The 72,089-nt window shown below is 37.6% G+C and overlaps 2 protein-coding genes and 1 pseudogene across 2 annotated transcripts; 1 reads left to right on the top strand and 2 right to left on the bottom strand.

Moving 5' to 3' along the window:
* Positions 1-30,877: 30,877 nt before the first annotated feature.
* On the bottom strand, positions 30,878-34,366 carry LOC107784042 (uncharacterized). Its single transcript, XM_075250726.1, has 5 exons — positions 33,745-34,366; positions 33,286-33,555; positions 32,466-33,038; positions 31,515-32,359; positions 30,878-31,141 (listed from the first exon to the last, which is right to left on the bottom strand). The coding sequence occupies exons 1-5, from the start codon at positions 34,364-34,366 to the stop codon at positions 30,878-30,880; spliced, it is 2,574 nt and encodes an 857-aa protein (XP_075106827.1).
* Positions 34,367-35,157: 791 nt separating this feature from the next.
* LOC142179841 (psbP-like protein 1, chloroplastic) lies at positions 35,158-50,018 on the top strand (annotated as a pseudogene).
* Positions 50,019-56,005: 5,987 nt separating this feature from the next.
* Positions 56,006-58,605, bottom strand: LOC107784043 (cytochrome P450 78A5-like). The gene is made up of 2 exons (XM_016605099.2): positions 57,515-58,605; positions 56,006-56,970 (listed from the first exon to the last, which is right to left on the bottom strand). The coding sequence occupies exons 1-2, from the start codon at positions 58,457-58,459 to the stop codon at positions 56,368-56,370; spliced, it is 1,548 nt and encodes a 515-aa protein (XP_016460585.1). The 5' UTR covers positions 58,460-58,605; the 3' UTR covers positions 56,006-56,367.
* Positions 58,606-72,089: the final 13,484 nt, after the last annotated feature.

Below are 72,089 nucleotides of genomic sequence, written 5' to 3'. Positions count from 1 at the left end.
AAAAAGAAAAACAAAATTGCTAAATATATATTTTTAAGTCTTTTCAGTTTTTTTAAAGTATTGTTTTGTTTAAACTGAAAAAAAAATTTAAAAATATTTTAAAAACTGAAAAATATATATTCTATAAAAACTGGAAAAAAAAAAGGAATTTGCAAAATATATATTACTCCAAATCAGGTAGTACAGCGGGTATTCTAGAGACTTGTGGTGTCTCGTTCACTACTTTTCAGTTTTCTGGGGCTGCCTTCAGATAATGGGAGGCTTATGTGAGGCGCAGGCCGATTGGTGCAGTACCACTTACATGACATGAGTTCCCCGTCCTCTTTTTGGAGAAGTTTGTGCCGCAGTCTCGCAGAGAGGAGCTGCGCAGATAGTTTGAGCGGTTACATCAGGATGGCATGTCTGTGACGCAATACGAGATGAGATTTTATGAGTTGACTCGTCACGCAGGTTGGTTAGTTCCCACTGATAGGGAGAGGATTAGGAGGTTCATTGATAGCCTCACGTATCAGTTGCGGTTTCTTATGACTAGGGAGAGAGTATCTGGTGCCACTTTTGACGAGGTGGTTGACATTGCTAGGCAGATAGAGGTGGTTCGTAGCCAGGAGCGTGGTTAGAGGGATGCCAAGAGGCCTCTAGGTTCGGGCAATTCTTGTGGGGTACCTTCTGGAGGGTAGTCCTACCACAACAGGGGTCATCCTTATTATCCCCACCTTACGCGAGGTCCAGTTCAGCAGAGGAGTCAGACTATGACTTCTGCACTAGTTATTCCACCACCCTCCCAGCCAGCTCGAGGTGGGGATTAGTCAGCTAGGGGTCGCTCAAGAGGGGGAGGACGATCAGGTGGCGATCAGGACCGATTTTATACTTTTCCTGCCATACTAGATGTTGTTGCTTTAGATGCAGTGATCACAGGTATTGTCTCAGTGTGCCACGGGGAGGCATCTATATTATTTGACCCTAGTTCCACAAATTCGTATGTTCCATCATAATTTTGTTTATTTTCTGGATATGCCCCCTGAGTCCTTAACTTCACCTGTTCATGTATCTACGTCGGTGGGCGATATTGTAATTCTGGACCGTGTGCATCGGTTGTGTGTGGAAATTATTGGGGGACTAGAGACCAGAGTTGATCTTTCATTGCTTGGTATGGTCAATTTAGATGTTATTTTGCGTATGGTGAGTTATCAGATATTTTGTTATGTGGCTTTGAACCAAGTGGCGGAGTCTGTTATCTATGATTTGATTGCACGATTTTGTACGGTATTGGTTTTGGTCTGAGTCATACTTGTTGATTAATTATGACTTACAGAGGTTGAGGTCGGGGACGACTCGAGTAAGAAAATTTCTTGAATGCGGGTTATATTACCCTTTATGAAAAATCATGAAGAGATTAAATTGTTATTTTGAAATGCACATGAAGTATGAATTTGATTGGTCGTGTTAAGGCAGGGTTGCTTCTTTGAGGACTGTTGTGCTAATGGGGCTTGTATCTTGCGGCCCGTTTGGGGCGGAGCAATTTAGATTTGAGCAGAGTGGATGACTTTTCAAAGGGTTCTAACTTATTCAAAATTTATATACAGCAACTGAAAAAAAAATTGGATTAATTTATGGATAGAATCTGTGGTTTATGTTTAATGGCACCGGATTTATGATAATTCTGTATGACTATGGATTCTACATTCCAGTATAAGAAGGGTAAAAGAATAATTTTAAAATTCACATAGGATAGTTTCAGAGTGAACGTTTGGTTTGTGGTACTTATGGGGGGTGCTTAAGAAGAATACAGTAACTTATGGGCATTAGGGCGATGCGATTTTATGTTAGGATGTCTTGTAGTGAGCTTTGGGTAAGGATCGTGGAGTTCTGACAAGGAGAAGTATCAACTTGAGGATAATTCAGAAGAAACTCGAAGTAAATAGGACAACTGGATAGTAGGCTAGAGCAGTATGGTAATGGCATGCTCTGTTCTTTTGGGTAATAATGATGTGGAGGCTTTACAGATGTTTTGGTGACCTGCTTGGCTTGGACAAGTTAGAGGAAATTAGTTCTGATAGCTTGATTAGGTGCAAATGGATTTTAAAGTGTTCTTAATGGTTTCTACCATGGTTTGAACCGAATATTTTCTACCGGTGTGGGAAACGTGTTGTGTATTGTGATTTCCTTCTGTAAGGAAGCAAGAGGAAGGTTTCTAACTAACTGGGCATGTAAATTGCTAGTAACTCAAGATTGATAATGAGATTCCTGTGCTTGTCACATGATGGCATGATAGATGTGGTGTGGTGTGCGAAATTAAGATTTACATGTACAAGGTGGCAGTTCATTCTTGAAGGGAAGGTCACGAATCCTGGACAGAATGGTCAGTGTTATATATTTAGATGAATGTTATAATTACCCGGTAATCCCTGAGAAGGTTGCACAATTCAAAAGGGCATTGTGTTTTGATTTACGAATGTTCATTGGTATTGCGGTACTGACCTGGTTGATAGACTGCTGATATTCAAATTATTGTTATGTGGCACGGAAGAATTTTGAAAGTATTCCTAGTGGGATGATTGTGCCTGAAAGATGTGATAGCCATGCGAGTGCTGGAGTTGTGATCAGTTACGATGGTTCATGTGTACTTATTTGATTACTCATGTATGATATGCTTAGATTAGAGGCATGTGATCATTCCAGGCGGATTATGTTAGTGGCACATGAGTTGTCCGTGCGGGTCCAGATACTATAGCACGTGAGTTGTCCGTGCGGGTCCAAATATTGATACTATAGCACGTGAGTTATCCGTGCGGGTCCAGATATTAATGTGAGCTCTAGAAGAGCTGGTTACTGTTATTAAATTTATGTGTCTTGTTTCTACTATATATAATGAGCTTATAGCATTACAGTTGTGGTGGTGCTTGTTGAACTTACAATACTGTTCTCTACTTTGAGACATCTTCCATTTTGGGTACAAGGTTGCGCAGTTGTGGATTGAGATGTATTTGTGTGGCATGTCAACGAGATAGTTGTGTTTAATAAAATAAGATCATTGGACTATCAGGTTTGATTACGGTATATTGGGAGGATAATATTAAAAGTCGGCTTAGAAAGTGATTATAGTTCTGGTTGGGGCGGGAGAGCTCCATGACTTGTCGATCTGATAAGATGTTATGTGATTTCGCATGTTTTTTTCATTATCAGCAGTGTGCGAAAGTTTTAGAACGAAGGTTTGTTTGATATGGGGTTTAATACTATTACCGGGTTACTTTGGAGTAGTTAATGTGAACGAAAATGGTGCTGCGAGCATGCGAGTTGTGTAGTATGTTAAGTGGTTATATCTGGGGCTATGGTTATGGCCTGATACAGCTTGTTCAGACTCATACAGCGTGTTGATGTGAGATTCAGGTCTTGAAAAGTAATTTTGAATGTTGGAAATTGAATTCCAAGGTTTATGGGCTAAGGTTGAAGTAATAATTTTTAATTATGTTGTGTTGTCAGGCCTATACAAATTACATAGAATAGGGCGACGTGGGATCACCCCCGGGTACGTGCGTGGTAAGATGGAATAGTGATTTGATGGCTGGGAAACAACACTTGGCACGTTCAAGGACGAACGTATGTTTAAGTGGGGGAGAATATAATGACTCAGCCGGTCATTTTGAATATTACAGCCACGTTCTCCCATTTACTGCTCTATTTATGTTTTATAGTTGTATTATGACCTATCAGATTAGTTGGTTCGGGTCCGGAGAGATTTCAGAATGAATTGAGACACTTAGTCTCATAATGGAAAGCTTAAGTTGGAAAAGTCGACCAGATGTCGACTTATATGTAATCAACCTCGGATTTGAATTTTGATGATTCCAATAGCTCCATATGGTTATTTTGGACTTAAGAGTGTGTCCGGAAAAGTATTTGGACGTCCGTAGTGGAATTGGGCTTGAAATGCCAAAAGTTAAATTTTTGGGAAGTTTGACCGGGGTTTGATTTTTTGATATCGGGGCCGGAATCCAATTTTGAAAATTGAAATACCTCGATTATGTCATTTATGACTTGTTTGCAAAATTTGAGGTCAATCAGACGTGATTTTATAGGTTTCGGCGTCATTTGTAGAATTTAGAAATTTCAAAGCTCATTAGGCTTGAATCTGTGTGCAATTTGTGGTTTTAGCGTTGTTGGATGTAATTTGAGGTTTCAACTAAGTTCGTATGAGGTTTTAGGACTTGTTGGTGTATTTAGTTGAGGTCCCTGGGGCCTCGGGTGAGTTTCAGATGCTTAACGGATCGAAATTTGGACTCGGTAAACTGCTGAAATTGCTGGTTTTTTGTCACTCGTTTCCTTTTACGCGATCGCGTGAGAAGGTTCGCGATCGCATAGGCTTGTTGAGGCAGTGTTGATTTTTGTACTTCGCAATCGCATGAGGTCAATGACGATCGCGTAGGTTGGGCCAAGTCTGTGCTATGCGAAAGCGTGGGAAAGTGCCGCGTTCGCATAGGGGAACTTGAGAGGAAGTTGTTCCACGCGTTTGCTCTATGCGATCGCGTGAAGATTGCTGCAATCGCGTAGAGCTGGGATCCTGTGCATTGCGTTCGCATGAAGGACGCCGCGCTCGCGTAGGGTCTTTTCTGGGCAGTGGAAAATTGTGCTACGCGATCGCGTAGAGCAAATGACTGGGCAGAGAGTTTAAGTTCTCCATTTTTGCCGATTTGGAGCTCAGATTGAGACGAATTTTGGGAGATTTTCAGAGAAAACAACGAAGTAAGTGTTCTTAACTCAATATTGGTTAAATTACCCGAATCCATGATTATTTTTAACATTTAATGGGTGAATTAAGTTGGAAAATTTAGAAAACCCTCTTGGTTTAAATTGAAGATTTGACGGTCGGGTTGAGGTCGGATTTTGGTAAAATTAGTATGGGTATACTCGTGGTTGAATGGAATTTCAGATTTTGTAACTTTTGTCGGGTTCCGAGACGTGGGCCCCACAGGCAATATTTTGAGCTAAATTTTGGATTTTGTTGAAAAAATAGTATTTTCTTATGGAATTAATTCCAATAACTTTTATTGACAGAATCGAATTATTTGTGGCTAGATTCGAGGCGTTTGGAGACCAATTCACGAGGCAAGGGCCTAGCGGAGTAAAGAATTACACAGTTTGAGGTAAGTAACACTTCTAATCTTGGTTCTGAGGATATAAATCCCCGAATTGGTGTTATACAAAACTGTTTGGAGGTGACGCATACGATAGTTGACGAGCGTATGGACGTGCACCATAGAAATTGTGAGTTGAATAAATTCTGTGAAGTTGTAAAAATTAAAGAATCATGTTATTATCTTAACATTTCTCACGTGTTAAAGAAATTGAGTTGAGGCTTTTATTAAAGATCGTGTTTAGGCTATGTGCCAATATTTTTGAGACCCATGGGGTCGTGTTGCTATTGAATTAATTATTTCAAAAAATATACATTTCACACTCAGTCATATTCTTCCATTGTGAGGATATTTATGGGATCGAGATGCGCGCCGCAGCAAGCCATATTGGCTTTATATATGTTATCATTAAATGGATCGGGGTTGCCCGCCTGCAGCAGGCCATAATGGTTTTATACATTATTACTATATGGATCGGGGTTGCCCGCCTGCAGCAGGCCTTATAGGCTTTACTATTTTATGGATCGGGGCTGCCCGCCTGCAGCAGGCCTTATAGGCTTTATTATTTTACGGATCGGGACTGCCCGCCTGCAGTAGTCCATAAAGGCTTTATATCACGCTTGGGCTGAATGAGCCCCTCCAGAGTCTGTACACGCTCCCAGTGAGCGTAGATGATTATATATATTCGGGATGGATTTTTTCAGGGCATGAACTTGCCTTACTTATTTATATTGTGACGAATTTACCTAGACATGGATCTTGTCCATATCAATTATATTTGGGGATAAAATTTTTAGGGATGGATTGGCCTTATGCGGTACTGAGTGACTGACTGTCAGTCGATGTGTATATATATATACGGGATGGAATATCCCTGGGCCGGATTGGCCATAGACAGTTCCGAGTGACTGAATGATTTATGACCAGTAATACATGAGGTCTTTCCACTGAGACGCCATATTCCTCATATCATGCAGTATTGATCTGTTTCACTTATACTGAGTTTAACTATTGAGCTGGAAAGCATGCCTACATTTCTGTACCATTATTTATACTGGACTGTACCTGCGGAGCTCGTCACTACTTTCAGCCCAGAGGTTAGTCTTGTTACTTATTGAGTTGGTTGTACTCATACTACACTCTGCACCTTGTGTGCAGATCGAGGTGCTTTCGGACACGGCGGCTGCTAGACGTCAGTGTGTTACCAGTTGGAGACGATCAAGGTAGCTGCCTGGCGTCCGTTGACCTTGTCTCTCTTTCCTTCAGTTATTGTACTGTTCTATACTTTCATACAGTAATTTTTATCAGTCAGATATTGTATTCATATTAGATGCTTATGTACTCCGTGACACCGGGTTTTGGGAGTGTTATATTTGTATTTGTGAGATTTCTTACGCTGAATTTTATTTTATTTTTTTCAAATTTAAAAAATATGGTGGTTTATTAAGATTGTGGGCTTGCCTAGTATTGAGATAGGCGCCATCACGACTAGTGAGATTTTGGGTCGTGACATCTGCGAACTCCAACTATTTCTATTCACAAAATATACCCTATTATATACATAAAAGCAACCTCATGTTTGCTTTTCTTACTAAAGTAAATTTATTTCTTCTACCCTATTATATACTAAAGAACAATGCACTTCACAAGTCTTCAGCCATGATTGATAATTTAAGGGGGGAAAGGAAGGAACCTATTTACTTATAATTAACCACCAATGAAATTTGGCAAGTATAAGTTATACTTACAAAAGAAAGATTGCATCATAAAAAAGGAAGTACATATAAATGCAAAAATATCAATAAACTCCTTGAAAGAAAAATAGTAAAGCTATTGAACCTTGAGGAGGAAAAGAAAAGAGAATAAGAAATACTAACCTTTGATTTGTCCGGCACATATTACACAGGCATTTGGTTTACTTCATTCGCCGTCAACATCACCTGCTTCTTCCCTTTTTCCATAAAAAATTTGAACTATAAAAAACACAAGAAATATCAAAAGAAAAATTAAACCCATTGAGAATTGAGATTTTTTGCGTTATACACCTACATGTATATGGTAACTGATATAAATGAAACATCATAGATTTTCTTTACACAACTCTGAAAAAGTGTAAGTTGTGACTTCTATGATAACAGCAACAAATTTTTCAAAGTCTTCTTCTATAAATATCCTAAAGTATTGTTGTTTTTCAATCAGTCCCGGTGACGTTTGAATATCTCAATATGTTTGAGAGAGATTAGTATCTACTTATGAATATTTCTCAGAATTGTAAGAGTCAACAAACATAATGGTTCCTCATACATTTGTATTCAATGGTTTGAGTTAATCATTTAGCTGTTTTATTTCTTTAATTGAATTAATTCATCAACCCATTGTGGGAATTAAACTGAAGTAAAACGGTCATTTAGAGAGTAAATTTAGAAGGTAATTTGGTCATTCAGTTTTTGAACGACATTTTAGTAAACTAACTTCACCTAAAAGTGTTCATACTTATAATATAGTATGATTAAAGAGATCTCGTGAAAGGTTTAAAATTTAGACATTTTTCACCTGAAGTATGGTTCCAATAATTGGGAAAGTTACACATTTTCATTCTATTAAAAAAAATATACCCCTAACTTTTGTACTTGTCTGATACACTCTATGTTAACCTACTGACTCATAGGGGTCTTTACCATTATCTACCGTCTTAAATATGTTTTTCCCACGAATGGTTTTTTCACCGAAAAAATTAAAATGATACTCATGAGTTAGCTAATACGATAGAAGTATTTGAACCTTTTTAATTTTTAGGAATAAATGTTTAGTAGAATAAATCAAATATATACCAATAGAAATATATTGATTAAATAATCTCATTATTTTCTATTATAGTCCTCACAAACAATCTCATCCTAACTTGTCCACAAACCAAGCAGAAGTAAGACGCCAACAAAGGTGAAAGTTTCTTCCCAAAGCTACCACAGCCCACAGCGATTGGGAAACTATATTTGAAAGAAGAAGAAATTTGATAGAACCTTAGGGTCTACCAAAATGTACATAGAACCTCGTTCTCTATCAGATCCCAAAGAATACGCACAATAAGGGATAGGGAAATGACACAACAGAGTTTTACGTGGAAAACTCCCAACTCACGGGATTAAAAACCACGACCTACACTTATAGGATTTCAACTTCACTAACCGAGCAACTTTTAGATTACGACCTATTGTAACTTAGGAATTAAACTCTTAATCCATCACTCACTTGTAATAACTCTATTACAAGCCTCTTTATAATAACAATATTACAAAGTTCACAACTCGACTAACTCTAGCCAAGACACAAACACAAGGTTTATGGTTTTACAATTGGTTTCCTACACAATGCTTCTAGCTAAGCTAAGTAGGAATTAAAAGTAAATCACTCTAGCAAAGATACAACACAACTAAGGCATATAATAATACAATGCTGGAAACCGGTCCTTCGTTATGTTATTCTTTGTTCTTGAAGCCTGAAAATCACTTGCAAGATGGTAACACACTTGAGAGAAGATTTGATTAATTCTGGAATGTACAAGTGTATGTTTTCTTCATTGCTTCATATTAATAATATCCAAGTGATGTCACTTGGATGATGCAAGCAATATCCAGTACAAGGCATGTCCCAGAAAGTGGTTGCTGCACTGTTCACATTGTTGCGTGTGTGCAAAAGAATAGTTGCAGCAACTTTACAGCTGTGAGCAGTTGACTGGTACAATCAGCAGGGGAACTGATGTCCATTTGTTCCCTCTGACGTCTATTTGACTCTGATTGTTGGAACTTGTGGCCGAATTGAGACTTGTTGTTCTTGAGCCCTGAGGATGTGTAACAGTTTCCCCATCTGGTTCTTATCATTAAGTTTGTTAGATCATCAAAATATAATAGGGCACAAAACCTATCAATTTTCTCCTTATTGATGATGACAAACTTGTAATTGAAATTTTCCCTGAGAACCAATGTTCCATACAATAGTCACAACATTCCCCTTGAACCTGTTCCCCCTCTCAATCAGTTTTTTCTCCTTTTGGCATCATAAAAATAGTAGTCACAAATAATAAGCAAAAAGAAGTCTAGCATGTTTAACTCATGCTACATGTGTGCACACAAATATGGCTAAGAACAAAGTAGAAAAGCAAAATATGCATAGTAAGAGGACGGAAAACTTAGTAATTTTAAAATAAAAAAGGAGCAGGATTAGCAGTACTATTTGTTACACAACCATTCACAAAATAAAACAGCTTAAAAGTACCAGCCACAAAAAAAAAACAAAGAGACCAAGATATAGGACAGACAGCTTTGAACGGGACACTGGAAAGGAAAACTGTTTTAAGGAGCACTAGAGGGGGGAGGCATGGATGAAGAGGCAAGAGTTCGAAGGAGAATTTCCATTCTGGCATTTGCAGATACTTGCTCGTTGAGCAGCCGCTCCTTCAAATCCTCGACCTGTTTTCTGAGATCTGCATTTTCCTTAGACAAACGGGCAACCTTTGTGCCTTGTGCACTTTTGGAACTAGGTGCCTCCTGAGCCTAACTAAGCTGACCTTCAAGAATGACATTTCATGCCTTCAGCCTCCTTATCTCCTCAGTTGCAGCATTCTGAGCATCAATCAATTGCGAGATAGTGGAATTGCTACCAACCCCTCCTTTCTTATCAATACACTTACACTCCTCTAAGGTGGTTTTGGAGAAGGTTTGCTTGCGAGTTCCCACTGTTGCTTTTTTCAAAGGGACGTTGAAGAAGTTAAACACCTTGGTGAGTAAGAACCTATAAGGTAACCCATGATTACCATCCTTAAAATCTGCCACTTTCTTCATGTGCTCTATCATGAGTCTAGACAGATTTATAGTAGTGTAGGCGTCCAGTGCTTCCATGAGGAACAGGTCTTCTCTAGACGTAATGGAACGTCGTTCTGTACGTGGGAGCAAGACCGTGTTCACCATCTCAAACAACAATTGATACACTGCCAGGAGGGCCTTCTTGTGCACCCGTTCCCCTTGTTATACAACATCATCCTTCAAAATAGCACTTCTGAAATTGGAAGAACAAGTCCCCTCAATGGATGAAATCCCTTCAGTAGGCACCCCCAGAATGTTCCCCAACACAGCCTCGTCCATCACAAAGTCTACTCCATTCACCTTCAAACAGATATTATCATCTTCCACTGTGAACATGTCGGCATAGAAGCTTCGCACTTCTTCCTCATACACCTTCGGGTTCTCATTGGTGAACAAGTGTGTCACTTTTGAAACTCACAGATATCAACCAGCTGACGCATCCCTGTCATGTCTAGAATTTTAGGGGAAAATGTTCTGCCTCACAGAACCCTCTGTTTTCTCAGGTTTGCTCTGCGTTCATCCTTGGCCACACTTACTTTGGCCTTCTTGGAAGAACCAGGTTCCTTGTTGTCACCACCCTTCCTTTTCACAGACTTTCTCACACTTTTCTCTTTATTTTCAAACTTCTCAGACAACTTCTCACCCGACTTGTCTACCTCAACATTCTCAATTTCCACAACTTTCACATATGACTCTCTCCTAGGTTTTGGAACCACAGATTTCTTAGAGGACTTACGAATTAAGGAAGCATGTTCCTCATTCAACTCTTCACTTTCCACATCAACAACAAGTGCTGGAGGCACTTCTTCCTCATTCACCAGTTTTCCCCCTTTCGCTAACCTCCTCATTTTCTTCTCTTATTTGTTTTTCTTCAGAACACTTTCTAGGTCCTCCTTCTTTTGCAACCTAGTAGTGGGTCTTTATAGGGAACTCCTTTTTCACTTTGAGCAGCAATGAAGCTTGCTATCGGCATATCATCATAGTCTTCCTCACTATTTTTCTCTTCAGATAGAGATCTCATCTCAGGAATGACAAAGTTTAATGGCTCAGCATCGAAGTGAGGAGAGGGAGCAGGATCAGTACTAACCCGGGCTCTTTTGTAGAGCAGGGAGTTTCGTCCCAAGTAGGAACAGGGGGCCCCTCTTGAGCGGAGGAAACATGACCCTCATTTGTTTCCCTAGTAGTCCTATCAGGTGTTAGACTTTCAAGAGGCACAAATTCCCTACTCTCTTCCGGATGACCTTTACCTTCCCCTTGAAACCCAAACTCATTAACATCCTCACAACCACCAACCAAAACTTCCTCAGCAACGATTAACAATATATTCTCAATAGCTTCTTATTCATTTACCCCCAAAGTAGATTCATAAGACACGTGAGGAATATTACCTGTGGAGTTGGTAACGTTCAAATCGAAGCTTGGAATGGTCGCTACTGAACCGTCACTACTACGGACCACAGTCTGTTGGGCTTCAGTATTCTCTTCAACTATCAGAATGGACACTTCCTGATTTTTGTCACCATCTATTGTCTCTCCCTCTTCTATTTTTTTCGGCAAGGTAGAAGGTGAGGTCTCAGCAATAAACCTTTTGGGGTTCTGAGGCTTGCGACTCCGGTGAGAACTAGAACTCGAATGGGTTAGAGAGGAAGTAGTAGGTAGTTGGGGGTCTGGTGTAGGGTTTTGACTAGGTGACAAAAGGGATTCAGACGCTTGGTCCTGTGCTTCATGAGACGGATACACAATAGGCATTATACTGGAGATATTTAAAGCTTCTAGATTTCAGACATGGTGAGGATTTAAAGTTAAAGCAAGAGAGAAAGGGTATTTGGTTTTGAGAGATAAACGAGATTTTTGGCTTTGATGTGAACAGTGATGAAAAATACATCGTTTGAATTTATTTAAAGATGGTGAGGGACCGGTTACAAATGGGTATGGATTTGGTGGGTATACGGGTCGTTTAGTAACGGGTGCAGCATTTGGATTCTAAAGAGACGAGAAAAAGAAACTGAATTTTTAATGACGTGGCACTTTTACAGTCGTTAAAAAGATGTGCATGAACAAAGGAACTACTAACCTGAGTCAAGGGAACCAGGTTCCCTGACTTAGTTTTGTAAATGTGAGCCTCATCCTTTTACCAAGATGCAAAGACATCTTGTTTGCCCTATAATTTCCATGTGTGTCTACTTCTAACGGTATAGAAATGAGTTAGAACTTACCAGAAAATACTTTTTAGCTATTTTACATGTTCATTCTTTTATAGCCAATCATTGAGGGACCAGGTGCTTGGTTTGACTTTATCAACCCTAGTGCCAATCGATTCTTTTCAAAGTGCTCTCTGGTCAGTGCTTTAGTGAAGATATCTGCTACTTGGTCTTCTGTTTTACAGAACTTCATGCAGATAAGAACTTTTTCAACATCGTCTCTGAGAAAATGATGTCGCACATCAATGTGATTTGTTCTCTTATGCTGAACTGGGTTCTTTGCCATGTTGAGAGCACTGGTGTTATCACACAGTAATGGTACACAATCAAAAAATACTCCAAAGTCTTCCAGTTGTTGCTTGATCCACAATAATTGAGCACAGCAAGAGGCAGCTGCCACATGTTGATACCCAATTTTGCCCTCATATTTTTTTAAATAGTAAATATACTTTCAAAATATCATTTTGCATCATTACCTAATTTACAAGGGTTATATAAGTATTTTCTATAATTTTCTATAATTTTTAAAGCTTTAAAATTGACTTTTCTTGCATTTAAATTGTTCAAAATGTTTATTACTCCTTCAAATTATTTTGTGATGACGTAACCATCCAAATTTATTATTTGCATCCAGATATATATTTCAGAATATTTTTAATTTTTTTCATGTAATTATATTTGCATTCTTTGAGCTATTTACACAATTTTGCAGTAATACCGTATATTCTACGTATAATTATATTTATTACATTATTCATGTTAAAATAGTATTTTTATATTTTTATAATGTTAAGTTATTATTTTAATCATTTTATTGCATAAGTAATATTTTTATTAATTTTTTTATAAATTATTTTAAATAATTTTGGTGTATTTAATTCTTAGCCCAATATATGGCTAATTTTCGGACCAAAACCTTGGACCAATACCCTTAACCCAATATCAGCATCCCATTACCCTATACCCATCTCCTGACCCTCCCCACTTCCCCTTTAATCATGGCCGTTGATCTTAGATAATCAACAGCCCACAATGGCCCTTCCTCTTTCCTTATATCTTCCTCACCCAAACCCTAGTGACATTTTCGCCCAATAGCCGCCCCTAAATCCTCTCTACTCTCTTCGTCGCTGAGAAACCCTAGCCGCCGTATCTCCGAATCTTCTCCAAATCCGACCCCAAAATGAAATCAATCCAAGATTCCCTTACCTTCTATGCAATATCTCATTGTTTCTTACAAGACTATGGCATTACATAGTACTTGCCTCATTTTTGGCAAGTACTGATCTCCCAAATCAAGTGCCATCGCCTACAAATTTTTAGACTTAGATGATATTTTGTCTGGATACACTCACTACCAGGCTATATGGGTCCGATTCAGTGATATTTCGACCATCTGTGTTCTCCTTTTGAACTAGGGTTTGCCCGATTTTCTCCTAAATTGATTCTGAGTAATTTTGTATGCTCCTCTTTCCTTATTTGTGTTTGATTGACTGTATTTCCTTATTTTGTATGTTGGTCTTTACTACTATATAAACCCTTCCCCAATTTCCCCTTCAACGGACTCTAATCGCTAAAAAGCTACTACTATCTTTCTTTCTTTTTCCCGCCTTACACTATTCTGAGACTTAAACTCTTGGCCGGCTAAAAGCCAAGGCCACCGAAATTCAATTATTCGACCTTTCTCAGTGCGAGCACTACCCGGGGTTCATCTGAAACCCTTGAGAACTCTGAAGCACTGAGATTTTGGGATCCTACTATTCGTTCTACTATTGACGTTCGAGATATTGCTGAAATTGTTCTTTGTTTATTCATTTGTCAATTAGTAACTAGTAAGAACCTATGACCCTTGCAATTTCATTCTCTTTTTCTTGAATTACTACTCTGCATATCTACGTTTTTGAGATTCATTTTATGAATCGGCATGCTATTGTATTCTCTAAAATTCTTCTTAAGGCTATATACCTTCTAGTAACCGAATTTGCCTACTTGTTGCCTTAATCCTGTTTACTTAGGACTGTTTGCTCTACTGTATGTGTTCGAATGCTTATTATTGTTGCTCATTCTGAGTTTAACTTCTTGCTTTGTTCTGTATCATGCCTAGAACCTGTTCTAATTCCTGTTAAATCATTCATACTCTTCTAGAGTTAACCTCTGATCATGTTATTAGCCTAAACGTGCTACTCGTAAACTAATGTGTGTTCCCCACCATGTCATGTATCTCTGTGATAAATCAATGCCTATGTTTCAGACCTTTTTGAGTTATTCTTGTCCAACCTGCTAAGTTTTTGAGGTTTTACTGATTAGGTAAGTCATGTTTCCATGCCATTTAGGTTCTAATGTATGTTTGATTTGTTAATCCTATGTCTTTGGCATTGCTTTTAGGGAAAATTTCTATGTTAGCTTCTTCTCTTATGTCTGGGTAATTGGTATGAGTTATTATGCTTGCCTGTCCTATTCCATTTACGTTGATATGCTTTCATGAGTCCTTTAAATTTTGGTATTGTTGTGGTCTGCTATAGACCATGCTATTAGGTTGTTGTTGTACTGATTGTGATCATGTTAGGCTCCCATGTTAGAAATCTTCATGTGAAATTGATATCCCTTTGACTAAAACTACTATGATTAAGGCTCATATGTCTAAAGTCTTTTTGACTAATTCTGGTGAATACCTTATACTAAACTTGATTTCTAGGAACTTAGCATATGTGTGAGAGTGTTTACCCTGTTAACCCAATAGACCTGCTTCTTAAGTCCTCCTTTAGTGAATGATTGCTCAATATGGTGTTAGTTTTCTATGTCAACTTGCTATGTTAAAGCTGGTTCTCGCTGGTCCATCTTGTTAGCATGTTCAAACCCTCTTGTTTGATCAATCTTGTTCTCTTAGCTTCTAAAAAATAAGTGCCTATATGATTATGTAATCGTGTCTATATAAGGTATTATAGAGTTCAGAATTGTATTGGTTGCAATGTATGGTTCCTCCATCTAAGCCTGGTATGAGCCCATGTGTGGCCCCGAGTTGTGCAATTGATACTCTCCTGCTTGAGGTGTGCTTGGATCTGGGTCTACTATTCGCATAAAAAGTAAGCTTGCTGAAGGCTTAGGAAGTACTGGGTTATTTCTCTTTTGGGCCTGCTCTGTTTATTGGGCCTGTAGTCCTTCAATATCTAATATTTGCACTTGTATTCATTGTTTTGGGCATGTAATAATTTATAAACAAAACGGATGGGAAATTAGTGAAAAGGGGGATAGGGCACTTTAATTCTTACATGAATGGGTAGAAAGCATACCTATAGGATTTAATTGCTTTACTTGTTACTTTGTTTGACATGCCATATTTTCTATACACTGATAGAAAGCGTGCCTATAAGAACTTAAATGCGTTACTTGCTAACATTAGAAACATGTCTAAAATATAAGTATTTCCCTTGTTCGCATGCTTTATTTCTATACAATATTAGATAGCATGCTTATAGGATTCAAATATCATGGATTATGTGCCCAACTTGTGCTATTGATGTGCGATTGTTAGATAACATGCATGTAGGATCGTGTGAAATAATTAAGATCGGCTTCCATCGATATTCATCTAGATACCATGTCTATAGGGCCTTAATTGACTAATCAAATTGTTGTTTTGTTGTTCTTGTCATACTGCCCACCTAGACAACATGCATATAGGAATAAGCATGACGAATCTGTGTTCGAATATCAACTACTAGAGAGCATGCCTATAGGATATTACTACTCGCTTAGAAAACATACCAATGGGATCAAAATTAGTAATTCTGAGTTTTTTTCCAATGTCTTCACTGCCCAGGCGCGTATCACCTAGAGATCATATCTATAGACTTTAATAACACTTATAATCTATAATTTTGATAATCTGAGTAGCAACACTGCCCATGAGATTTTATTAAGCCATGTGGTCACATAGAAGCCATGCCTATATGTTTAAACGACTTTCATACATCTTAATTCTAAAATTGCTCACGACTCTTCACTGCATAATCTGAAATCTGTTTACGTGCCTTTGTTGCTATGTGTGGAGGCTAACACGAGCCACTCGTTGCTATTATGTGCAGTCCTACTTGTTTTGATTGTGCGACTAGTTTTATCATTTTGAGCAACCTAAGTAAAGTCTAGAACCACCTAAATAGTAGGTCCAAAGCCTCCTGGACCATAGGCATGGGACGGGTAGTGCACACATAGGGCACGACTTAGAATTGAATTAGAGCATTTTTAAGTAAATAATTTCAACATAGTAATTGGGTAGCAGGAGATGATAGTATGTGCTCGCTGAATAATATGAGCAACTCCTACCTCAAAAGAGTTGTGAAGTATTATTTATGTTGCACGGGGTGATCCATTGGGCTAAAATATTTAGGACCCCCCTAGTTTCTTTATGTATTTGTTATTTACACTTAGTCATTTAACATAGATCAATGTAGTTGTATCTATGTAGTCATTAAGATGTGTGTTGATTCTCGCGTGCCCTAATAAGACTCTTCGACTTCTAAATTTCCCTTTATTTATTTGATCATCCAGTCTAATTACATAATCCACATAGTTTAAAGTTCATTCGGGACCCACAGTTGTGGACCTCGAAGAGTGTCTAACACCTTCTCTTTGAGGTAATTTGAGCCCTTAGCCGATCTTTGGTGGCATTGACTAGTTAAAATAGAGTTATTTGCAAATAGGTGCCCTAACGCACCTTAAAAATCATTAGGTGGCGACTCTTCTCTTTTAATACCCATTTAAAAGAGTTGTCACATGTAGAAACCCGCTTTCGCGAGAAAACGTGGCGCGACAACATGGCGACTCTGCTGGGTATTTACACTTAGGCTCTTACCATAACGAATTTTGCTTGTGTGGATTACTGGATTGCTTGTTCGACTTCTTTCATGTACCTCCCTTTCCCCGTCCCTTTATTTGCTCAAAATTTCTACATCATGAACCTCCCTTCCCATCTCCTTTATTCGTTTCATTTAATTATGTTTTTGATTTTTTTGTGAAGTATGCTAACCCTTTTCCCTTTGGCTTTTCTTTTCCCTTTCCCTCTCGCTTATTTTTTGTCGCATTATTTAATACTACTGTTATGTGATTTCACCATGTAAAATACTGTACTACATGTTATCACTTTCGCATAAGCATGCTCCACATCATACTACACTCGTGCCAATTATCAACATAGCGGTGCTTGATGAGTGTCCGCGCTTTCCTGAAAATTACCCTTTAAATCTGAAAGGCTTATTTGCGGTAGACTAGTCGATCAGCGGTACAATCGACGGTTCCGTGCCTTTCCCTCTCAAGTTGTCCACTTGGGAGTACTAGTCTAGACCATTCTAGAAACCCTACTCTGACTTAAAATGTACATGCATCATGCTAAACCTAGTATGGGCTGGAGCATTATTATCATAACAACCCGCTAAGATGAACCTTGTCCAAAGTACGACGGGATTTCCACAATCCCAATAGACACTATCATATTATGTGCATTACTTGGAGAAAATGTGCCAACATGTCGATCATTATTGCGTAAATAGTCAGATCTGGAGGGGGAAAGGGCTAACCTTTGTTTGTCTGCAGAAAATGAAGCATGAAATCCCTATGTTTGGCATGGTTCCAAACATCCCACCTTTGTTACTTGACTGGTGGAAAGACCTTGCGCCTTGCGACAAAAATCATGTGAGAAGAGTACTTGGTGACCTGCCATCCTTGCTAAACATTCAACCAAACAGGGAATTGATTGAGGCCGCTACCATGTTCTGGGATGAGAAAAGAGTTGTTTTCTGATTCGGCAATATAGAAATGACTCTTCTCCTAGAAGAAATAGGGAGCTTCGCCAAGTTTCCATAGGAAAAATGATGAGCTGCTCTGTCTAAAGAAATGATACATCACTTATGAATTTCTTTACAAATGTTATGGGCATAGCAAGTCGTATCGTCTTCACCATAATGAACTAGCCATTACTTCATTGGGATGGGTGCACCGCCAGGTTTATGTGTTCATCGTCTTCTTCTTGGGGTTGTTGATATTTTCGATGAAAGGGGGAAGGATTCATACTCGCTTAGCCATGGTCGCCAGGACCTTGATGGATGGCATAGAGGGACAAACTTATACCATCATCCCTATGATCTTAGCTGAGATGTATTGTTCTCTAGATCGGTGCAAGTATGGATTTGGACACTTTGAGGGTTGCAATCTATTTCTACAAGTCTGGTTACTGGAACACTTTCAGAGGGGAGAGTATCGTCAAGAGCTTCTGCGAAGACCATTGAATGACTACATAGCCAACCATCACCCAAAGAAAATAACGTTTATTCCGGAAAGGTTTGCAAAGCCTGGAAATGCTGTAAGTTGGGTGCGTTTCTTCAGCAATCTGACAGACGAGCAGGTGCATTGGATGTTCGTATGGTTTCCTAGTAGTGAGTTTATTATCAGGTTAAGGGGAAATACTCATTTGGTACTAATTGGGTTGCGAGACATCTATCCTTACGCTCCCATAAGGGTAATGAGGCAAGTGGGAAAAAAACAAGTCATACCTCGGGTTTCCAACATGGTCCAGTACAAAGTAGATTTCAAAGGAGATGTCATCCCATTTAACTTTGAGGCGCAACATATGTGGAACCAAAAGATCATTGTGGAAGGAGAAACTATTAATCCAGACAGGTATCACACCGGTCATATGTACTACTACCTATAATGGTTGGAGGACGACGTAGCATGGGACGTCAAGCTAGGAGTCAATCCAAAGGATAGGATCGTAGATGAGGTGGATGAGGCACATGTTAAGTATAAGAGGCTACGTAAAAGGGTGTTCGAGTCTGAAGCAAAACATCTGGAACAACACAAAGTGAACATGGAGGCGATAAAGGAATGGAAGGAGATTGCCACTAAGTCAACAGAAAGATTGGAATACTTGGAATAAGGATTGATGGAGCTCGAGGGGAAGATGAGAAAGAGACTCTCAGATTTCCAAGGCATGGATAGCAGTGAAGGAGGACATCTAGCAAAAGCTTACTTATTGTTGGATATGCGCGATCTTGGGAACCTGATTGATGGGGTCAAAAGAGCCAAGCATGGAGAAGGTCCTTCAGGGACCAAGTAGACTAGGAAATGATGCTCTTTACTTCTTTCTAGCTTAGCTTTAGATTTCGATTGTAATAAGGCTAAATGCCATTAGTAACTTAATTATTATTGTCGATTTAGTAAAGGTTGATTCATTTTTCGCATTAATGAAATGACGCAAGTGTTGGCATCAATTTTCTCTAAGTCTGTGTGTCGCTTAGGCCTACCTCAGGCACAATGAGGTCCCCAAATTAGGACGCGAATTATTGCATGACTTTTTGAAACATGTTTAAATATTGCAAACACTTTTTAATTTAACCTTACTAACTTGATTACCTTTTGCTTTTTTCTTTTCTTCTTTTTGATTATTCCCATTCCCAAAGGTTGGTTCGTGCATACTGGCATCATCAGCATATCACACCAGATCCAGAGGTCCTCCACCTCCTCCTCCACCAAGTGACCCCAAAGGCAAAGGAAAAGGGAAAATGGATGATTTAAGTGGCATCAAGAAAGACAATGCTACTATCGCAGAAAACGTTGAAACTTCAGATGGCCGAAGTACTCTGGCACAGAATGAGTTGTTCTTACGTTTGGAGCAGAAAATCCTGGAACTATAAGGCGAGCTTGAGCAGGTCCGGAATTTGGCAAACCTCTCCCTTACTCTCAATATTCACGACATTAACCAGCAAAACCCGACTATCCAGAACAAAACACCGCCGCAGAACACATGAAACTAGAACCCACCACCAAATCCTCCCGCACCTCCCTAGAACCTTAACCCTCCACCAGTACTGACCCCTCAATAACACCACCATCACCAAACTCAATACCCGCAAACTACTACTTGTCACACTCACTAGAATGCACCACAACCTACTCTCTATCCCCAAAACTCAACCAATGACCACCCTTATATCCAAGTTCCATGAATCCATCAAAGCAATCCGATATATGTGGAAACCTTACCCCACACCCCGCAGAAAAACCTACATGAATCGACTGATAAGGACCTAATCATTAAAAACATGGCAGAGGAACTCAAGAAGCTTACGGGTAGAGTTCAGAGTATTGAAGGTCTAAACTATGAGGACCTATATATTCAGCCGGATGTGGAACTTCCGAAGGGTTACAAACCTCCCATGTTTGAAATGTTCGATGGTACTGGTGACCCGAAGGTGCATCTGAGAACGTATTGTGACAAACTTGTAGGAGTGGGAAAGAATGAACAAATTCGCATGAAACTGTTCATGCGAAGCCTTACAAGAGATGCCTTGTCTTAGTATATCAGTCAAAACCCATAGAAGTGGGTTAGTTGGGTGAGTATGGAGTCAGACTTCGTGGATAGATTTAGGTTCAACACGGAAAATGCGCCAGACATTTTCTACATTCAAAACCTCAATAAGAAGCCGACAGAAACCTTCCACGAGTATGCTACTAGTTGGAGATCAGAAGTCGCAAAGGTAAGGCCAGCACTTGAAGAGGAACAAATGAACAAGTTCTTTGTTAGAGCTCAAGACCCGCAGTATTACGAAAGGTTGATGGTTATTGAAAATCACAAGTTCTCCGACATCATCAAGTTAGGAGAAAGAATAGAATAAGGAGTTAAGAATGGGATGATGACCAATTTTGAGGCACTACAGGCCACAAATAAAGCTTTGCAATCAGGAGGCATTTCGAAGAAGAAAGAAGTAGGTGTCGTGATGGTAGCCCAGGGCCCTAAGTCTTCCCTCACACACCAAATACCTCCACCCACATATCAAAACACCTCCACCCACATATCAACCCTTACCCCCAAGACACCAACACCCTGCTTCCACCTACCATGCATATAATAATCAACCTGCATATTACCATTCACCACCACCCGCCCGCCAAAACTACCAAAAACCATGACCAAACTTCGATCGTAGGCCGCCTAGACAATACACCCCATTTGCTAAACCGATAGACCAACTTATGAGAGACTGAAGGCTACTGGTTATGTCACTCCCATTTCTGTCGTTGCTATGGAGAACTCTTCCCGGTGGATCAACCCCAACAAAATATGTGCCTATCATTCAGGCATGATGGGTCATACCATGGATGAGTGTCGCACATTGAAAGACAAGATTCAAATGCTGATCGACACTAAGGTCATACAGGCAAAGAAAGTTACGCCAAATGTTCGTAACAACCCTCTCTCGGATCACAGAGGTGAGGGAGTGAATGTGATAGAAAGAATGGGATCGGGAAGGGTCCATCGGACTCATCTGAGAGGGAGACATTCCTAAAACATCTCCAGTCACCCTCACGCCAGTTGTGGTACAAACCCAGGCACCATTTGAAGTTGAGGTAGCTACACCCTTCACTGTGATGGTAGCTCCTACTCCATCTTACAAGTTTGATGCCATTCCATGGGATTATGTTGCGAAAGCAAGGAGAAAGGGAAAAGCAAAAATAGAGGAAACAGGTGCGGCGCAAGGTATGACTAGAACTGGCAGAGTTTATACACTTGAGAATCTGGTAGGAACAAGCAAGAAAGCTACACCTAAGCCGCCTGTTGTCGAGACTGGCACTGATGATCTTTGGAGGAAGATACAAGTATGGGAATATTCTGTTGTTGACCAACTGAACAAAACTCCTACTCATATATCCATCTTATCACTGCTACAAAACTTAGACGCACACAGGAATACTTTGATGAAGGTGTTAAGTGAAGCTTATGTGCCCACCAGCATCACTAGTGGAGAGATGGCTAACATGGTCAGACAGGTATTGGAAAGACGCAAAATCACCTTCCACGAAGATGAATGAACACTATAAGGACTGAGTCACAACAGGGCATTACACATTACGGTGCAATTTGAAGATAAGTTCATCGCCAGGGTCTTGATAGATAGAGGTTCAAGTCTCAATATATGTCTATTGACCACTCTAAAGAGACTAGGTAAAGGCATGCACGAGATACGAATGGGAAGCATGAATGTGAAGGAATTTGATGGATATCAGAGAGCCACCATTGGAAAAATAAACCTTAGTCTACAGATGGGCCCGACTTGGTTTTATGTTGAGTTTCAAGTGCTAGATATATCTGCTACTTACAACCTATTATTGGGACGACTATGGATACATGTAGCCGGGGTAGTGGCTTCAACTCTGCATCAGGCTGTGAAGTTTGAATGGAATCATCAGGAGGTGATCATCTATGGAGATGGAAGTAACCCCATCTACACCAATCAGACCGTTCTGGTCATCAAAAATAGAAAAAGGTTGGGTGGAGAAACATACCATCGCATTGAATGAGTCAACGCAATTGAAGGACCGATGGTAGAGCAACAAGATAGAAAGCATACTGCTGTGGATTGGGTATTTACCCGGCAAGGTAATCGGAGAAAATCTTCAAGGAATCACCAAACCCGTACAACCACAGTACCATGGTATGATTTTTGGACTCGGGTATGAATACACATGGCAAGAATACCAGGATTGGTCACCACCATGGCATGCTCCTTATTATCCACTGGAACAACCGGTACCACCTCTGCATCAGACATTCCATCAAGGTGACATGATGTGGGGATCTGAGGAAGATGAGGTTTTGGTTGGCATAAGGAAGTTGTTTCTAGATGAATAAGACATGGATTGCTGTGCAATTGTTGAGGAGGAGGAAGAGGAGGAGGAAGACCTTACCATTCAGACCATAGAAGAAGGAGTTGTTCTCAAGAACTGGACCGCCGAACCATCCCGGGCCCGTCGAGTTCCTAGGTAGCCTAGCAAATTAGCATGAATTATTTCAAAATAGTTTTGAGACATTTTTTCAGTATTTTGTTTTGAAATAATTACTCGAGCCATCGTGCCGCACTTGTTGACGGTTTAAAAGTTTTATTAATGCATTATTGCTTTTTATATTTATTATTATATATAATTATTACATTTCCTGATGAACCTATGATTGTGACATATAATGAGACAACACAACATAAGGACAGTGATTCATAGGATCTGGAAGATGATATAATACCTAAGGAAATCGTCAGAGAAGTAGAAGACTTTGAAAACAAACCAAAGTCTAATTTGGAAGAAACTGAGGCCGTTAACTTGGGTGATTCCGAAACGGTCAAGGAAACCCGTATAAGCATTCATCTATCACCGTCAGAGAAGGAAGAGTACATCAGATTCCTAAAGGAATATGAAGACATCTTTGCATGGTCCTACGATGATATGACTTGTTTAAGGACGTCCATAGTAGCTCACAAACTAACCATCAATCCTATATGTCCACCAGTAAAACAGAAGCTCAGAAAGTTCAAGCCGGATATGAGTTTGAAGATAAAAGAGGAGGTCACCAAGCAAATCAAAGCCAAAGTTCTCCGAGCGGTCGAATACCCGACTTGGTTGGCCAACATTATGCCAGTTCCGAAGAAAGATGGGAAAGTTAGAGTATGTATCGATTACCGAGATCTGAACAGAGCAAGTCCTAAGGATGATTTTCCGTTGCCCAACATACACATATTGATTGACAACTACGCCAAGCATGAACTCCAATCCTTTGTGGTTTGCTTCGCAGGATACCATCAGATCTAGATGGATGGAGAGATTTGTCCAAAACATATCAATTCAGACGCAGTCAAGAGATACTATGTTTAAGATTATGTTTGCACTTTCTATTTGATGTAACTGAACTACGCTTGACCCGATTCCCGTTAAGAGGGGATACGTAGGCAGCCCTGTGGTTCGGTCATATCACAATAAAATCCTCATTTTCCCTATGGTCAGAAATTGGGGCAAGGTCTTGAGTTCGCCCGATATCATCATGTTTGGAACCGCCAAGGAATGTGTTGCCGGAAGTATGCATTTAAACTGGGGTAGAATTTTGAAGAGGATCCTCAAAATTCCGAAGCAAGGAGGTTGCAACGACTCAAAATGCGTCACAGTCACCAGTTCATCAGAATCAATTAATCTCGTCTATTATCACATATTTCAAACAACTATATTTCTGCAAATAATTTGTCAAATACATGCATGTTTTTCAAAAATGTTGTTTCTATGGCAGCCAGACGTTACCTAGGGTGACTCAAGTAGGGCCTCAAGGAAAAAGGCAAAGCAAGGAAGTCGAGAGCACGAACCAACCTTTTACTCGCAAAACTCACAATGTTTCTTTGGATGCAGGCACAATGAACATAATAGGAACGTCCACAAATATATACACACAACAGGATCACTATCTTCACAACAACAAGAATTTCCAAACGCAAACGCATCAAGCTAAGAAATGCTTTATCCTCTCGCACTTAGTCATTGCTTTTTCTCGCATAGGGCTAAGCACTACCCTCATCACTGCATAAGGCCAAGCATTGCCTTTCCTTGCATGAGGCAAAGCATTGCCTCCATTATTACATAAGGCTAAGCATTGCCTTTCCTTGCATGAGACTAAGCATTCCCTCCATTATTACATAAGGCTAAGCACTGACTTTATTTACATAAGACTAAGAATTGTCTCCATACCTTGCATGAGGCTAAGCATTTCCTCCATTACTGCATAAGGCTAAGCACTGCCTTTCTTTGCATGATACTAAGCATTGTCTCCATACCTTGCATGAGGCTAAGCATTGCCTCCATTACTGCATAAGGCTAAGCACTGCCTTTCTTTGCATGAGACTAAGCATTGTCTCCATACCTTGCATGTGGCTAAGCATTTCCTCCATTACTGCATGAGGCTAAGCATTGTCTCCATTATTGCATAAGGCTAAGCACTGCCTTTCCTTTCATGAGACTAAGCATTGTCTCCATCCTCTACATAAGACTAAGCATTGTATCCCTTCTTCGCATAGGGCTAAGCACTGCTCTCATCTCATACAATACTAAGCCGTGTCTTGTCTCGTCCTCGCATATGACTAAGCATCACCTGTTTTCTCTATCAAATAATCGATACCGCCACATCTTTGCATTTCATGGGCTGAAACATCGCCACATTGTCCGAAGGCGTCATAGTCCGAAGGCACTATCCTAATAGCCCGAAGACACTATTCCATGGTGTGAGGATCTCTCGAAACTACACATCATTATTCAAAGGCGTCATAGTCCAGAGGCACCACCCTCACGGACCAACACTTCATGGCCTACGAATCCCTTATCATACGCTTCATGGCCCAGGACGTCATAGTCTAAGGACATCATCCTTATCGTCCAAATACAATCCTCATGGTCCGAAGGGAATTTGCATCATGTTTAAATTTTTGCAATAACCTACATACATTCGCGTGCATCGTGTTTTAAGTTTTGCAAGTGACTCAGGAGGTAACTGTTCTACAAACAGGAGCAATTCTCACTCCGGTTTCCGTTCACAACGTTCACATCCCTGACTATTTCAAACGTAACCGACGACCATTAATTGATTGCCTTTTCGTCCCATAACCGCTCAAATACTCAACTTATATATCCATAATGTTCAAAATTGCATCCATAGCTCCACCTAAAATTATCTGTTACCTGCGACACTACCCTCTTATAATAACTCCATCGGTTTCGTTCATCGTTGGATCCAGAACTACACACGACATGATTCCCATAACACCAGGGATATGTAGGCAACTCAAGAAATATGGTTTGGCCCCCCATTTTTCAAAATACATTATTCCTCACTCACTTCGGACAAAATTGGTCATCATTTTCTTTACCCGACAACTCTTTCATTATTCTCGGGTAAAGAGGGGCAGTTGTTGATACCCAATTTTGCCCTCATATATTTTTCAAATAGTATATATACTTTCAAAATATTATTTTGCATCATTACCTAATTTACAAGGGTTATATAAGTATTTTCTATAATTTTCTATAATTTTTAAAGCTTTAAAATTGATTTTTCTTGTATTTTAATTGTTCAAAATATCTATTACTCCTTCAAATTAATTTGTGATGATTTAACCATCCAAATTTATTATTTGCATCTATTTATATGTTTCATAATATTTTTACTTTGTTTCATGTAATTATATTTGCATTTTTGACCTATTTATATAATTTTGCAGTAATAGCCTATATTCTATGCATAATTACATTTATTACATTATTCATGTTAAAATAGCATTTTTTATATCTTTATAATGTTAAGTTATTATTTTCAATTATTTTATTGCATAAGTAATATTTTTATTAATTTTTTTATAAATATTTTTAAATAATTTTGGTGTATTTAATTCTTAACCCAATATAGGGCTAATTTTCGGACCAAAACCTTGGCCCAATACCCCTTAACCCAATATCAACAGCACATTACCCTATACTCATCTCCTGACCCGCCCCATTTCTCCTTTAATTATGGCCATTGATCTTAGATGATCAACGACCCGCAATGGCCCTTCCCCTTTCCTTATATCTTTCTCACCCAAACCCTAGAGACACTTCCGCCCAATAGCCACCCCTAAATCATCTCTACTCTCTTCGTCGCTGAGAAACCCTAGCCGCCATATCTCCGAATCTTCTCCAAATCAGACCCCAAAATGGAATCAATCCGTGATTCACTTACCTTCTATGCAGTATCTAGATGTTTCTTACAAGACTATGGTATTACATAGTACTTGCCCCCTATTTTTGGCAAGTACCGATCTCCCAAATCAAGTGCCATCACCTTCAACTTTTGAGAGTTAGACGATATTTCGTCTGAATACACTCACTACCAGGCTATATGGGTCCGATTCAGTGATATTTCGACCATCTGTGTTCTCCTTTTGAACTAGGGTTTGCCTGATTTTCGCCTAAAATGATTCTGAGTGATTTTGTATGCTCCTCTTTCCTTATTTGTGTTTGATTCACTGTATTTCCATATTTTGTGTATTGGTCTTTACTACTATATAAATCCCTTCCCAAGTTCCCCTTCAACAGACTCTAATCGCTAAAAAAAACTACTATTGTCTTTCTTATTCTCGCCTTACACTATTTTGAGACTTAAACTCTTAACCGGTTAAAATCCAAGGCCACTGGAATTTGATTATTCGACCTTTCTCAGTGAGAGCACTGTCCGGGGTTCATCCGAAACCCTTGAGAACTCTGACGGACTAAGATTTTGGGGTTCTACCACTATTGATGTTTGAGATATTGCTGAAATTGTTCTTTGTTTGTTCATTTGTCAATTAGTAACTGGGAAGTACCTATGACCCTTGCAATTTCATTTTCTTTCGCTTGAATTCCTATTCTGCATATCTATGTTTCTGAGATTCTTTTTATGAATCGACATGTTATTGTATGCTCTGAAGTTCTTCTTGAGGCTATATACCTTCTAGTAATCGAATTTGCCTACTTGTTTCCTTAATCTTGTTTACTTAGGACTGTTTGCTCTACTATATGTGTTCGAATGCTTATTACTGTTGCTCATTCTGAGTTTAACTTCTTGCTTTGTTCTGTATCATGCCCAGAACCTGTTATAATTCCTGTTAAATCATTCATAATCTTCTAGAGTTAACCCCTAATCATGTTATTAGCCTAAACGTGCTACTCGTAAACTAATGTGTGTTCCCCACCTTGTCCTATATCTCTTTGATAAATCAATGCATGTGGTTTAGACTTTGTTGAGTTATTCTTGTCCAACCTGCTAAGTTTCTGAGGCTGTACTGATTGGCATGTTTCCATGCCATTTAAGTTCTAATGTATGTTTGATTTGTTAATCCTATGTCTTCGGCATTGCTTCTAAGGCAAATTTCTATGCTAGCTTCTTCTCTTATGTCTGGGTAATTGGTATGAGTTATTATGATTGCCTGTCCTATTCCTCTTATGTTGATATGCTTTCATGAGTTCTTTGAATTTTGGCATTGTTGTGGTTTGCTGTAGACTATGCTATTAGGTTCTTGTTGTACTGATTGTGATCATGTTAGGCTCCCATGTTAGAAATCTTCATGTGAAATTGCTATCCCTCTTACTATAACTACTATGATTAAGGCTCATATGTCTAAAGTCTTTTTGACTAATTCTGGTGAATACCTTATGCTAAACTTGATTTATGGGAACTTAGCATGTGTGTGTGTGTTTACCCTGTTAACCCAATAGACATGCTTCTTAAGTCCTCCTAATGTGTGATTGTGTCCAGCATGCTATACCCTTTCCTTTGTTGAATGATTGCTCAATATGGTATTAGTTTCTATGTCAACTTACTATGTTAAAGCTAGTTCTCGCTGGTCCACCTAGTTGGCATGTTCAAACCCTCTTGTTTGATCAATCTTGTTCCCTTAGCTTCTAAAAAATAAGTGCCTATATATTTGTGTAATCGTGTCCATATAAGGTATTATAGACTTCATAATTGTCAATTGGTTGCCATGTATGGTTCATTCATCTAGGCCCGGTATAAGCCCATGTGTGGCCCCGAGTTGTGCAATTGATACACTCTCATGTTTGAGGTGTGCTTGGATCTGGGTCTACTATTAGCGTGAAAAGTGAGCTTGCTGAAGGCTCAAGCAGTACTTGGTTATTTCTCTTTTGGGCCTGCTCTGTTATTGGGCTTGTAGTCCTTCAGTATGTAATATTTGCACTTGCATTCATTATTTTGTGCTTATAATAATTTATAAACAAAACAGATGGGAAATTAGTGAAAAGGGGGATAATGCACTTTAATTCTTACATGGATGGGTAGAAAGCATGCCTATAGGATTTAATTGCTTTACTTATTACTTTGTTTGACATGCTCTATTTTCTATACACTGACAGAAGGCATGCCTATAAGAACTTAAATGTGTTACCTGCTAACATCATAAGCATGTCTAAAATATAAGTATTTCCCTTGTTCACATGCTTTATTTCTATACAATATTAGATAGTATGCCTATAGGATTCAAATATCATGGATTATTTGCCCAACTTGTGCTATTCTTGTGTGATTGTTAGATAACATGCCTCTAGGATCGTGTGAAATAATTAAGATCGGCTTCCATTGATATTCATCTAGATACCATGTCTATAGGGCCTTAATTGACTAATCAAATTACTGTTTTGTTGTTCTTGTCATACTGCCCACCTAGACAACATGCATATAGGAATAAGCATGACGAATCTGTGTTTGAATATCAACTACTAGAGAGCATGCCTATAGGATAGTACTACTCGCTTAGAAAACATACCAATAGGATCAAAATTAGTAATTCTGAGTTTTTTTTCAATGTCTTCACTGCCCAGACGCGTATCACCTAGAGATCATATCTATAGACTTTAATAACACTTATAATCTATAATTTTGATAATCTGAGTAGCAACACTGCCCATGAGATTTTATTAAGCCATGTGGTCACATAGAAGCCATGCCTATATGTTTAAACGACTTTCATACATCTTAATTCTAAAATTGCTCACGACTCTTCACTGCATAATCTGAAATCTGTTTACGTGCCTTTGTTGCTATGTGTGGAGGCTAACATGAGCCACTCGTTGCTATTATGTGCAGTCCTACTTGTTTTGGATGTGCGACTAGTTTTATCATTTTGAGAAACCTAAGTAAAGTCTAGAACTACCTAAATAGTAGGTCCAAAGCCTCCTGGACCATAGGCGTGGGACGGGTAGTGCACACATAGGGCACGACTTAGAATTGAATTAGAACGCTTTTAAGAAAACAATTTCAACATAGTAATTGGTAGCAGGAGATGATAGTCTGTGCTCGCTGAATAATATGAGCAACTCCTACCTCAAAGGAGTTGCTAAATATTATTTATGTTACATGGGGTGATCCTTTAGGCTAAAAAACTTAGGACCCCCCCTACTTTCTTTATGTATTTGTTATTTACACTTAGTCATTTAACATAGATCAATTTAGTTGTATCTATGTAGTCATTAAGATGTGTGCTGATTCTCACATGCCCTAATAAGACTCTTCGATTTCTAAATTTCCCTTTATTTATTTGATCATTCAGTCTAATTATATAATCCACATAGTTTAAAGTTCGTTAGGACCCACAGTTGTGGACCTCAAAAAGTGCCTAACAACTTCTCTTTGAGGTAATTTGAGCCCTTACCCGATCTTTGGTGGCGTTGACTAGTTAAAACAGAGTTATTTGTAAATAGGTGCTCTAACGCACCTTAAAAATTATTAGGTGGCGACTCTTCTCTTTTAATACCCATTTAAAAGAGTTTTCACACGTTGAAACCTGCTTTCGCGAGAAAACGGGGTGCGACACCACATATTCAGCTTCTACAGTTGAAAGAGCCACAAAGTTTTGTTTCCTTGTACCCCATGAAATCAGACACGATCCCAGAAAATGTGCCATGCCAGAAGTTCTTTTTCTATCCACCAGATAACCAACATAATCAGCGTCAACTTATCCAATCAAGTCGAAATTGTCTCCTGAAGGGTAGTAGAGAGCCAGGTCCTGCGTTTCTTTGAGATACCGTAGAATTCTCTTGGCGGCCTTCAGATGAGATTCCTTTGACTAGATTGAAACCTAGCACATAATCCCACACTGAATACAATATCTTGTCTACTAGCTGTGAGATATAAGAGTGAACCAATGATACCTCTGTATATGGTTTCATTCATAGGAGAACCAGATTCATCCATGTCTAGACGAGTAGCAGTGGCAATAGGGGTATCAATGATTTTTGAACTTTCCATCTCAAATATCTTTAGGATCTCTTTAATGTACTTATGTTGACTTATCATCGTGCCCTAAGGAGTTTGCTTAACTTGTAGTCCCAAGAAAACATTTAATTCCCCCATCATGCTCATTTCAAACTCACTTCCTATAAGCTTTGCAAACTCTTCACACAGGGAATCATTTGTTACACCAAAGATGATGTCGTCAACATAGATTTGCACAATGATCAGGTTCCTCCCCCGTTTCTTCAGAAATAGGGTGTTGTCAATTTTTCCTCTAGGAAAGCCATTTTCAAGGAGAAATTTGGACAACCTTTCATACCATGCATGAGGGGCCTACTTCAGTCCATATAATGTCCTATCAAGTTTGAATACATCTTCAAGATGTTCATGACATTCAAAACTAGGTGGTGTTTGACAAAGACTTTCTACTTTAGATATCCATTCAGAAATACACTTTTGACATCCATTTGGAACAATTTGATTTCCATATGAGATGCAAAGGCAATGAGGATTCTGATGGCTTCCATTCGAGTAACTGGAGAAAATGTTTCATCATAGTCGATCCCTTCTTCTTGATTGTATCCTTGAACTACTAACCTTACCTTATTTCTTGTTGTGTTACCAAACTCATCAAGTTTGTTTCTAAACACACCACCCTAGTTCCTATAACAGTTATGTCTGATGGTTGAGGAACCAAGTGTCATACATTGTTCCTCTCAAATTGATGAAGTTCATCTTGCATAGCAGTAATCCAATCAGTATCTTTCAATGCTTCCTTGATATTTTTAGGCTCAATTTGGGAGAGAAAGACTGAGAAGGCAAGTGAATTTCTTGACTTTGATCTGGTTTGAATCCTTAAGTCAAGGGGAGAGATCACATTTTGAAGAGGATGTGAACTCTTGTGTTTCCAGTTGGACACCTGATTCTCATTATGAGAGGATCCAGGTTCCTCTGAGTGAGATCCATTGTAGACAGGAGTGCTACTTCTTCGCTCAGCATCAGGGGTTCCTTGTACGACATCGACGACTCTGTTTTCCGCTTCAGTTGTTGTGATGGAGGGACTAGGTTCCTCTATATCAAATGGAGGTACAACTGTACCATCTTCATTTGATTCCTTGACCTGACTCATTATGACAGCTTTTCCATTTGCCATATCAATGACTTCACCAAGTACCTTTGACTGCTCTCCGTCTTGATCAATCCTATCAGGTGAATCTTTCCCACATATGTGGTGTAATTCATCAAAGATGACATGTATGCTTTCCTCAAGACATTGAGTTCTTTTTTTGTAGACCTTGTAAGCTTTGCTTTGTGATGAATAGCCAAGAAAGATTCCTTCATCACTTTTGGCATCGAATTTTCCTAGTGCTTCCTTCCCGTTATTGAGGACGAAACATTTGCAACCAAATGTCCTCAAATGTGTTAGCTTGGGCTTTCTCCCGTTCAATAGTTCATACAGGGTTTTGTTCAAGGAAGGCCTAATCATGCACCTATTCTCTAAGTAGTATGCAGTGTTGACTGCCTCTGCCCAGAAGCTTTTTTGCAATCCCACTGTCAATAAGCATTGTTCTTTCCATGTCTTCAAGAGTCCTATTTTTCCTTTCCACAACACCATTTTGTTGAGGTGTTCTTGGAGCTGAAAAATTATGACATATACCATTTTCAGCACAGAATTCGTCGAATTTTGCATTGTCGAACTCTGTGCCGTGATCAGATCTTATACTCACAACATTATGGCTCATCTTCACTTGAATCTTCTTCACAAAGGCAGCAAACACTGGAAAAGTTTCATCCTTGGTTCTGAGGAACAAAGTCCAGGTGAATCTGGAGTAGTCATCCACTATGACAAAAATGTTCCTCTTTCCTCCTTTACTTGGAACTCTCATAGGTCCACACAGAACCATATGAAGGAGAACAAGTGGCCTTGAGGTGCTTACATCCTTTTTAGTCTTGAATAAGGACCTGACTTGCTTTCCTTTCACACATGCATCACACACCTTGTGATCTTTGAAACTTGACTTAGGCAGCCTACGAACTAGGTCCTTCTTGACTAATTTGTTCAGCAACGTTAAACTTGCATGTCCCAATCTTGTGTGCCATAGTTCAGCATCATCATCAACAACACTAAGACATATGAGATCTCTATTGTGCAAGGACTCAAAATCAGCAACATAAATATTTTTGTATCTTTTAGCCATCAAGACCACTTCATCAGTCACAAGATTTGTGACTGCACAGATTTTTGATAATAATTTCACTTTGTTTCCTTTATCGCAGATTTGAGAGACGCTCAGTAGGCTATATTTCAAGACATTCACATAATACACATTTTTAATTGAGTGAGTGAGTGTTTTCTCAACTATTCCTACTCCCAGAATGTATCTCTTTTTTACCATTGACAAAGGACACACTCCCTCCTTACAGGACTTTGAGTGAAAGAAAATCATCGATGCTTCCAGTCATGTGTTTGGAACAACCACTATCCATGTACCATTTTTGGCTACTTCCTTTCACTACTTCCTCATCATCATCATTATCTTCATCATCGTCAGATTTTTCCATCAGGGCAAAGATAGAGTCATATTCAGCTGCTTCACATTTAACTGCCATCATGGAGGTATCACCTTGTGCATCATCTTCACTGGAAGAATCTCCCCATGCAGCAAGAGCTTGTTTTACAACATTGTCAGCGGCTTTTTTTCTCTTGAATCTTTTATCAGGAATCGGGTTCCTCTTGGTTGCTTTGTCTGTGTTGTGCTTGTACTAGTCTTTCTTGAGGAGAGGATAGTCCTTGATAAAGTGTCCTTGCTTTCCGCATTTATGACATAAGTCATACCCTCTTGGCTTGTTGGAGCTGCCCCTTTTTGGAATACCTCAATTCCTGCGAACCAATTTCTGAAATCACTTTGTCAGGTAAGCCATATCGGTATCCTCACCACTTGAGTCATTATTGTCAGCCTTGAGAACCATGTTCTTCTCCTTCTTGGGTTCTCTTCTTTCATGGTCCTTCTTTTTCTTCATTTCATATGTCTTCATATTTCCAATAAGTTCATTAATGGTTAGCTTTTGCAGATCCTTTGCCTCAATGATAGCATTGACCTTGCTTTCCCAAGAATCAAATAGTACACTTAGTATTTTCCTAACAAGTTTGTTCCTTGGAATGATTTCTCCTAGAGAGTGAAGCTCATTGATGATGGAGGTGAATCGAGTGTGCATGTCTTGAATGGATTCATCATCCTTCATCCTGAAGAATTCATACTCAGTGGTGAGCATGTCGATCTCCGATTGCTTAACTTGAGTTGTTCCTTCATGTGCCATTTGGAGAGCTTCCCATATCTCCTTGGTTGATTGATAGGCAGAGATCCTGTTGTATTCGTTTTGTCCAATGCCACAGGTGAGGATCTTTTTTGCCCGAAAGTTCTTCTCTATAGCTTTGCGGTCAACATCGTTGTATTCCTTCCTTGTCTTGGGAACTGTCACTGTTGGTTCGCCAATGGTCTTCATAAGGATGAAGGGTCCATCACAGATAACATCCCAGAGCTCTGAATCTTCAGCCATGATAAAATCATGCATCCTTGTCTTCCACCATCCATAGTACTGTCCATTGAATCTTGGTGGTCTGTAGGTTGATTAACGTTCTTCAAAGTTTGGTGGAGCAGCCATTTGGATCCTTTCTAGGTGTTAGCCTGATAGAAAGAACCTGCTATGATACCAATTGATAGAACCTTAGGGTCCACCAAACTGTATAGAGAACCTGGTTCTCTATCAGTTCCCACAGAATACGCACAATAAGGGATAGGGAAATGACACAGCAGAGTTTTACGTGGAAAACTCCCAACTCACGGGATTAAAAACCAAGACCTACACTTGTAGGATTTCAACTTTACTAACCGAGCAACTTTTAGATTACAACCTATTGTAGCCTAGGAATTAAACTTTTAATCCCTCACTCATTTGTAATAACTCTATTACAAGCCTCTTTGTAATAACTCTATTACAAAGTTCATAACTCGACTAACTCTAGCCAAGACACAAACACAAGGTTTATGATTTTATAATTGGTTTCCTACACAATGCTTCTAGCTAAGCTAAGTAGGAATTACAAGTAAATCATTCTAACAAAGGTGCAACACAACTAGGGACATATAATAACACAATGCTGGAAACTGGTCTTTTGTTATGTTGTTCTTTGTTCTTGAAGCCTGAAAATCACTTGCAAGATAACAACATACTTGAGAGAAGATTTGATTAATTCTGGAATGTGCAAATGTACGTTTTCTTCATTGCTTCATGTTAATAATATCCAAGTGATGTCACTTGGATAATGCAAGCAATATCTGGTACAAGGCATGTCCCATAAAGTGGCTGCTGCACTGTTCACACTGTTGCGTGTGTGCAGAGAAACAGTTACAGCAACTTTACAGCTGTGAGCAGTTGATTGGTATAGTTAGCAAGAGAACTGATGTCCATCTGTTCCCTCTGACGTCTCTTTGACTTTGATTGTTGGAATTTATAGCCGACTTGAGACTTGTTATTCATGAACCCTAAGGATGTGTATAACAGGTTCCCCATCTGGTTCTTATCATTAAGTTTGTTAGATCATCAAAATATAACAGGGCACATGACCTATCAAAATTGAGAGGGGTTTTTATGGCCTGCGGGTTATGTGAAGATTGAAGAAACTGAAACCAACTGTTTTCTTCTTTCTGGGGGACGCGTGGCAAAGACACTCCTTTTGCTGGGACTTCACTTCACCGTCAGCGACATTGTAAGGTACTGTAGAGAAGGTCATTTTCATTTATGCTGCTGAATTGGCGACGGGTTTGCTAGATTTTATTTGGTATTACCTCATTGAAACGTCCACGGTCAATCACATAAATCTGATTGGCTAAAGAATGCCATGCATATCTTTGTTTATGATTTTGCAGGTTTTGGTTATTATTTCGAGAGATGGTGTAACTGCAAAAACATACCGTCCATGTCATCCACACTTGCCAAATGCATCATCTCAGGTACCGTTCCCTATTCTTCTTCAATCTTGCTTAGCACTGACAAAATATCCCCTTTATTAAAGTTCCTCTTCTTCATTTACAAAAATGACTGTGATGCATCAGCTGGCATGGTTTAGGAATGGCCATAACCAGAGGCCTGAGGCCTGGAGCCAAGATTTTGAGTTTATGGGTTCCGGATTCTAGTAAAGGCACTTTACTAGTTTCTGAATAAATTATTTCTACATATTGAGTGAGTTTTTAATACAAATACATAGTATGGATCATAGCTACTGGGTTATGCTGAACCCGTACGTAGAACACTAGCTTTGTCCCTGGCCATAACCGTAGGGGCCCTGACTGTGTTATCAGGTCAGAGCATGTGACAGAAACTTCCACTTCCTCTTGCCAAGGTTAGACTACTTTCCTCCTTTTCTTTAACAAAAGAATCAAGCTGTCAAGTAATTAGATCCCTCTAACTAAGGCCTTGACCAATAAGATGCATGATTGAGCATTAAGCTCAATCTTTTATTTTTTATGATAACAGTCCTATTGCAAAGTGAAGGAAGAGTACACAGTTTCATAGGTCCTGTAGACTTCTTTGCAGGATCCAATTTACCCGAGTGAATAGTCTTATGCTGCTCAAAGCAGGGTTGTTTAGTTCAACAGTGTAATCTCCACTGGTTTTTATATAATATAGATTAATTCGGTTCACTTTAATCTGCTTTCTTGAGGAGCGTGAGGGGAATCTACTTCCAGGTAGAGGATATAATTTCTTACTGATAAATGAAAGTGAATTCAAAATTGCTGCCTTGTAAAGGATTTTGAAGTAAACTAAATTCTACTTTGAAGAGACACCTTTAGTAATAATGCATGTCTTTGTTGATATTAACACCTTTGCATCCATGAACTGAGATGTTGCTTGTTGGATGACCTTGCATTTTAAGGTCTTTGAGCTTGAATTAGGTGTCATCCCAGATTCCTGATATGCTCATAATAGCGGTTCTTGTTCTGCGTATAAGATGTGGGAATAGTACTGGCAGTACATCAGCTTCTGCTATGCTGATTGACCTTTTGTCACCAAACCTGGACCAGTCACTACTTTCCTGTATTTGTTTCCTTATAGATAGACTTGAGAGGCATCAGATTCTTGCAATGGGATCAACAATTGCCCCGTTTTGCTGATGACTTATCAGACACTAACATCATGTAAAAGTCTTCGTGCAGTGTCTTAACCTTTTACTTCCCTAGTCAAAAGGAGTTCTGATGTATCTCACACATTTATCTCTCATGTATACTGTAGATTCTTGAAATTTTAATGGCTGATATCTTAAGAGTACACACTTTGACATGGCTCAGTTGCTGCAGAAAGTAAGAAGGGATTTCTGCATGTCACATACAAGAAGGATGGATACTCTTTCCTCTAATCCTTTTGGGTGACGGGTCATTCTGAACTTGATGGCTGTAATGTTCTCTATTGTTTTTCTTTTTACGGCTGTCTTTTGTTCCTATGTCATAGTTGTGTTAAAAATTTGCTGGAGAAACTGGAGTATGGAGCTACATTTGTTGGTTTAGCAATTTTGGATCTTCAGTCCATAAATACCATTTTGAAAATTTTAGTCACCTTTTATATAATTCCACTAATTTTTAAAAATATTCTATAGTTGCAACTTTCAATTTTTGGACTACTTATCCCACTTATAAATAAAACAAGTCTTATCCATTGACTCAGTTTTGCTTTAACTATCTTTATTTTTTACCCTCGCCCAGGAAGTTGTTGAAGGTGAAGATAAAGTTTTCAAAGATGTTATTGAACCACTGGAAAGTGTTAGTGTAAATGTGATACCAAGCAGTAAAGAGGACATACGAGATTTTGGTTCACCAAAACAGGTTTGTTGAAATGCTAGATTATTATCCCAGATAATTACATGAAAGAAGGCTATGTTCCCTGCAAAACATTTCACTTTAGCTGATTCCATATAACTGTTTGACTGCTTTGGATTATTTTGCTCCGCGATGTATTTATATTTTTAATGAATTGCATATTAATTTTTGATTGTGGCACTCATCAGTCATCAATCCTCACCAGAACTATTCATACTGCAGGTTGCTGAAATTTTAATAAAGAAGTTTTTAGTGTTGTTGTCACGACCCAATTTAGGATCATGACCGACACTTAGGAGCAAGTGTCCCCAAGTAAGCCTCATCGGTATTTTATAGAAAATCGGACAGAATTTTCCCTGTTTTTGGACTGTCCAAAAACAATTTCATGTCTCAAATCAACAACCAAACATCCTAATATCAATCCAAACAATAATAACTTTATCAATTAACCAAAACAAATATGTACCATTAATAGTCCACTCACTAACAACTAGAAATATTAATTTATCTCCAACTTTGATAAGAAAGAGTAATACTCAACATGAGTCTATAATAACAAAAGAATACTCATGACACTAAAAGAATGACTATAGAGCGACTCTAAGAGTTCAATGAAAAGACCATAATAATAAATAAAGAATCCGCCCACGCGAACAAGTGCGAGGCTCACCAAGAACTATCAAGTTGTGCGCTCTAATTAACGAAACCCTCGCCCGCGTCAGCTGCCGTCTCTGTAAAAAAAAATTAGCGGGGAATGAGTCGCTAGCTCAGTGAATAATAACACTTAATCACAACCGTTTTTATTGGGGACAAGTCAGAAAACATGCTAGTATATATATTAAACAGAAAATATCATAAGAATGCCCTTTCAGAAACAATAAACAATAATTAGTCTCATCATGTTTTTCATGTAATATAATTCAATTGACAATTCGGTAATAAGCTCGGAAAATACTGTATAATATCAATATTCATGTTTGGGAGGTTTCAATGAATGGATCATGTAATCAGTATAATTGTGGACTTCTTCGCAAGAAGACAAATATAACGGTAGTCCCTACTCGAGGAAAATCGGTAACGGTATGCTAGTTCTACCTTCCCACTAGCGAGGGCTATAGCGGTAATCGATAATTACAAGGTGCACCAGGTCTAACGAACCTGCCGTTAGCTAAGGGATCCTTCAAAGTCTACTCCCATTTATACTTGTCTCTGTAATCCATATATACTCGTAAGAAAATATTTTATAACAATATCGGGCATTTCGGTTCTTATCAAATCATGTAATTTAGTTTCGATAACGGTAAATATTTTCTTAAATAATGGTAAAACATATTCAATAACAATGAGAATATTCATATTAACTGTAATTATCACCAATACATATAGTGGCATCATATCAAGTAAAGGACTTGTCCCACATGCAAATTCAAAACAGTCGGTAACATGTTCATGTTAAAATCATATGTAAATCATGCTAGTTGTAGAAACCCAAATTGCTGTAAGGTTACTACTCACCTCTTGATGCCTACTAGCCAAAGCTCGACTTCTTATCGATCCAAATGCCCAATTTGTGTGAAATCTATAAATCAATATAAGTCTATTGTTACTACCCATCAACTCCGTAATCTATTCTCTAAATAAATATAATTCTCTTTTTTCTTTATTTCTATTTTTAAACTTTTCCAACTTCTTTACTAGCATTCTGGAATCTTGACGTCCAACTCAAACAATTGAAAGTGTAAATTTGATATTTATTCACCTAATTTATTACTCAAAACTTAATTTTTTCCCCCTGTATCTTGTGCGACAAAATAGACTAATAGATTGTTCAATTGTAATTATAAGAACACCTTAAGTTCTTGTTTCTTTCCATCATAGAAAAATATTTTATAACAATATCGGGCATTTCGGTTCTTATCAAATCATGTAATTTCGTTTCGATAAGAGTAAATCTTTTCTTAAATAACGGTAAAACATATTCAGTAACAATGAGAATATTCATATTAACTATAATTATCACCAATATATATAGTGGCATCATATCAAGTAAAGGACTTGTCCCACATGCAAATTCAAAACAGTCGGTAACATGTTCATGTTAAAATCATATGTAAATCATGCTAGTTGTAGAAACCCAAATTGTGGTAAGGTTACTACTCACCTCTTGATGCCTACTAGCCAAAGCTCGACTTCTTATCGATCCAAATTCCCAATTTGTATGAAATCTATAAATCAATATAAATCTAGTGTTACTACCCATTAGCTCCGTAATCTATTCTCTAAATAAATATAATTCTCTTTTTTCTTTTCTTTCTATTTTTAAACCTTTCCAACTTCTTTACTAGCATTCTGGAATCTTGACGTTCAACTCAAACAATTGAAAGTGCAAATTTGATATTTATTCACCTAATTTATTACTCAAAACCTAAATTTTTTTTCCGTGTATCTTGTGCGACAAAATAGACTAATAGATTGTTCAATAGTAATTATAAGAACACCTTAAGTTCTTGTTTCTTTCCATCAGAGGAAAATACCAAACTAACTCTTAATATTGTAATTTATCTCAAATTTTAACTCTTAATATTGTAATTTATCTCAAATTTGATAAAGGTCGATATATATATATATATATCCATTTAAGCATAAACTAAACTACTACACTGTTTTTTTTCCTTCCCTTTTTCTTTACATGTGATTCTTTTCTTCTCTAAGAGAATTGGTCAAAACCAGAAAAAGATATAAATTTTCCATAATATTTCTCATAGGTATTAAATCTTTTAAAAAAATTTAACCTAATAAGATTGTCTAGACAAAAGAAGCAATTCAACCAAAATTGTAGAAAGAAGTGAACCTTTTAACTAGAGAAGAGGTTGCGCTAGAAGGAATACGAACAAACACCAAGAGTAAAACCTTCTTTTTCTTCTATCTTCTTTGTAAAGTTTTTTTTTTTATTAGGATTTCACCCAAATATCTTTTCTCTGTTGTCTGTTGCGTACCATTTCCCTTTAACCTCTCGTTTTTCTTTTACTTTTTGCCAGATTTTCATCTGGTGGGCTTCGACCCTTTTGCATCTAACTTCCCTTTATTTTTTTTAAACTTAATTAGTTTGCTAAATGACCATTGTGTCCTTGTTTTAAAGTTATGGGATATTACATCCTCCCCAGTTTATAAAAATTGGGTCCCCGAATTTAACTCAAGTCAGTATCTGTAGACTGAAATAAATGGGGGTACTTGACTCGCATAGCATCTTCTATTTCACAAGTAACTTATTCAACTGTATGATTTCACCATAAAACTTTTACGAACTCAATTTCTTTTGACCGTAGCTTTCTTACTTGCCTATCAGCAATAGCCATCGGTTCCTCCTCGTAAGACAACTTCTCATCAAGCGGTATAGTAGGTGCTTCAAATGCCTGAGATGAGTCTAATATACATTTCCTTAGCATTGAGACATAAAAGACAACCGGGAGGAAGTGCCAAACGATAAGCCACAGCTCCCACTCGGTCTAGTATCTCATACGGTCCTATAAACCTGGGGCTCAACTTGCCTCTTTTCCCAAACCGCATCACACCTTTCATAGGGGAGACTCGTAGGAACACTTTGTCCCCAATTGTGAATACTAAATCTCTTCTTCTCTTATCAGCATAAGACTTTTGTCTACTTTGAGCTGTGAGTAATCATTGTCTGATCAATCAGACCTTGTCAATAGCTTCTTGTACTAAGTTGGATCCCAATAAGTTAGTCTCACCAACTTCAAACGATCCGATAGGAGAACGATATCTTCTACCATACAATGCTTCGTACTGTGCCATTTGAATACTGGACTGGAAGCTATTATTGTAAGCAAATTCAGTTAAAGGTAGATAAGCATCCCAACTACCTCCAAACTCAAGAATGCAAGCTCTCAACATATCCTCCAAGATCTGTATAGTACGTTCAGACTGCCCGTCTATTTGTGGATGAAATGCAGTACTAAGATCTACTCGTGTACCCAATGCTTCTTGAAAAGATTTTCAAAAATGTGAGGTAAATTGTGATCCTCTATCAGAGATGATGGATATTGGAATTCCGTGAAGTCGGACGATTTCGTTCATAAATATCTGTGCATACCTCACTCCACCATATATAGTCTTCACTGGCAAAAAGTGTGCTGATTTTGTCAGTCGATCTATAATTACCCACACATAATCATAACCTCTAAGAGTAAAGGGTAGGCCAGTCACAAAATCCATGGTAATTCTTTCCCATTTCTACTGTGGAATCTCAATTTGTTGTAGTAGTCCTGCTGGTCGCTGATGCTCAGCCTTGACCTGCTGACAAGTCAAATGATTAGAAACAAAGTTAGTAACATCTTTCTTCATACCTTCCCACCAATAAAATTGCTTTAGGTCATGATACATTTTTGTGGATCCAGGATGTATAGTGTATCTAGAGTTGTGAGCTTCTATAAGAATAGCATGCCTCAACTCATCTACGTCTGCGACACATAGCCTGTCACCCATTCCAAGAACACCATCACTTTCAAAAATCATATCCTTGCTTTTACCAACGAAGGCCTCATCTCTGTACTTCCAAAATCGCCCATCCTCATATTGGGTGGCCTTAATGCGCTCAACTAATAAAGACTTAGCGTGAGCACAAGCCAACAATTCCTTTACTAAATCTGATACCTTCACCTTCTAGTCTCTGAATATCTTTGGCCAAAAGTCTCTTTGTAGGAGCTATATGTGCCAAACGCCCCATAGATTTTCTACTCAATGCATCAGCCACCACATTGGCTTTTCCAGGATGATACAAAATAGAACAGTCATAGTCCTTGAGTAGTTCCATCCACCGACGCTGCCGAAGATTAAGATCCCTCTGCTGAAAAATGTACTTCAAACTCTTATGGTCAGTATAAATCTCACAAATTTCACCGTATAGGTAATGCCTCCAAATTTTTAGAGCAAATGCCACTGCAACCATCTCCAAATCATGTGTAGGGTAGTTTTGCTTGTGCTTTTTCAATTGTCTCGAAGCATAAGCTATAACACGACCATTTTGCAGGAGAACACATCCTAATCCCACCCTCGATGCATCACAAAACACCGTAAATCCTCTTGAACCCGATGATAAGGCTAATATGGGTGCAGTTGTCAGACACATTTTGAGTTTTTGAAAGCTCTTCTCACATTCTTTCATCCACTGAAACCTTGCATTTTTCTATGTTAGCTTAGTTAGTGGCGCTGCTATTTTGGAGAAATCCTGCACAAAGCACTAGTAATAGCCCGCTAAGCCCAAAAAACTGTGAATCTCTGTAGGAAAAGTAGGCATGTGCCATTTCGGCATAGCTTCTGTCTTCTTAGGATCTACCATAATTCCATCTTTGGATACAACATGCCCCAGAAATACTACTGAGTCTAGCCAAAATTCACACTTTGATAACTTAGCATATAGTCGATGTTCTCGTAATGTCTGCAACACAGTCCTCAAATGATTCGCATGTTCTTCCCTGCTACGAGAATATATCAGGATATCTTCAATAAATACTACTACAAATCTATCCAAAAATAGCTTAAACACCCTATTCATTAAATCCATGAATGCAGCTGGAGCATTAGTCAGTTCGAAAGGCATCACAAGAAACTCATAGTGCCCGTATCGAGTTTTGAAAGTAGACTTAGAAATATCTTCATCTTTGATTCTAAGCTGATGATAACAAGACCGGAGGTCAATATTTGAAAAGTGAGCAGATCCTTGTATATGATCAAACATGTCGTCTATACGAGGCAAAGGATATTTATTGCGTATTGTCATCTAGTTCAACTGCCTGTAGTCAATGCACATTCTGAGAGATCTGTCTTTCTTCTTTACGAACATTACTGGTGCACCCCATAGGGATATACTCGGTCTAATAAAACCCTTATCTAACAAATCCTGTAATTGTTGCTTTAGCTCCTTCAACTCTGTCGGTGCCATCCGATATGGGGGTATCGATATGGGCTGTGTGCCAGGTGGAAAATCAATACCAAAATCTATTTCTCGTACTGGAGGCAATCCTGGTAAATCCTCGGGAAATACATCAGAAAATTCTCTCACGACTGGTACATTTTCTATACTAATTGTTTCCTTTCTTTTGTCATTTACAATAGCTAAGAGAACCAAGCAACCTTTCTTCAGAAGTCGTTGAGCCTTCATAAAAGATACAATTTTTCAAATCTCTGGAACCTGACCCCCATTTAGAATAAAACTAGGTTCGTTTGGTATCTCAAACTTAACTATCTTTTCATGACAATCGACGATAGCATAGCAAGAAGATAACCAATCCATACCCATCAGCATGTCAAAGTAAATCATATCAAGTACAATAAGGTCAGCGAGAGTATCTCTACCCTCAACCCGAATTTGACAAGCACGATAAACGTATTCAGCTAATAGAGACTCTCCAACAGGAGTAGAAACTAGAAAAGGATCACTCAATAGCTCAAGTTGTCTACTAAACCTCAAAGCAAAGTACGGGGACACATAGGAGTGAGTAGATCCTGGATCAATCAACGCAAGTGCATCAAAGGAACAGTCAGAAAGAATACCTGTAACCACTGCATTCGGGGCCTAAGCATCCTGCCTAGTAAATGCAAAAACTCTCACCTGACCTCTACTAGCATTCCCTTGTTCTTGATTCACAACAGCGTGGCCTCCAGCACCTCGACCTCTATTTCATGTACCTGTAGCACATAAAGTATTACGATTAGTCTGAGTAGGTGCAACTGACTGAATAGAAGCCTAGTTGAAATTCCTTGGAGGTTGAGGGCAGTCCCTCAAGTGATGTCCCTACTGGCCACACCGAAAGCACTCTCCAGTTAGAACATGACATTGTCTCAAATGTGATCTACCACAGGTCTGGCATACTGGAGTAGTGGCATATATCTGCCCAGAATTACGATGTCCATATGATGATGGTCCCCTAGTACCATGTCTATAATGTGGACTCTGAACACAAATGTGTCCCTATCTGATAACCCTGTTGTTGTTGTCCCTGATTTCCTACTCTTCAATTTTTACTAAAATCGCCACTGAAAGACCCTCATATCTTGGCCTTCTTACGTAAATCACTGGCTACACGCTCATCACGTCCCTTGTTTTCAATCTTTCTAGAAAAGTCGACTGCATTAGAGTAGGATAAAGTCTTCATCTGTGGGGCTACTGCAGTGTATAGAAAACCAACTAACCCATCAACAAACCTCTTAACTCGAGCTTCTTGTGTAGGCACTAAGTAAGGAGCATATCTAGCCAGATTACAAAATTTGGTGTTATAAGTTGACACATCCATATATGGAGTCTGAACCAATCTCTCGAAGTCTCTAGCATATTTTTGCCTCAGGCTGTCTGGAAGGAAATGATCCATGAACAACTTACTGAACTCGTCCTATGTCAGTGGTACTGCTCCTGCTGGCCTTCCTAGCAATACAGTTTCATACCATGTGTTGGCCATATCCTCTAGTTTGTATGATGCTAGCTCCACAACTCTCTTGCTAGAACATGCTAGAGCACGTAATGCCTTAAGTGTCCCATCCAAGAAACTTTGAGGATCTGCTGAATTATCAGAACCTGTAAATTTTGGTGATTTCAATTTCACGAACTCTTGTAGGGATACTTCCTTATTCCCGAAAGTTTGAGTCTGTGCAAATGCTTGTGTTTGTGAAGTAGCCTGAGGAGCTGAACTTCCACCCTGAGTAGGCACCAATGCCTCTAACACATTCAATAACCTTGCCACTGCATTTGCAGGTAAGGTAACAATAGGTACAACAGTTGGCACTGGTGATGGAGAGTCCTGAACCCCATGTTCTTGCACTTGATTTGGCATAGTAGCTTGGGGTTGACCCATGTTCCTAACTTCAGGTTGAGGAGCAACCTGTCTTCTAGTTTGATGAACCCCAACTTGACCGCCACCTCGGGTAGTACCACGTCCAGCACCATATCCAGCAGATGAGGGTGTGCGTGTCCTAGCCATCTGCGAAAGAAATACTCCAAAGTCAATCTCAAGTTATCTCAACGCACGATCAAGGAATGAAAGAAGGGAAAACATCATAAATACTTAGTAGCCTCAAGATCATAAATATGGGCGCCTACACACCCATGAACCAGAGTCTACTAAACATTGCTCCATGACTCAGGACTTAAAGCCTAAGCTCTGATACCAACTTTGTCACAACCCAAAGTTAGCGGGGAATGAGTCGCTACCTCAGTGAGTAATAACACTTAACCACAACTGTTTTTATTGGGGACAAGTCAAAAAACATGCTAGTATATATATTAAACAGAAAATATCATAAGAATGTCTACTTGTAATTCAATTGACAATTCATGTAATAAGCTCGGTAAATATTGTATAATATCAATATTCATATTTGGGAGGTTTTAGTGAATGGATCATGTAATCGGTATAACTGTGGACTTCTTCGCAAGAAATAAAATATAACGGTAGTCCCTACTTGAGGGAAATCGATAACGGTATGCTAGTTCTACCTTTCCACTAGCGAGGGCTATAACGATAATCGGTAATTACAAGGTGTATCAGGTCTAATGAACCCTTCGTTAGCTACGGAATCCTTCAGAGTCTACTCCCATTTATACTTGTCTCTGTAATCCGTATATACTCGTAAGAAAATATTTTATAACAATATCGGGCATTTCGGTTCTTATCAAATTATGTAATTTCATTTCGATAACGGTAAATCTTATCTCAAGTAACGGTAAAACATATTCAGTAACAATGAGAATATTCATATTAATTGTAATTATCTCCAATATATATAGTGGCATCATATTAAGTAAAGGACTTGTCCCACATACAAATTCAAAACAGTCGGTAATATGTTCATGTTAAAATCACATGTAAATCATGCTAGTTGTAGAAATTCAAATTGTGGTAAGGTTACTACTCACCTCTTGATGCCTACTAGCCAAAGCTTGACTTCTTATCGATCCAAACGCCTAATTTGTGTGAAATCTATAAATCAATATAAGTCTAGTGTTACTACCCATCAACTCCGTAAGCTATTCTCTAAATAAATATAATTCTCTTTTTTCTTTCTTTCTATTTTTAAACCTTTCTAACTTCTTTACTAGTATTTTGGAATCTTGACGTCCAACTCAAACAATTGAAAGTGCAAATTTGATATTTATTCACTTAATTTATTACTTAGAACTTAATTTTGTTCCTTGTATCTTGTGCGACAAAACAGTCTAATAGATTGTTCAATAGTAATTATAAGAACACCTTAAGTTCTTGTTTCTTTCCATCACATGGAAATACCAAACTAACTCTTAATATTGTAATTTATCTCAAATTTGTGCATAAACCAAACTACTACACTGTTTTTTTTTCCTTCCCTTTTTCTTTCTTTTTCTTTACATATGATTCTTTTCTACTCTAAACGAATTGGTCAAAACCAGAAAAAGATATAAATTTTCCATAATATTTCTCATAGGTATTAAATCTTTAAAAAACAATTAACCTAATAAGATTGCGTACATAAAAGAAGCAATTCAACCAAAATTGTAAAAAGAAGTGAACCTTTTAACTAGAGAAAGGTTGGGCTAGAAGGATTACGAACAAGCACGAAGAGTAAAATTTTCTTTTTCTTCATTCTTCTTTGTAAAGTTTTCTTTTTTTTTTAAACTTAGTTAGTTTGCTAAATGACCATTGTGTCCTCATTTTAAAGTTCATCCTGTGGGCTTCGGCCCTTTTGTATCTCACTTCCCTTTGTTTTTTATTTATTTTTAACTTAATTAGTTTGCTAAATGACCATTGTGTCCTTGTTTAAAAGTTATGGGATATTACAGTTGCTTTCTCAGAAAACAAAACTGATTGACGCATCAGAGGTGTGTGGTTTGATATTTCTTCCGGCACTCAAAATCTGTAATTGGTCTTTGAGTGCTTATCGTACTGAACTATCATTGGTGTTACTGTTGAATAAACCTTTCAGAGCCTTAACATCTTCCATATAACCCACTTTATATATATATATATATTCATTCGGGACCGAATCAATTGGTTAACATGTTTGATGATTTGTGCGCTTAAAAATGCATTTGGCCTTACAAGAAGGAAAACCACATATTGTACAGCTATGTTGATTAAGTAGTGTAAGTAATGTGTTTCCATGAACTTAAATAAAGAAGCAAAAGTCATTTCTTAGCTTACAGGAAGACTTACAGTCATAATGTGGGTGAACCTGTTGCGGTTTCCCATGAACTTAAAGGAAGAATTAAAAAAGTCAGTACACTCGATTCACAGAAGTCAAGTTGCAGTTCTGTCTCCTTTTTTTCCTTTCTATCCTTTTCCTTACTGTGAGCCACTAGTCATGAAATTTCATCATTCTAATTCTAGTTCAGTGAACTTTCTTTTCAGAAGTTCTCTTGAACTTTGTTTGAAAAGGCACATTTTGCAGTTCATGTTGTGACAAAGATGAGTTAGTGCACTATTTTGACCAGTATCATATGTTCCAATATTCTCATAGCTCTCTATTGGGTATAGGAGGGAATTTTGGTTTACTCTACCAGAGTGATTCTTTTTTTTTTCTTTTTTGGAAAAGCACCAACAAATGATAAAAAATGAAAAATAACTTCCATTTTACTGGAAATTTGAAAACCATGCAATGCCCTCTAACACTTGACGTCATGAAGTTCTTCATTCTCTGTTGTCCTTCTAATTGGTTTATGACTAACGAAAGCTACTTATTTTATGAGATCCTGAAGGATATCTACTAAGGATTAGCGGTTGACATAGTATGTCATGTAAGATAAACTAGAAATCGTGATCAACATTTTTCCTGTGCTTCAGCAAGGGGTGACCTTTTCTTGTTATGGATTTTTAAACGGTTTCTGAATCAACAGGCTAAATTGATTCACTATTCCCATGATTCAATTTCTAGTTATTCTTGGATTTGAGGTGATAAATTGCTTTGATTGGTTTCATTGGAGTAAAGTTAAGTTACTTGTGCAACTGCTATCTAAAGTTAACTTATTTCCTTATGTCGGTACATGACCCTTCGTTGTCATGCTTCAAAGATGTCACTAGGAAATATCTGAACTTTTCACTTGAACCAGTAATTCACCAAATGTTTTTCACTTCGTTGACACTTCCCTATATGCTTACTATTTTTATCATGTTTATGCTGTTTAATATCAGCTTATACATAACCCTGTGATGTCTGTATATCTATTTGATGATCATTGTCTGATGATTCTGTAGTGCAGGATTGATGGCAAAACCTATTGCACATTCGAGTTTACTGCACAAGCCCTGGATTATACTCGGCATGCAATAACTGCAGTCTGCATTGGCAATGGTATGATAGTTATTTTAGATTTTAATTGTCAATGTTATGGTATGGAGAATGTTTTACTTTTTCGCTGACTAGGATGTTTCAAATTCCTTCCGTAAGATGATAAAGAAAGAGTCTCACTTCCCTGCCTTTCCGGTGTAGAACTTCGTTACCTGCCAAATTCTTGCACTGCTATAGTTTTGGTACTAAAAGATGCAGCAACTTAATCTCAAAGACGTTTCACTGAGCCTGCAATATTGATATGCTCTGATTTTTTCACTAGCCTGCACGATCGTCAACTTAGGCTTTAGCAAGAACTAATTCAGTCTCCTATGTTCTCATTTATCACCATAGTTTTGTTTCCATTAATTAATCTTATGATAACATGTATAGATGCTTTTATGATTTTATCTACATCGACAATGAGGTTTATTAGTCAACTTCTACCTCGAAGTTCTTGAATCTTGATTCAGGCCTTTATGCTTTATCAGGGATAATAGAGAAAGAAATGATGTACGGGAAGAGGTTCCATACCCCGGAAAACCAAAATTGTGATGCAGTGAATAATTTCTACTATATCATTTATGCAGTACAACTACTTTTACCAACTGTTACATTTATTCCTGCTTAATTTCCCTCATAGTTTTGAATCTGATGGTAAGATATTATTGAAATTACCTCATGAATATCTTCAATTGATGAGAAGCGTTTCATTGTTTAGTTTAAACAAAAAAGTTAATGACAGTCAGCCCAACACTTCCTTGGTTCCATTTTATGTGTATATCCCGGTTCCCTCCTATTGTATTTGCTACTTGTGCGTCTAAAATCAATGTGTCTCACCAACTTGTTCTTTCATCTCTTTTGACATGCATTTCAATGATGTTGCAGAAATTTCTGATATTTCCATTTTAATGATGAATCCTAATGCAGGAAAGTACGTTCTATACATTGACAACCGGGGGGAACGAGAGGAGATGAAGGATAGATTACATACTATGGTTGATTTCTTCCAAATTTTCAATGTCTAATAATATACTTTAGTAACACATTGCTTCTTGGCGTTAAATTCCCAGTTTTCCTCTTTAAATATCTAACATTAGAGGTTGTATAATGAATGTAGATATAAAGAGTTTTGCTTATTTTCAGCCATTCAAAATGGCATTACAGATTCTTTAGCAGCGTCCTTTATGGAATACCCGTTGTTCTATTTCAACGTTGACACTGTATTTTATTTTCTTTACTGCCCCGAACCACAATTTTAGCTTGTAAAACTCTTCAGATTTTAAATCACAGCTCCTAAGCCAAAAGAAACAAGAAGTAGCAAACTTACTCTTCGAAACGGCTGACTTGGGGCGTGGGAGTGGAGGTTCAAGCTATTTTTTCTTTCTGATCAGTATACAAAGTTGGCCAAATCTCACAAGTTCAGTAAAAATTCTTACATTGGTTTTGGTTCCATGCACAAGAATAGCACATTATGTGCATGGCATGAATAAGCCCTAAAATCATGCGTAAAAAGCTGAGGATCAGTTTGTTTAACCATTCACAGCAAATGTGCTCCAAATTAACAGATAAAGAATGAGAATGGCATGTAATTTCACCTTTTGTATATAACCTTATACATTATATCCAAATTTCCCAAGCATGAACTGCATGATTCTTCTCTTCCCCTTTAATTATTTTTAGAACTTATTTGACCCATATTTTTGTCCTCTTATCTTTCTCTACTGGGCCAATTCTTGGTTGGAGCTCATCAGGAAATGATGATCTTAAAGAAAGATAAACTTCTAATTTATTATTATTAAAATAAATAACACATATATTAAGTTACCCTCTAAATAATGGATCAGAAAAGGCAACTTTTGTGTCATTTTCATGGGTACAAGATCATGTTTCCTTCTTCCACACAGCAATTTTTCCGTGTATAATAAACGTTAACGTTACTTTATCGAGGTTTCTTTAAGATGAAGCATGCCATCTTTAATTTATGCCCTTAAACACATCATTACTTGCCATGATTCTGTCATTTGTTAAAGGCAAAAAAGCAAGTCGAAAGAGGCCTAATTAGACAGTTTCAGGGGAGTTCTCTTTCATTGTGTGGATCCCCATTCACACTAGCAGCCAGGAGCACAAAGTCATGTTTAATCATATATGCTAATTAATTAAAAATATATAAAGATGTCCTATAGTTTTCCGCTGGATCTTTTAGATGTGTCAAAATTGGTTTAGAACAGCACATAGTGATAGCCAAATATATAGTATTAAATCAAATAGTCCTCCATTTGGCACAAAATTTGTATTATAAATTGTTCTTTCGCTAGCAGAAACATACACTGTATGAAAGATAAGTAGCAAGGATACCCCTTGTTTATCGTTTCTTTAACATGTCGTACAAACACTAAGCACTAGTGTATGTAATAATCACCCGCACACCATTTTTATACTAATAAAAACACTGTCGAAATTATAGATACAATCCATAATCAACGAGACCTCAATAAGTGTCTCTCTTTCCTTAACATTCTAAACTCAAACACACATATTTAAATGAGCCTTAGTTTATATGGGGTGGGGATAATTCAATAATGAATAGTATCATACTTGTTGAGATAAGGGGTTAAGCTTTTAAATAAATTGGTAGTACATGCACCAAATTATCATGGGGTCCTATTGTCCAAAATGAGACTAAGCATCATCATACTGTTGCCCTAGGGCTTCCCAGAGAGCTACAATTTTAAGTACGGTTAAGACGAATTCAGTAGCATTTGCTTAGACTCTATATTTGTATTAAAATTTATTAAATATGTAAAAATATTTTAATCTGAACGCAGTAACTAAAACGAGCTATGAATTTAATAGCAAATTTAGAATACATAAATTTCAAATCCTAACTCCGTGTCTCAGGACATCCCACGATTAAGTGACTGTCAGCTTCAAATATATGATAAGAAATGTGCTTGATATGATCATCAGGGAATCAATATACAGCTAACTAAACACTAATTTTTTACTTGCACCATCGCAATGGCTCCTCATATTAATTGGACTCGATATTTTTTCATGGTATATTCACTGGCACTTCCTGTAGTTTTGTTTTTATCATTTATAGTAACTTCACAATGAAGAATTTATTCTCCAGATTACATTCGAAAGGGAAATAACTTTTCCTTTTGATTTACACCATATTCATGCTATATATTCTATTTCCTGAAAAATAAAAGAGTACCAGATTTTTTGTACGAACACTTGTACACCCCCCCCCCCCCCGCCTGCCCGTACAAATCAAAATGAAACAAAACAAATCAATAAAGTTATTTACACTGATGGTGTAATTAATTTCTTTAAACATATCTTTGCAATTCAATCTATTGTTAAAGGTTTCTTGCCTTATTTTTAAAGTTACCAATTTCACTATTATGTTTATTACCTACATTTACCTTTAAAATGATCTGATAGTATAAAAAAAAATTGTTAGTGCATAAAAATTAAACCTAAAAACAGATAATCCAGAGAAGGCATCACAGGAAAAGCAACAAATTCTAGTTCGCCTTTGGGCATTTTTTTTTTTTTTTTTGCATCCAACTATAGCTTCAATAAAAAAATTCTTACTCTTAATTAAGCTTGGGATGTAGTCTGGATTAAGCACCTAGTATTTGTCAAACAGTCAACAAATAGACAAAATAGTAGTACATGTTACTACTCCATACACATTAGTAAGCTTTTATCTAAACTGGATTAAAAAAGAAATGTTAATTTAATTTGAACTTATTCCTGTGAATTAGGGAATAAGTTATTAATTAGTCCTGTTGTAACTTTAATACTGCAGTGATATATTAAATGCAAAGGGAACCTTAACAAATCTAATAAAGTAAATAATTAATCAGAACAATCCCAAAGAGAATCCATATGTGCGTAGCTAATATTCGAAAATCAAAGGAGAAAACTTGGAAGAGAAGTTGGGAGAGACAAAAAAAATATGAAGAAAAAAACCATTGGTGGTCAAAGGAATACTTTCTCTTCCCTTGTCCACTTATGATATATTCCCTTCGCTTTGCAGTAGTTCCTACATCATCATATCAATATATGGAATAATAAGAGATGCCCTCTTTCCTTATATTATGTTTATTTCTTTCTAAAGTTTTCTCCTATATCTTTTTATCGAAAGATTATAATTTTGATATATAATCCTAACCATACACGTCCTTGGATAAAGAGGTTTTGGGTAAAATCTGTACGGATATACCATTTGGTTTTTCATGTCCTCCATGTGAAACACAAGTAACACTCTTGCAGAGGATTTATATTTTATGGGTTCAATTTTTAGTATTTTAGCTTGAACTCATTATAATCTTAAAGTTATGAATTTAATTCTACTATTTATTGTAATTCTAGTAAATTTTTATACATATATTTAGATTCCATATCAAAAGTTATGAGTTCAATTGAACCCGTACCTATAACAGTACATTCGCCTCTACACTTGTGGATGGTGGATGAGATTCCTTCACTCTATCTTGATTTGAATCATACGAATAAAAAAACCCTGATATATGGAGTATTTTTAGCCTAATGGACTGTACGTGAGATTGGATTAGTTGGTTCATTAAATTTCGGATACCAAATAACTAAATCACAAAAAAAAAAAAAAAAAAAGGACTTGACAAGTTAGTGTTGGATCAAACTTGGCCAAATTAATAAATGGATCATATGACTCAACTCGCCCAAAGTTTACTTGAATCACGATAGATCAAATAACCCCTCCAACATGATACAACACGTCTCCTCCTTTATTTTGCTTTTGATCTAATGTTCCTTTCTTTTAAATTATTAGCTAAAGTCCTTCAAAATTTTCATAGTTCCCAATCCTAATTTGTTTTTTATATGTTTGAGTTCGGCTTGCGTTTTGACTCATTTGGTTATACTATTTTGACCGAAGAGTTTAGTGAATCATTTCGAGTTCAATCGATTGGATCAAGTTTAAAAACGGAGTCATAATCTTTTGAACTTGGACAAATTAGGCTAATTTTGCAACAGCTAGAGTCTGTTAGTTCATGGAGGAGGTGAGAGGAGCAAAAGAATAGTAAGTAAATAGAAGATGAAAATGGCTTGGCTGAGAATCAGCAAAAGAGAAGAGGCTAAAGCAAGTTGCACTGATTTGGATGGGGGAAAAACAGTGAATATTGAATATCCAAATCCTGAATGCATCTTTCTTTTACAGGTGGGCAAAAGGAGAAAAGCTTTATTATGGGTATAATTAATTATAAACAAAGGAAATTATTCTACGATTATAGCTGGTAAGATTTGGACACCTTCAAAAGAGGTGTACCATATCATTGTTTGTGCGTTTGGGTTCTTATTCCTCAATCATTTGTTTGCTTCTACCACATTTTGTTGTTTGTTATTGTTATTATCTGATAAACACAAAACTCCCACAATAAAATCAACATTCCCTTTAGCAATAGAGCAAGAGAATCTAAGTAGTTTTCTTTTCCATTCAAAAGGCTATGCTTTCTAGCCAAGAATTAATAGAGCACAAAATAAAGCAAAGGCAAGAATAAAGCTGATAAAAGGGACAAGGAGGACAAGATAATTTAGCACAACTATAAGTTTATGACCAATTAGGAGAGTATAAAGCTTTAATTTTATTTATTAATAACTTATGCACTCGTATGAGGATCTTGTTTCATCAACATGGATTAGGGTATAATACTCTTAATTAATTTTAAATACATCCCAGGTTTTCCAAATTATTCTTTGTATACACTCTTTAGTCTTTGTCTGGGCTAATGCTCCAGAAAGATAAATAAATAGATTTTAATGCTACTTTTATCCTTTTAACTTCCTTTTGAAAATTGACGTATTTTATAGTAGCTGCAAATTTCACGCGGATATAAACCACAAACTTTTAGATTCGTTTGCTTTCTATCATTTAAAAAAATTTGCATTTCGGATAACAATGATCGGTTCTCTGCATAAAACACTAAATTACCTGCATGACACCATAGAATATAGACTGTGAAATTATATACAAGTCTTTGTTCTGCTTTATCAACAAAATACAAGTACTACTAATAAACTTGGTTAAGATCACCTAAATGACAAAATTACCTTTTAAGTAGCGATGTCTCTTGTTTTACATAATTAATTAAGAATGTCATTAAATATCATAAAATGTTTCATTTTAAATTAACATTGTGCCTGCATACTAATTAATAGTGCTAATATATTATTCTTAACTTTGGATATCACAATTCTATCATAACAATTATTTTATTATGATTCAGTACAAAACGATCTACATGCATGTAATTATATTTACTCAATAAAATAATTCATGTATTACGAATAGTCAATTAAATTAAAAGAGCCCTTGCCTCCTTGGTCTTGTGGTTTGTTTCTTGGATTCTCTTAACTTCTTTTTCTACTCCAGCTTCCACACCCTAATATGTTGTCTACTATACCAATTACTGCTAGTACTGACCACTAATCCACATGGTACTGAGAAATTGAAAGGTTTTCCTTATTCCGGAAAGAGACGATTATCAGAACCTTATTATCCCTGATAATTATGCACAATTCAAGTAGGCAATACCATTAGTATTCTTCAGTTACTTGAAACGGTTGTCTAATAATTAATTAGCTTTGCTCTTTTATTATTAATAGTCATAATACGAAACACCGTGAATAGTTTTCTCCCCATCTCCTAAATATAAATCAAGACAAGGCATGGATCACAAGAAGATCCCCAATTTTACAAGTGTTGACAGGACAAATAAAGGGGGAAAGATAGCCTAACATGGAATAAGCAAATGCCCCCCGTGATAAAGGCCATTTACATTTGCATGCTACTGTTTACACAAATATGGAAAAGTTTACACAAAAAAGGATATAAAACAATAACTTACTCATTGTGTTCACAAGTAATACTAGATCAAAGTTGCACAAATAAAACTTGTCTTCAACACATATTACCAAGTTCATTTTCGGAATAAAGAGCAAATAGACATCTATAGAAATATAATGAAACATAGAAGGACTTATATTGCTTTGGATATATGTAGAATGGAAGCTGTGTACAATGCATGTAGAAAGTCTAATAGACCATCTATAGAAACATATTACAATGCATGCTGAAAGTCTAATAGACCACACCAAAGCCAACAACAACAAATTCCCAAAATCCTTGCAAGTGAACGGTACCACTGGTTCGCCTATCTTCCCCTAATTAAAGACCAACATATAAAAATACTGCTGCTATTAGCATAATTATAAACAAGTCTGGTCTCCTCGTCAAAAGATCCAAAAACCAGGCTGAGATCAAGGAAGACTAACAGGCTAATTATAATATCCCAAAACCATACGAATCAACCAAAAATACTTTCAACGAACCCTAGAAACAGCCTTGCAAACCAAAGGGCAAGTCATTTCCATTGACAACTTCAAGCACTCGGACAAATCCACACCATTATCAGAAGCAACCCATTTGAATTCTTGAAGCAACTGAGCCAACCAAAGCTGAACAGTAGCAAGTCCCATTGCCTTGCCAGGGCACACCCTCCGCCCAGACCCAAACGGTGCAAGCCTAAGATCAGAACCCATAATAGCTATTTCTTCTTCCAAGAACCTTTCTGGCATAAATTCTTTGGGTTGTGACCAAATCTTTTCGTCATGAGTAATAGCCCACATATTGACCATGGCCGTAGTTCCAGCCGGGATGAAGTGCTGACCAACGTGAGTGTCATGAATTGCAAGCCGTGCCCAGGAAAGTAATGGACCCGGCGGATGCACTCTCAAAGTCTCTTTCACTATTGCTTGAAGATATGGCAGATTAGGCAAATCAGAATCACATACACCCCTATCAGTTCCAACAACGGCGTCAATTTCACGTTGAGCTTTGGCTTGAATATCTGGATGTAGTACCATCCTGGCAAGAATCCACTCAAGCAGGATAGCCACAGTATCGGTCCCCCTAAAGATCATTTCCTGTTGAAGCAATATGTGTTAATTCTACAAACTTTATACATAATAACAGCACAATTCGAATAAACAAGGATATTGTATACTGTGCTGATACAAATCATTAAGAACAAAATGTTGCAACAGTAATAACAGCACTGTCCCTATCATGCAAAGCTAAAGCTAAAATTATTCAGATTCTTCATCTTAAGAATACAAGAAAGTGACAATTTAACAGTTATATTTGAGCATATATGCAGGAGAATCAGGTACAACGGAAGAAAGCAATGCGAGATACTGCAAAACAGAAAAACAAACACACGCACAAAACATCCAAAAAGATAAGCACATATAAAAACCGAACATTAACAACTAGTTTGACACGTTCTTTTACACACTACTAAACGTCTTATCCCGAATGAGCATTAACAATCATGTAAAAATGCAATACTAGAAGTAGAGAAAATCATATAACCACATACTACAAATATAGAATATATACAAAACAAAAGTTTATTAAACAATGAAATTATCATAGGTAGAATTAGGTCACAGGTAAAAGAAAAATTACCCAAAGAACAGCAATCATGTCCGAATCATTGAGGCTATTTTCCTGCTCCAGATCAAGCAAGACGTCAACAAAGTCACTCAAACCTTCATCAGCAACTTTTCCAGCATTCTCAGCCCTCCTAATCCTGTGTTCCTCTATGATCTTTCCTACAAAAGTATTCACTCGCGCCACAAGCTCTTTGCACCTTCTTCTGACCCCTTGCAAATCTAGCCACCCCAACACAGGAAAGTGGTCACTCCAGTTAAATATTCCCAGCAACTCATATCCTTCACTCACCAAATACTCCAACTCCCGCCCATCTTGACCATTAAAATCGTAACACTTCCCAAAAACAGTCCTCATCACATTGTTCAGTGACCCAAAATGCAAAACCCTCTTCACTTCAACATGTCCATTTATCTCCATTAAACTGGCAATTTTAGTCACCATCTTTGTACCTATATCTCTCCTAAACTCACCGAAACACGTTATTCTTTTAGGACTGAACAAATGGGTGGCTGAAATTCTTCTCAGGTTCCTCCAGTAATCTCCATAAGGCGCAAAACCCATCGCCCTATGAAACAGAAGCTCGTAAGCAGACTCTTTCACTGGCCTGTCAGCAAAAGCTGAGCTGTTGAGTATCTCCTTCGCAGTCTCTGGCTTACTAGAAATTATAAAACGAGTAACCCCAACTGAAAAAGCCATCAAAGATTCAGCCTTTAGATTATCAGCGAGCTTGGCTAGTAGTCTGTGGGTTAGAGAACCAGTGAAAGTTAAGAGAAGCCCAAGAACAGGTAAACCGGAAGGTCCAGGAATGGAGACACGGGCCTTAGAAAAAGCCCACGCAAGTCCACCAGGCCTAAGCCAGAAGGCAAAGACAGCAAGAAAGAGAACAAAGAAGAGAAGAAGCTCATAGTTGAGGACAGCTGTGGAAGGAAAGAAGAGCAGAGAGTATTCGGAGTACATTTCTGATCTTCAAAGATTGCGTTGTTTCTTTTGTTATTGCAGGTGGCGAGTAGTTATGATGTGTTACCGGTTCAGATAGAGAGAGAGAGAGAGAGAGAGAGGAGAGGAGTGGAGAAGGTGGCAGTGGAGGTGTGTAGAAGACCAAGAGCGTGAGACAACGGTTAAATAGAGGAGTTACAAGAAAATTAATTAATATTCTTTTTTTATAAATCCTACTATATTACTATAAAGGAAAATTAATAAATTATATAGAGAGAGAATGATTAGTAATAACTGCTTTTTCTTAAGGTTCCCTCTTAAACATCCATATTTCCTCGAAAAATTATATTGTTTAGCTCGATAATTTTTTTTTAAATATGTATATATACTATATAATGATAATCATTGATTTTTGATAAGTTTATTTTTTTATATTTTGACTCTCCTTAATAAAAATATTGGTTCCGCCACTACTAAGAACATAATTATATATCCTAATAAAATAAATTCTAATTCTTTTGTTCCTAAGAGAAATTTAAATCCGTTTGTTCCTCGTTCATAACATTTCCCGAAAACTGTCAACCCTTTGGCTTCCTCTTTAATAAGAATACTTAAAATGTTTTAATTAATTGAGAAAATTGAAGTAGTCTTTCTTTTTACCCAAGTAAAGTGCATCATCTAGGGGCAAATTTGGCTTTTAGGTTGCGATGAATGATTAACTCTAGGTATGAACGGTCAGTGATGATTTAATTGGACACAACAGTTACTCCCATAAACATGAAAATTAATTATACTCACACCCCTCCTCGAAAGTAATATACTTACTGTTTTTTTTTCTCTTCCGAAAACATAATTTTATTGGTAACAAATATTTTTGTTAATATACTTCAGCCAAGTGAAATGTCGATTACGTTGCTATTAAATTTCTATTGATGCCATTAAAATTTCTCTCTTGGGGACCTCTCTATCATTCCAGAGAATACAAGGGTATCGATTTTTGTATTAGGAAGGCCCCTCTCGGAGACAAACAAAATTCCTCCACTTTAAATTTTTAATAAAATTTCTTTGGTGGTATATTTCTATTGAAGCACATAACATTTTAAGAGGACAATATACAGCCAGATATAGTATAAGGCAAAACGAATGAACGCAAAAAGAAAAAAGAAAAAACGAATAAGTTACTATCATGCAGGTGGGGCGAGTTTTTTCTTTTTTATTTTCTTGTCATTTAGACTCCAAACTACTAACATATAAAAACTTGAAAAGGCAAAAGCAAGAAAACAAATGAAGGTAAATGACTTTACTCAACTATTTCTATTGACTTGATACTAAATTAAAGAGAGGCAGACCCTCGACAGTGGTAATTGGCCTTGTTCATAGTTTCTGAAAATGGTTAGGCAACTTAAAGTATTACTAGCTCATATTACAAAATTCATCTTTGAATATCTGCATGTGTGCTGCATATTTGAACTAGTTTTACAAACCAGTTCTTGAATGCTTTTCTTGGAGCAAACAAATTGTCACGGGCTGTGTTACTTAGCTTAAATTGTTCTCTCTTTTTTTTGGATGGTTACATTAATTATTTTTGGTCTGCTTCTTGTGACCTGTCGTTAAAAATGAGTAGCATGTATTTTGATATTATTAAGAATATAAATTAAAAGTTCCCAACCTTTTTGTTTACTGTTCTCGATTTATGTTTATCTTTATAGAGGCATTGATTTCATGCAAATGATATACATTAGCAGTTTAAATCTAAAGATGCTCTATTTTTCTTGTGGATGTTCTCAATTATCTTTTCTCTTTTTGGGGGTTACATTAATGAATACAACGATCAATCGTTCACGTGGTTGTGAGAGGAATGGAGAAGCAATTTGGTATTTAGAGGATTCTAAACTATCCCCTATTTTCTTATCTTCCTCAAATTCGAACGTATTAAAATCAATAAAATTATGTATGACAAATTAGAGAATATCTATTCCGGTCACGCGAGACTTATAAAACCATAACCAATAAGAAAATTCACCTTGCTTTAAATTTGTTGAAAATCGTGATAACATGGGGAAAAAAAAAAGATATACTCTTGTACAATTTTAACGGTATTAAACAGCGAACAAAAAAGTTACTAAATGTTAATTTTATTTGTATAATATTTGAGAAAATATTTAAATAATTGTTAGTAAGTACGTTAGTCTGGAGGACAGACATCAAAGCAAAATAAAATTTCAATATTTTAAAAAAATTATATAACAATCGTAAATATGAGATTATACATAAAAATAAGTCATGTCGAAAAATGTGAGCAATAAAAGAATAAATAAAAACAATAAAAACGTTAAGAATACGCCGGCACAGTATAGGCCACGAGGAGGGGTAAATGAAAGTGAGGAAACAAGCAGGAAGTGCATGCGTTTGCTATTCTTCATATCAGTAACGGCGCCGCCTTCCAAAACTAATGGGAAGTTCCGGGTTTTGTGCCTTCCCTTTCTTAAAGCTCCACTTAATTGTATGAATTGAATTTGCTTAATAAATACTACTCCCCGTTCCAATTTAACCTAACTTATTTTATTAGATACGAAATTTAAGAAAAAAATAAATATTTTTTAAATTTATGGTACTAAACAAGTTAAAAAGGGGTTCAGAGTAATTGTCTGGTTATAAAAGTTTCTCATTAAGAGTAGAATTGAAAGTTTAACCTAAATTGTTTTCAAATTTAGAAAGAAGTCATTCTTTATAGAACGAATCAAAAAAGAAATAGGTTCACATAAACTGGAACGGAGGGATTAGGTATACTTATTACTCCTTATTTTATGTAAAACTGGCACGGATTCCAAGAAATTTAAAAAAGAAATAAAAACCTTTAAAATTTACAATCCCAAAAAAAATACCAAAAAATTATTTAAAGTGGACTGAAGAGAGTACAGTATATTATTTGTGTATTTTGAAACTTGTGATCTTTAATTTATCATAATATTTATATTACTATAAAAGCTTTTAATGAAAGGTAAAGTCAAAAAATTAGGTTAAATTGTTTCTCAATTTAAAGAAGAATCATTCTTTTTTCGAGTACTATAAAATACATTCGTATAAACTGAATCGGAAGGAGTACTTGTTGGATTATTAATTTTATCATTTATTTTATCATTTAGTTGTAAAAAAATCACGATCGATTAGGTATGCATTGGGTTTACCCCATCATTGGTTTTACCCCATAAGTTTCATTTTATATACCCATTTTTACTAGGCACAAATATATCATAATATGGAGAAATATTTTTATAAGTATAAAAGTAAATCAATAAATAAATGTTGAAAAGCTTTTAAATGAAAGCAACGAGTAATACTGTAAAACGGTGCAAGAGTCCGTTTTGATCGGTTTATTTTAAGTATTTTTAAGCCGAAATAGCTTTTAAGTCATTTTGTAGTGTATGAATAAAGTAAAAAAATAATTTTAAATACTTATTTTTAAGCTAAAATGATAAAAATATACAAAAAATCAAAAACTAAAATTTTTAACTTATGGCTTAAAAGTCATTTAGACTTAAAAGTCACTTAAAATAAGCTCATCCAAATATACTCTAAGAGCTCGTTTGGACATAAGAAAAATTTTACTTTTTTCGAAAAAAAATTTATTTTTTTTGAAATCAGTGTTTGACAATAAATTTTTAAAATTTTAACTTGAAGATGAATTTTAGAATTTATTGAAAATTTAAAAACTTCAAAAAATTATTTTTTAAAATTTTCACTTATATCACTCACAAAATTTTAAAAATATCCCAAAATTATATTCATTTCCAAACAAAATTCTAATATTTAAATACATTTTTCGCTTAGAAAAAAAATTCACTTTTTCCGAAATTTTACAATTATTATGTCCAAACGCCGAATAAATTGAACAATACTGTAAACATATTTACCTAACAACTACCACCCACCATTCATGCTTCTGCTATGACCCATATTTCACCCTCTATGATAAACTCTTGGTTCAAGGCATATCAGAAGCTCGCCTCCCAGCTTGGCAAATGGCAGTGCAAAATAGTTGTGCATTGCCTTTTAGTACAAAAAGTTTAAATTCTTACTGTACAGAATTGGTCCAAGAGACAACTGCTGCACTTCGATTTGCGAGGACAGTGAATCTTCTGAGGACGCCGTCTGCAGCATAACTTTATAATCAAGTCACCAATCACTAGCCCTTTAGCTTTTCTCTAGCCCAATAGCCCTAAGGTCATCAACAACACTATTAATGCTACGAGTACATTTAGTAATATTAAATTTTGTAAGTTTAATTTTTAAGATTTATAAATGTATTGGGTAAAATATATTATATTACATTGGCCGTCCAAAAGAGGGACACATGAAATCTAAGACGGGGATACCCAAAATCGAAGACAATGGTCTCGTCAGTCACCAGAAATAATAACGCTCATAAAGATGCAATAACTACCTTCGCCCGTTAGTATTTAATGAAGAATATTCTACAGCATTAAGCACGTTGCCCTTTATAAGTATTTTGGCATTTATGTTCATCGTTACATCTTAATCAATGACCCTCATAATTGGCATTAAAGGAGGGTATGATCCTAGGACCTCATTTCCTAGACGTAGCTATAAATAGTGAGTTATGTTATCATTGTAAGGACGGGAATTTTCTGTCAAACTAATACTACAATATACTCAAAGCTCTAATCAATTTGTTCTTGTTCTTATTATTGTTGCGCCCGGAGACTTCACTACCAGAATCTTTATTTCTGTCATTTTGTCTTCTATCAAAGCTAAGTGTTATATATTTCTTCAATTATCTTATTATTTTAGGATTAAATTAATTCACTCGTCTAGAAACCACATATAAATTCAACTGCACCATTTTACGGGTAAACAATTTGACGCCCACCGTGGTGTTTAGACAGTCGTATAATTAAGTTGATCCTTGCCTTTTTTACTAACGTGTTTTGATTATTTTGTCTTAGAAAAAATTATAAAAAATGACAGATAAAGGTGTTAACAATACGCATAATCCCGAGGTTCGAGGGGATCAACCTCATTTCGAGAACTCAATTAGCGATACCCACAACGAGGGGAATGACGACACGCCAGTACATGATAGGCAATATCCTTGACATGTTCGGGAGATAACTGAATATCATGTCGTTGACGCGGTAAGGGTCCTATAAGAACCAACAGGCGATCATTCTAGGTCACCTCACGCGACAAGATAAGGTTATGACGGAGTTGAAGTAGGAGCTATCAGGGGCTTTGAATAATGCGAATAGACGAGATCTATTTCCTCCCGTAACTTCCGTGAATCAAACAACGCATATGGTCGACAACAACACCCCGAGGGGCGAAGTTGGCTCCGATGGGGCTGGAGGAGTGCATCCGGCCCCAATAACAAAACTGATCCTTTCAATAATGAACTCTTACTGTTTATGAGAGAAGTGAACGCCTGCATGGACCAAATCCCGGTCGCACTACTGGTGCTAAAAGGTCCGGACTTAAAGAAGTATACTCAATTGGCATACAAGCCAAGTGCGGTACCATAATTAATCCCGAAGTAGTTTAAAATGCCTGATGTGCCAAAGTATGACGGAACTTCAGACCCTCAAGAGCATATTACAACCTATACAACGGCGGTGAACCTGTTGTGCAAAATTCTTAAGAAGGATGTTAAGTTCAACTTCGATGATGATTGCATAAGAGCTTTTGAATATTTAAAGTTCAAGTTGACAACTACTCCAATCATCACCGCTCCAAATTGGAGTGTCTTTTTTAAACTCATGTATGATGCAAATGACGCAGAGGTTGGGACTATTTTGGGGCAACGCATCAACAAGATTTTTCACCCGCTCTACTATGCTAGTAAGACCATGAATAGTGCCCAAGTCAACTACACCGTTATGGAGAAAGATCTCATTGCCATTGTGTTTGCAAATAAGAAGTTCTGCCCGTACTTGATGGGTGCAAAGGTCATTGTCCAAATGGATCATGCGGCACTTCGTTCTCTTATGAGCATGAAAGATTCCAAAGCTCGGTTGATGAGATGGGTGCTTTTTTTGCAAGAGTTTGATATTGACATCCAAGATATAAAAGGGAGTGAAAACCAAGTGGCGGACCACTTGTCTCGTTTGGAGGAGGAGGGGAGGCCGCATGATGGCCTTGAAATCAATGACTCCTTCCTCGATGAGCAACTCTTGGCTATTTCAATGAAAGAGGTGCTATGGTTCGCGGATCTAGAAAATTTCCTTGTGTGTGTGATGGTAGGCTATAATCCTGTGTTTTAGTCGCTTATTATACTCTAATTCACTGCACTTTACTTATATTGAGCTTTAATTTGTAGTATTTTTGCACTTATTGTGTGTTTTATGCCTTGTAGGAGTGATTCCGAGTTATGTAGATGTTGTGGAGCTAATTTGAGCTATTTGGAGCTTTGAAGCCTGAGTAGAATACCAAGCAATTAAGCCGGGATCACGTTCGGGGGTCGAAAACCAAGTCTGGATGTCAAAAATTTGAAAAACTCATCTCTGGCCACAATTTGCACTACCCGTCCCGCGGCATGCCCCGCGGGGCGCGGGGTGCTTGTGCAAAAAGTGGCCAGAAATCATATTTTGGCACGTTGTGGAATTTCCTACTTTCACGCCGCATGGGGCGGCACGGTAGCCCAAAAATGTTAGAGTAACTTCCCAATTCCGCAAAAAAGGAATAATTTCGTCTAGGGATTATTGGGGGGTGGCTTAAATACACGGAAAAATGTCATTTTCGGGACTTTTGACAGATTTTCGACCTAAGGAGGCCAAGGAGGCTAAGGAGGGGTTGGAAGAACACAAGAACAAGGATTTCATCATTTCTTCCTCACTCAAGATCCGGGTTTGGATTGAATTTATGATTTCCTATATTTTAGTTATATTTGTGAAGAACTTCTCCATGTCTATGGAGTAGTTCCTTTTGGGTTTAGACGGATTTGGTGTGTTGATAATTGTTTGTGGATTATAACTCTATTTTTATGTATTTGAATCATTTTGGAAGATTTAATTTTTGCATATGTATTCACTAGTTCATGTAATCGAGAGATGCATAACTTGTGATATATTTGCATTATATTGTTGGTTGAGTTCATAGATTCTTCTAAGTAATCGAAAGAGGCTAGTTGAATTATTGATTAAACCTAGTTAGAAAAATAATCGAAAGAGGTTTTTCTAAAGACCGATCCACTACGAATTCTTGCATATCTTCACATTGCTTAAATTGGTTCATCTTGTGAGGTTAAGACTTAATCGGGAGAGGCATTTTTTTCTAAACGTTTGAACTAATAATACAATGAATTCGAGAGACTCACTTGAACATTGGAAGTGAATTATATAGAGTTAGATCCCGAACAATTATCTTGCACTTATTCCGTCAAAACCCTATCATCTCCCACCGATAACCTTAATTGCTTATTCCTTGTTTCGATAGTCACTAGTCAGTAGCTGTAGATTTTATATTCTTAGTCATATAAATCTCAATTGTTGATCCTCCTAGATAGAAATCAAGCTAGAAACTATGAGAATAATATTTAAATCCAATACTTGTGGACACGATATTATACTATACTATCTTTGACTAGCGAGCAGAATTTAAGTGTGTGTTTTTGTGCTCATCATTGTGGTATCATTCCGGATGAGTTCTCTTCAAGATGTGTACCGGATTGGGTGATTAGAAAATGTGTACCGGAAAAAGAGCAAGGTGAAAGAAAAGCAAGGTGAAATTCTTCCGGATTTGTATAAATGGGGTGATTAGAAGATATGTACCAGAAGAAGAACAAGGTGAAATTCTTGGAGCTTGTCATTCTTCACCATATAGTGGTCACCATGGTGGGGCATGAACAACGACCGAAGTGCTAAGTTGCGGTTTCTATTGGCCCACTCTTTACAAGGATGCTAGTGAGCTCGTAAAAAGATGTGATAAATGTCAACGGGCAGGTGGAATCTCAAAGAAAAATGAAATGCGTCTCACCACCATTTTGGAGATTGATATTTTTGGTGTGTGGGGCATTAATTTCATGGGTCCTTTTGTGAGTTCTTGTGGAAATACATACATATCGGTCGCGGTGGATTATGTGTCCAAATGGGTGGAGGTCGTTGCTCTACCCAACAATGAAGCGAGAAGTGTGATGGCGTTCTTGAAGAAAAATATTTTCACAAGGTTTGGTACTCAACGGGATATTATAAGTGATGTGGGGTCACATTTTTGAAACAAGGCTTTCAACACTATACTTATCAAGTATGGTGTTACTCATAAAATCACAACTCCCTATCATCCATAAGCTAGCGGTCAAGTGCAAGTCTCCAACCGAGAGATAAAGAGTATTTTGTCTAAAACAGTGAATGTTAACCGGACGTATTGGTCCAAGAAGCTTGATGATACATTATGGGCTTATCAGACGACTTACCAAACACCTATTGAAATGTCGCCGTACCGGTTGGTGTTCAGAAAAGCTTGTCATCTTTCGGTGAAACTTGAGAACAAGGCTATATGGGCTCTAAAGAAGTTGAATCTTGATTGGGATATAGCCGCTAACTTGAGGGTTGCACATTTGAATGAATTGGATGAATTCCGGTACCATACCTACACAAGTTAGTCCTTGTACAAAGAAAAGATGAAATATCTTCATGACAAATACATTTGAAACAAGAGTTCAAGGTGGGCAATCTCGTATTGTTGTTCAACTCAAGGTTGGGGATGTTTCCCGGAAAGTTAAAGTGTAAATGGAGTGATCCCTTTGAAATTATTGGTGTGACACCTTTTGGAGCATTGGACTTAAAGAACAAAAATAATGAAATATTCTGAGTCAATGGTCACCAGGTGAAGCACTATTTTGCAAAAGTTGGAGATAGCCACGTCGTGGAAGTCATTCATTTCAATTGATGGCATTCTGCTTCGTATCGTGACGTTAAATCAGGCGCTTCTTGGGAGGCAACCCATATTTATTTTCCTTTTTAGTCAAGTGTTATTTTTGTGCTAACTTGATTTGAAGTGTGCTACAAGGATAAGTGTGCCTTACAGGAATTGTGGACAGACATCAGCCTAAGTGTTGCATCACTTGCGGACTGCAGTTGAATTGTGCAGACTACACATTTATAGTTGTTGTTGCAAAAGTGCTCTGTGGCCGCACAATTATCTTGTAGACCGCACAAATGAAAGGTGGAAAATTCCAACTCTCTGAAGTTGGTCTGTCAGAAAAATGGTCAATCTGAGGTCGTAACAAGAAATTTTCGGCCGCAATCAAAATTCTGTGGACCGCAGACAAGACACCAACTTAAGCTAACCAGGTAACAGAGTGCAGACCGCAACTAAACTTTTGCGGCTGCACTCGCTCCTCCTTCTCTTAGAAAATCACTAGTATAAATAGAGGGCCAGGGCAATTGTTACATTTTTCCCTCTCTAAGCATTAAATCTTGCACTATATTGAAATTTCTTATTGAATCATCTGCCCACACGCCCAACAATTGTGATCACTCATCCCTTGCACTCATTCACATCTTGTATGATTATATTCCTTATTAGATTTTTTCATTTTTTAGTTTAATTTGTAGATTTTTAAATTATTTTTAGGCCATTTGTCAATAGAATTCAATTGTGCATTTATGTGGGGGTAAATCTGTAGTGGGTTAACTAATACATGCTCATTGGGGACTGGGTCAACGTATTTTCATGCCTTTATATTGTTACTAGGTCAAAATTTGCACAAAAATGCAAAATCTAGATTGAAAGACTAGACTGTTCGTAGTGTTTTGAATTATGCGGCCACACCTAAAATTGTGCGGTCCGCAGAGGTTGATTCTAGGACAGCTTTAGTAAAGAATGGGTCTGCGGCCGCAAGAAAATTGTGCGGACCGTAGAATTCCCATTGTGGCCCCAGAACAACCATTTTACTATCATCTGAGAGTCTACACTTTGTGACTCAAATATGCGGTCGCGGGTCTAATTGTGTAGACTGCAGAAATCACGTTGCGGCCGCACATCAACCAATTCTCTGTCATCATAGAGTTGGCAGATTTTGGGTTTCTGAGATGCGGCCGCAAGTGAAATTGTGCAGACCGCACATCACTTTTGTGGCTGCAAAGCTAAATTGTGCGGTCCGCAAGGCCTCACATGCGGCCGAAGTAAAATTGTGTGGACCGCAGATCTTAACATGTAAGCATACTGTGCATGTGACCCTCATTGTGTTTTCTGGTGTAGTCTTGCATATCTCCTGTGTATGCCTGAACATTAAATTGCAACTAACAACCGTATTTGCTTGATACGGACAATGGTTCGATCTAGAGGCAGATGAGACATTTCTAAAGGAAGAGGTGAACCTTCTCGGGGACGAGGCAAGAGAGCTTTACCTCTTGCCCAACAATAGGAAATAAAAAAAAGATAACAACCAGGAGGGGGAGGGATGCAGATCTCTCCGATATAAGTTCATACGCCCCGTCTAGGGGTGTATCAGAGGGCACATCAGCCTCTGTTCAGGAATAATCGACAGTATAGTCCGGCTGCCATGGAGACTTAAATTTAGGGATAAGCCGTCCTTATCCCACAACACTCCTGAAGGATTGGAAAGTGCTTGTCAAGCTTCTGAGCCTTCAGCAACACCAGTCCCTAGGACACAGAATACACCCATTCAGGACATACCCGATAATGATAGATGGGGAGATACCACAACTGATGGGGTTTAAATAATAAAGAAGAAAGAGGTTTGAAATAACACTAGTTTTCGCACATGGTGGCCGGTGAGGTCGCTAACACTTGAACGACAGTTCTTACCGACAAATTTAGAGAGGTATAACCAGACCGTGCTGAGGTAGTTTATAGAACGCAAAGGGTGGATGTAGTTTACCCAGAGTTTGGTGGATGCTAAGGAATACTTTATCCGAGAATTCTACACCAATGCGGAGCATATCAAAAAAGGGACAAAGGTGACAAAAGTCTAAAACCTCAAAGTGCGATTTGATCAGAACACACTGAACACATAATTGGATGTTGATGATATCGAGCCAAAAGAATACCTAGAAAAGTGTGCACTTAGGGATACAGTTCGTACTTGGTTAGCGGAGATTCTAGCTGCACCAGGACCACCACCACTATGGATCACTGCTGGGGTTCCTATCCACCAAAGAACATTGAGCTTCGAAGCAAAAGGGTGGCAATCATTTGTCTGCAACAGACACTACCCGAGTCAAAATGAAACTCACTTGCCGATTCTTCGGGAAGTATTAGTTGCCTCTATTATAGCCGGGTACCCTATCAATGTGGGTACTGTGATGTCGCCCAACAGGATGACTCTTCCTACCCGTACCCCAACACCATTATAGAGTATCTTACGGGTGCAGGGGTGGAACCAGGGGATTTTGATACAAAGGTGAGGCCGAAGAAGCCTTTCTCATGGTACTCACTTATGTATGCGAACAACCCAAAGAGAAAAGGTCAGCCGTCTACCACCACAGGCCAGTTTGATGAGCCAATTGTGGTAATTGCGGAGACAGTTGATGTTCCATCCACTACGGTCGAATCTTCCTCTAGTGCCGCAGTTATGCCTCCACCATTATCTTCAGTCCCTGCTGCAGTTCCTGCCACAGCTTCCACCTCGGATTTGAAGCTGGTGCACATGCCTATTGCTCCACTTTGTGCACTACGAGTCTCCCAGACATTGGCGAGCCTCAACAACTGGATGTAGACAGCAACTGCAAAGCTGTCTGACTTATCTAGTATTGTTGCAGCATAGTCTACTGTCCAGGCGTCAATTTCCCTAACAGCTGAGGTAACATTGAAGAAGATTCTAGAGAACCAGAACACCATCATGGCTACCTTGGTACAGCACAGGTCAGTGATCGAAGAGTTGGGAAAAGAAGTAAAGAAGATAAGGAAGTCTTAGGCCAGCAAGAAGTCAGTGGACAAGCTCCGGAGACAGGTGACCAAGCTTGCTGCAGCCGGAGATATATCGATTGACCCATACCCTTTAGGCCTAGACCCTGCAGTACTATCAGCACCGGTGGCACCAGCTGGCCAGTCTGAGGAGCCAGACTCTGCTGTCGACACTGTCGAGGTAGTGCATCAGATATTCACCAACCCATTCACACCAGAGTTGAGGATGATGAGATTCAATTGGATGAGACTGAGGGCATTGACATTGCTTGGGACACAGAGATATCCAAGGAACCATAGGGAGTTTTCTTCACTTTTCCCTCTCTTTTACTCTTATTTTGTTAAGCATTAGGGACAATGCTTATCTTTATTCTGAGGGGTGGAGTTTATTGGTCATATTTGGTATATTCTGAAATGTTTGGCCTGTAATAATTTGATATTATTTTTTTTTATTTCTTATTTTGTATATATTCTCTCTTTTTCTCTCATTATGTATATTCAATAATTTTTGTTTATTAGCTTCTTTATTTTTGTTCCTTTGTTAGTTCTTAGTTTGAGTTAGTAGCTTCTTTGTTTGATTTAGTAGCTTCTTTTTATATTCTAGTAGATAATAAGCTTTTGGTTTTCTTAATGCCACGGTTCTTTCCAAAGGTAGTTGTTCTATGAACCATGTGACTCGTCCCAACGATGGATAGTAGTAGTAGTAGTAGTAGTAGTAATGAATAAAAAGACTTGAGTCAAACATGCTTCAACTGGTACCAACACACATAACTACGTGATTATGGTTAGAAACAAGGTTTTTCAAAGAAATAGTTCTAGTTAGTGACTTTGTGACTCTTGTGTTGAATTTGGCAACCATCGAATAGTTTAATTGCACCATAGTGATTTTCAATCTTGAATGTGGTCGTTGTGGGCCCTCGACTCTATTCTCTTTAACAATCTAGTTGTGCGAGGGGTGATATACTTTGTTGCTAGTCCAAGTACCTATGCGAAAGATCTAGAACTTGCCCCGAATGTATTTTAAGGCGAAATCTTAAGTTTCGCTTGGCTTGAGAAGTGATTGTAGGCTTTTCTTGGCCCGTTTGAGTTTTCTATTGCCTACCCAATGTTATCCCTAGTCAACCCCTTTGACCCTTGAGTCTTTCTCATTTGATAACCATGTTACAAGTCTTTACCCATTTTGTCATGACCTTCTCTTGGTATCCGAGCTTTCCTTAACACTTTTGAGAAACAAATGGCTAAAAACGTAAGTTTGAGGGAGATACGAGGGACTTGAAAAAGGTATCAAGTCACAAAAAGAGAAAATAAATGATGAGAAGGAAAGGCAAGAAAAGAAAAGAAAAAAAAAAGAAAAATGCAAAAAAAAAAGTGAACAAGTGAAAGAGTTGAAGGGATTCAAAGAGGGGTAATGATCCCAAACATGGAGAAATCAAAGAGAGAGAAAATAAATGTAATGATAAAGAAAGAGTGATATTAAGTCTCTCTTGTCCCCCCAAAGAAAAGAAAGTGCCTCAAAGAATTGGCAAAGTGTGAGCCGAGAAATAAAAAATGGAGTGCTTAAGGAAAAGTATAATCACTCACCCATATTGCATCCCACCCTAATCCAAAAGCCTTCATTACATCCCGAAAGAAGTCCTACTTGATTTCAAGCCGAGTGAGCTTACACTAGTGGTGATCTACATGAGGGGCAAACATATGGTACTTAAAATCGTACTTGCGACATTCTCTTGAGAGAGATGAGTGAACCTTTCATAAATCTTTGGATTGA

This window comes from Nicotiana tabacum, chromosome 4 (assembly GCF_000715075.1).
Source record: "Nicotiana tabacum cultivar K326 chromosome 4, ASM71507v2, whole genome shotgun sequence".
In the NCBI taxonomy this organism is placed as follows: Eukaryota; Viridiplantae; Streptophyta; class Magnoliopsida; order Solanales; family Solanaceae; genus Nicotiana; species Nicotiana tabacum.
The sequence above is the reverse complement of the archived record's forward strand: the minus strand, read 5'-3'. Positions and strand labels throughout refer to the sequence as shown.

What these genes read in the sequence shown, in the direction of transcription:
- LOC107784042 (XM_075250726.1), bottom strand. Translation starts at nt 34,366, where the DNA reads ATGGCTGAAGATTCAGAGCTCTGGGATGTTATCTGTGATGGACCCTTC. An exon ending in AAAATGGTACATGGATAGTG is followed by an intron (nt 33,039 to 33,285) that starts GTTGTTCCAAAC and finishes AAATCTGTGCAG; the next exon opens with TCACAAATCTTGTGACTGAT. An exon ending in CGAATTCTGTGCTGAAAATG is followed by an intron (nt 32,360 to 32,465) that starts GTATATGTCATA and finishes GCTTATTGACAG; the next exon opens with TGGGATTGCAAAAAAGCTTC.
- LOC107784043 (XM_016605099.2), bottom strand. Translation starts at nt 58,459, where the DNA reads ATGTACTCCGAATACTCTCTGCTCTTCTTTCCTTCCACAGCTGTCCTC. An exon ending in ACATGATTGCTGTTCTTTGG is followed by an intron (nt 56,971 to 57,514) that starts GTAATTTTTCTT and finishes TTGCTTCAACAG; the next exon opens with GAAATGATCTTTAGGGGGAC.